At 36.3% G+C, this 72,089-nt stretch overlaps 1 protein-coding gene across 1 annotated transcript; it reads left to right on the top strand.

Moving 5' to 3' along the window:
* Positions 1-4,097: 4,097 nt before the first annotated feature.
* On the top strand, positions 4,098-52,314 carry LOC138708580 (uncharacterized). The gene is made up of 10 exons (XM_069838698.1): positions 4,098-4,266; positions 7,384-7,629; positions 13,434-14,174; positions 17,165-17,347; positions 19,783-19,987; positions 22,771-23,041; positions 30,215-30,274; positions 32,075-32,258; positions 38,137-38,228; positions 52,118-52,314. Exons 1-10 carry the CDS (start codon positions 4,178-4,180, stop codon positions 52,282-52,284), a joined length of 2,238 nt encoding a protein of 745 aa, XP_069694799.1. The 5' UTR covers positions 4,098-4,177; the 3' UTR covers positions 52,285-52,314.
* The last annotated feature ends 19,775 nt before the right edge of the window (positions 52,315-72,089 follow it).

A 72,089-nucleotide genomic window follows, 5' to 3' on the forward strand; every position in this document is an offset into this window, starting at 1 on the left:
ATAATTACCCGTAAGACATACCAAATCAAAAGTAAAGATAATAATATTTATAAGTACACAGTTACTTATATTTATGTAGCCTACTTCTTTTATTAACGTTAAAAATATTTAAAACATATAACTTAAATGTGCGAAAACATTCGCTCAGAGCATATAATGACAGCAGTTTTTGCCTAACTGAAAAAAAATGATGGGTAAGAAAATGCACGTGCAACGTGATCTTTATTTAGCAACACTCTACCCTTCCCTTAAGGAGTGGGGCTACACTTCATTTCATAGATCGGATACAGAAAACTGGCATGCGCGGCCTGTCATGGGCTTATAAATCAGGGATGGCAGTGAGCACACTGACGGACGGTTTTATTAAGCATAGTGAAATTAGCAATTAGGTATTATATAAGAATGTTATGTGGTCGAAATCGAATACTGGACAAATTTAATGGGTATGCGCCTCATACGTTATGAATACGCCACTGTTACAGGTTAAAAATTATACATAATGTGAGAATGCACTTACCGCCTGCAAACGTACACTAGATAGAACGCAATACAAACTTGTCAGAGAAGTTATCGCATTTCACGGGGAACAGTTTGGAATGGTTTTTTCTGAGACGTACTGATGGCCACAATCTGACATGTTTGTCTATGGCAGAGGTTTCCAAACTGGGTGTCGCGACACCTTGGGGTGTGCCTGAAGGTTTATGGGGTGTCGCGAACTGTCTGGTATATTTCATTATTCTGAGCTATTAAATAATTATAACTGAAATGAAGTAATAAAATCGCTGGTCATCTCTTACTTTCCTAGCAGCCTTGTAGATACATGTCCTTGACAGACGCATAGATGTGTGTATAGTTGTAATATACAAGTATAAGTCTAGTCTGCAAGATAAGGATGAGAATATCCTAACTGCAACAGACAAAATATCTGCCTTACGAGACAAGTTAGCAATTTGGTCTCGGAAAGTGAAATAGGGCAGCTACGAAATGTTCCCAAACACATCTCACTGTGATACGAAGAACGAAATAAATGATTCCATTTACAACTATCTGACATTACTCACAGATAAACTCGAAAGTTACTTCCCAGATCAGAACACAAATGCTTATGACTGGATAAGAAATCCATTTTTGTCATCTTAAGTTAGTGGACTTTCCTTAGCAGAAGAAGAAGAGGAATTGGCAGCGATTAAAAATGATAGGAATTTGAAGTAAAAACAGAAAGAGATGATTTGAACAATTTCTGGATTTCACTTGAAAAAGATTTTCCGCACCTTGCTAAACGAGCTCTTGTGATTTTGTTGCAGTTTTCAACCACATATTATTGCCAAACAGATTTTCTGTGATGTCCAATATCAAAACAGTGAAACGTGGCAGTTTAAAAATGCTGGATGAAGAAATGCAAGTGAATTTACCCCATATTCGTCCAAACATAAAATAAATTTGTAAGTCGACCTGGTTGGCGAGTTGGTATAGCGCTGGCCTTCTATGCCCAAGGTTGCGGGTTCGATCCCGGGCCAGGTCGATGGCATTTAAGATGACATTTAAGTGTGCTTAAATGCGACAGGTTCATGTCAGTAGATTTATTGGAATGTAAAAGAACTCCAGCGGGACAAAATTCCGGTACATCCGGCGACGCTGATATAACCTCTGTAGTTGCGAGCGTCGTAAAACATAACATTTACATTTTGTAAGATTCGCCAAGCACATGTGAGCCACAAAAAAATTAAAACCAAGGGTGAAAATAAGTGTAATTGTTTTTCTCTTCTTAGAACTCTGTGTAAATGTTTCTTTCGCCTCATAATATAATATGTTAACAATACTGGAAATATGTGGGTTTATTTTATTCATTTTATGAAGGGTGTACAAGTAGCCTATTAATGTGTGGAATACTTTCATTTGAGGGATAAGGTGACATTAAATTTTTATAGTTTGCTAGGGTATCACCGTATAAGAAAGTTTGAAAAAAACTGGTCTATGGCCATAATACAGCGATAGTAGTAGTAGTAGTAGCAGTAATAGTAGCAGTAGTAGTAATTTGTTTAACGGTACCTTCAACTGCAGAGATTTTTATTATTATTATTATTATTATTATTATTATTATTATTATTATTATTATTATTATTATTATTATTATTATTCAACGTCGAAATTCAATGTGGAAGAAAAATTATCGACAAATTTTACTTGGAGCACTTTATTAGAAACAGGATCCTTGTATGTGCTGTAAATGTAACACACGGATCTTTCAGCATATGTCTCTCCCGGAGGAAACCATGCTAAGAATTTTATTTCCCTTTAAAATTTACCCTTCTCAGCTGGGTTTGAACTCGAGAATCTCGGTTCCATAATGACTGTCACACCGCAGAGGACACCCACAATATTAAAAGTGAATACTTTCCTCTCTTTTATTTACTAATGGAGGTAATGCTTTTGTAGCTAAGAAATAGTGAATTTATGGCAGTTAAAGTGAGTAACTGGCAACAATACATCTCACACTGTGATGTCTTGTCTAAGGTCACAAATTCTGAGTTCAGCAAACAAGGGTCTGACTCCAAGTCTTCGACAATGGAAATCCAATGCTCTAGCCGCTTCGACAATAGTCTACTAAACTGTATAACGATTAGTAGAGACAGTCAAAATTCGTGACTCGCGAAAAACGTAAAAACCAAATAAACATAGTTTAAAACATGGTTCACATAAAAATTATCATATAATTACACGTTTCCACTCGCGAAACACTCGCGAAAAATCGCAAAAATCCAATGACTCGCGAATTTAGCATATTTTCTGTCGTTATTCGCGAAAAGACGCAATTTTTCAGCAATTAATAAACACATTATCTAAATTTGGAAATTTTAGAAGTTCTGTTCGAAAAATGCACAAGGTTTCGAATGCTGGCGCTAGATGGTGTGAGTTGAAATGGTTCGTAAACGGTTTGATGCAACTGAAAGCAGTTTGAAACCTCTCTTTGATCAGGTGCCAACCTTAAAGAATCCATCACCTGATATAGTAGTAGGCCTACATGCATACAGTGAACTGAAGGACGTAGTTAAAAATAGTCCTGGACTTTCAGTGCGAGAAGGTTTGCTCTCGTTACGTGAAGATCACAGTTATTTTGTGGACGGAGCACTCCATGCTATATGGGTTCCAGTTTCTAATGTTGACTGTGAACGTTTTTTTTATCACAGTTCTCGTGAGTGCTAACAAATAGAAGAACAAACCTTACAATTTACAAACTTAGAACTGTTGTCTGCGTACAACTTTGAATGTTAAGGGGAGGCAGAGGTGAAATTTTCGAACAAAACTGAAGAAAAAATGAAAATTTGTTTTTTTTCCATTTTTATTATCTTTATTTTCATATTCCGATGTTAGTTTTTGATTTTGTGCCCTTTAAAAGTATAAAATTAAAACCAAGATAACTGTATTACTATAGTATTCCCATAATAAACTAATACTTATCATTATTTATATACCTTCTCTGAACATATAAATAAAAAGAAATATTGAAAATTTCTTACAATATGGTGCATGGAGCATTTTATATCAAACGATATAAAGTTTTATAAAAGTATTAATATTTACAGAACTATTGTACTTAGAAAGTTGAAACTTGGTATGTCCATTACTAATAACATACTTAGTACCCATGATCAATTTCAAACAAATCGGATAAATTTTGTGGATTTTGAAATATTCACCTCTGCCTCCCCTTAAATAATGTTAAGTATCTTAGAATTGTTGTCAACGTAAAACTTTGAATATATAGTTATAATTGTCAATTATCTTAAGCAACATAATAAATTAATAAAACAGGGTGAAAATTTCAGGTTTACTGAAGAATAAAATTCAAAATAAATTCGTTTTCACCCAAGAATTTCTATCCTTTTTAACTAAGAATTTTAGCCCCTTTTATTAAATTTTTTTGACTGTTTCTATCTATTAGTAATAATTTGGTAGTTACTTCAAATAATCATTGATATAACATATTACAGTGTCGTTAAGAAGTCATCACAACTTAGTTTAATTTAATACCTAATTCACTATTCTCCATGCTGAAAGTCGTGAAATCATCTGTTCCAGCAAAGAACGAGAGGACGCATCCCTAGCCGGCGGTCAGCCCAGATTGTCTTTATGTACCGAGTCCACGAAGAAACGGCATTTGGATCTGTGCGCGGGAATGAGGCGCCATCTGATAGAGTACTGTAACAACACCACGATACACGGGCTGAAGTACCTCGGGGAAGAGCATCGATCTGTCGTGGAGAGGTAACGGCACGGTTATTTAGTAAGTCTATGGTATTACCCGGCAAGGCGAACTTCCGACTTGGCCTTGTAGGTCAGGGCGCTGCAGTCGACCAGATGTCTCTTCATATTACCATACGATGACGTCACAGCGTGGTTAATGCACATATTTTCCGCGTCGAAAGTTCGCTTTGCCTGGTAATATTTAAAACTTTTGCTTGAAGTGTGTACAGTGGAAGAATAGTTTTATTACGCCACTGGAATCTTTCTATTATTATTATTATTATTATTATTATTATTATTATTATTATTATTATTATTATTATTATTATTATTACCAACTCTCTCTTTTTTTTTTTTTGAAGACGAAAATTCTATTGTAATAAGTTAAATTTTTAGTTGAGTAAAACTCAAAATATAGACATGAAACATGTTGCGTTGATGGCGTCCAAGATGCAAGCCTTGTTTGTTATCACTACGTCGTCTTGTGTGAGTTTTCTGCTTCCTAGAAGAACATTAATGCATTTGTTTATGACAACACCCTTTGAAATGACTTACAGCCAATGTGGGGTGGAGTACATAATTCGATGACTTTATCATGTTTTAATCTCATGTTCAGAGTGACACCTCTTCAACTTGTTAGTGCCGACTTCATTTAATATATCCACTAAACGCTAATGACTTTACAAACATTAGCTACATCCGTAATTACTAAGCCGACGTCAAGAGCAGTGCGCACATCGTGGCTGATAGAATCATAGCAACCCATTTTACACTTCTCTACATGATTTCCAGGAAATTCGTACTATCAATATGGACAGAAAATACTGCTAGACATTCTAACATGCCAGTATCTACTGGTAAGTTACTGATAAAGCTAAAATTATTACACTTCCAGGAATATATCTAGTCAGGAGAAAAATCTGCATAAATAACAAAAGACTGTAGCAAGTAATCGTCTTCAGTTAATTGGATTGAAATTTTTACACGAAAATGAAAAAGATATGCCATAAAATGTCAAAAGTTATATAGTCACATCAGTCATAACCGCATAAATGAACTTTCCAATTGCAACATACCTTACTATACAGAGTGATTCAGGATCTCTGCAACAATTTCTGGAGATCGATAGATCTCGCAATGAGGGTCATTTTTCGTAAAACAATCCATGTTGTTCGAAGCTTCGTTTAAGAGCTAAGCGACATCGATAAGAAAAGCTTTTAGTGGCATTAACAATTATGAAATTAATTATTTTTCAAGTATTTGCTGACAAATTTCAGGTGTTCAAAGTGTCTATCCTGAACCTGATTACATTCATTACACCGTCGTAGCAGTGGTTATCGGCCTGCGTCGAATTTGATCAAAAGCAGCTAATACTCGCATAGTCGGTTCCCCTCTGGTGTCAGTTCGAGTGGTGTATTACTTCAATGTCCCAAAATAAAAAAAAAGAGATTAAGGATGTGAAGTCAGGTGATCACGCTGGCCACGCAACAGGTCCGGCTCTCCCTATTCATTGCTCCTCGTAGATGTTGTTCAGATGTGCTCGTACAACCATGTTGAAGTGCGTTGAGACGTTATGTTGAATCACATGTGCCCTAAAATCGTGAAGAGTACATCCTCCATGAGCAGCGGTACTTGAACAAATAAATGAATAATTAATTTCATAATGAACTGTAAATACCACTAAAACCTGTCTTTCTTTCGATGGCGCGTAGCTCCTACAGAAGGCATCGGAGAACGTGGACTGTTTTACGAAAAATGATCTTCATTGCGAGATCTATCGATCCCCATTCTTTGTTGCAGAGTTCCTGAATCATCCTGTATACCTATTAAGTATTATGCTTGGATAATGGAAACAGAAAGGGTCAACTTACTGTATACTCCATTAACACTCTACAGCTAAAATAAGGTAAATGGGGTACAACGGACCAGATTTTAGACCTAAATACGACGGAACCCATTTTATGGGTTTGCTTATTTTTTATCTACTGAGTGCAACAATATAGATAGAAGTTTAAATATTTACAGACGTTAACAATACCGATATTTGCCTTAACAATTAAGAGTGGAAATGAATAATTTTTTCATAAGGAAAATAAAATCAATGACCATATTTCAAACAGGTGTACAGTGGAAGCTCTTAAGTTCGGCAGAAATCAAGTTCGACATCCTATAGCTCGACTGCTTACGTAGGAGAATTAGACACGCCCCTATACGAGCACTAAGAAATGGGGGGCAAATCGCAATATAGCGAACGTAGAAGCTCCGCCCACGACCCCTTCCACTTTTCCCCTACTAGCTCAACAGACACACTACGTGACAGGCGAGTGTTGTGTCGAATGCACATTTCATGTGGGTGGGGATAACTTCCCCTATTGGCGTTCGCTATATTGCGATTTATCCGCCGTTTGTGGGACGGAACTGTCGAAACCCACTGTGATACTAGAAGCGCATACACAAGTCTCGGAGCGGGCAGGAAATGGAAGTACAGTACTGTATTCGTTGATGGATAACCAATAAGAATTTGTATTCATTTCACCTGCCACACCCACTACCCTTATTGGTCAGAACTTTCAATTCTGTTCTGTTCAACTTAGGAGAGTCCACCGTACTTTGAGTTTTTTTTTTCCATTGCTGGCGAAAATTATTTCGAAAGTTGGTTCTATCTTTGTCTTCAGATGGATAAAAAAAAAGAAGAAGGAAGAGAAGAATAGGATTTACTACTTGTTGGAGTCGTTACAATTGGCTAAACCCATTTTACTACCAACGATTGTCACAAGAACGCAGAATAATGTAGACAGGTTAAGTACCAAGAAATGTATGGCGGTTCTCAGAGATTAATTATGTATATGGATAAATGGAACAACATAAAAAGGCAATTAATAAAGAATATATGTATGAATGAGGTAAGAAGTAGATAATTTTTTTCTAGAGAGAGAGGAATTTCCCACAGAGCCATCCCTCGAATTCATTACTGGGAGGCCATGATTAACCTTTATTGAAGAAGAAGAAGAAGAAGAAGAAGAAGAAGAAGAAGAGGGAGGAGGAGGAGAAGAAGAAGTCGATGATGTTAATGATGATGGTGATTGTAGTGGTTGTGGGTATGTCGGTGCATTGATGAACTGATGTTTGTTGCTGCAGACTGTGTTGGCTAGTGGCCTTCGTGCTGAGCTTGGCTGCCTGCGGACATCTGATACTGCAGGTGTGGGACAAGTGGGAGAAAAGGCCCGTGATCGTGTCATTCGCCGAACGCTCGACCCCCGTGTGGCAAGTGCCATTCCCGGCGATCACGATATGCAGCGAAACCAAGGCCCGTAGAGACGAGGTCCACTTCACGCAGCTCATGGAGAAGCACTCTGAACAATCCTTTAACTTAACTGAGGAAGAGTAAGTATTGAGCAACGCACGGATCTGAAATGTCATATAATTGAAAAGCTGTCTCTCAAAACGAGTTAAGTCCATTTTCAGTAATTTGACAGGAAGGACAAATAAAATTGTGGATACTGTTTCGATTTATTCTGAACTATCCGTACCCGTGCGCTCCGCTGCACCCGTTAGAAATAAATATAAAGTAATTACATAATTAAAATAGGACATTTGATCCAGGGAACTTAAGTGTTTGATAGAAGGATAAATCGTTTAATATGTTACTTAATTTAAATTGTATTTAAATAATTAAAATGCGATCATTTTGGTCCAGAGATCACTCATTTGGTGCAATGACAATTCCTTTAACATGTTTCTTAATTGTTATTACATGCAACCATAGTTTAATGAAGATTGACATCATTTAGATTTATTATGTATACTTTATATTACTTGCTATAATTATGTTTCCATTAAATTATGGTAATAACTTAATTTTAACCCTTGTTTTCTACGTCTTCAGTAAATGGCGCTTGGCCCACTATGGTTCTGAACCCTTCAAATAACTTAAATAGTGATACAGCATATATAGTGATATGTAATTATATTTCTTTCTTTCGAAAATATAAGAATTCACATCTCCTATGTACCATTGCCATGGAATTAATAAATGTGTTTTTTCGTCCTACTCAAAAATTTTATATTTTGCACATAGGAGTTATTGCAGGAACAACAACGATATAATCTGAGGCGGCGGTGAAAATGTATTACATTGTTATTTTAAAAGTCTTGTATATCTTTAAATATCAGTCCTATCAAAATTTTGCATGGAATAAAACTTATCAGAAGTCATTTTTAAGAAACTTTTGTTATGTAACATTTTTCACAAAAAGCAATAATAAGCGAGGTATTTCGATTTATTTAATTAAGGCGCCTTAAATAAAGTATTTTGAATGCCACATAGACTAAAATCTAAGTTACAACGAACTTAATTTATATTTCAATTTTCATCGAAATCCGTTCAGCCATTATCATGTGAAAAGGTAATAAACATCCAGACAGATAGACAGACAGACAGACAGACATACAAACAAAAATTTCAGAAAAGCGATTTTCGGTCTCAAGATGAATAATTATACATGTTAACACCAATTATTTTTGGGAAAGTGAAAATTACCACAAAAATTTCGGTTACAGATTTATTATTAGTATAGATGTTTGATGGTTTCTCATTGTACGCAAATATGTGTTTTCAGCATAGGTAAAACAATAAATCCATTTTAAATAGGACCATTTCTAAATAAATTAATTAATACAAATTCTGTGTGATGCTTTTTATTGACCAAAATCCCAGGAGCAATATAAAACATGTTTTTCTTTATAAATGTATACCTTACATTTATATAAAATTCTCTTCATACATCACGACATGCATGCAACAAGATGGTACCTACTGCTCTAGGTCAACGCAAACATCTGACAATAATAGGACGAAACTTCTAGCAGTACGGGAACCTTGTAAACATGATACTTTGACTCACCTTGTACTCGCGTGTTGTCTCCTACATATCTTCTGACCTATAATTCGAATCGCCAGTATCTATTTCATTTAGAACTAGGACTCGGAAGTTGATGAAATAGCATCTTTTTTTCTGAGACATCACAGACAATGCAGGCTGTAATACAAATTAGTTTCACTTCAACACGAACTAATATAACCTACTTTTATTTTGCATATTTTTTTTCTGGTCTTTTATTGTCGGTTAGTAATTTTTTAGAAAATGTTTTACGTTTGTTGTATTTCTGCCCTTTTCTGCTTATGAACGGACTTTTTTTACGGTGTACTTGTAGTCTATATTCGAGAATCTACTGCAGATTGCTTACGCAATTCGATTGCGTCTTACAAGAATTCTCCTTTGCAGCTGCCTTGACTCCTGATCACTTGTGTTAATGCCTTCCCCCATTCAACGTATCAGAACAAATACTGCAGCCGCAGTGCACGCAGTCAGCATAGTGTATCATACAAGTGAAGACGTAAACATTTCGAAAGAAAGACAAAACAGAGAACGTTTTTTGCGACAGTTAGTGACTGAGTTTGGTGTGAATTTATTTTCCACAGATGGAATTGTATTATTATTCTGTTTATATTTTACTATTAAAATCATGGTAATTTTTAAAAATTTTAATGTCATATTTTCAGAAATTTAAAGTCATTTTATAGATAATTTTTCTGTGTTTTTAGGTCATCAACTTCCGAGCCCTATTTATAAGTATATGTCTATAGTTTTAAGAGTACTTAATCAGATTGAAAATATTATTTCTTTTAACACAAATTTCAGATTAAGTCATCTCGACAAGATGTCACTTCTGTGTGATCTTCAACATTACAAGGAAGGAAACATAGTTGTTAACAGTTCTGTCATACAATTCTTCCGAGAGGTAAACTATTTTATACTTCTACTTCTTCTCCTTTACGAGTTTAAGATTTTGGCGTCATTTACAGGGATTTCATTTAGTTACTTATCTAAAAAGATGTTTTCCACCTACAGGCATCCTGTGTCGTTGGTGTCACTATAGCACAATATGATGCAATTATTTATCTTTGCTTTCTTGGGTAACAGTAAATTATGTTATGTTATGTTGTTTTAGGTTATGTTATGTTAGGCCTATGTTACGTTATGTTATGTTATGTTACGTTACGTTACGTTACGTTACCCTAATTTCTTGTCATGTAAGTATAAAAAAGTACTATGATATAAAAATAAATATTTTGAGATTTTTCCGCGAACACATGTCTCAGTATCCGTGTTACGGAATAGGGTAATTTCCTACTGTACGGTCACTTATCATGACTGCCAAGAAATCAGCTGTAATAATTACTAAGTCGAAATGTGTCCAGAACTAATACTGTCATGGTTGTCAATGTTATCATTTCAATTTAAGAATGAAAAGTAATTTAAATAAACGTCCACTGAAATGTAAAGAAATTCAAGTGAAACTAGACCCAACATACCAACATGAAGGAAATGTGATACAATGTGAAAATAACGAAACAAAATTAATGAGAATATAATGAAGCGTTAGAAGACGCGAAGTAACCTGTCTCAATAATAAAGTAGACGCCACGAAATATAATAATTAAAATATGTTATCTACTATAAAGGGTAGGCCTATGCATAGTTGAGATCATGGATTCTTCTATGAACTCATAAATTAACGAAGGAATGAAAGGATGACAGAATGAACGAAAGAATGGATGGGTGAATGGATGCAAAATTAACGATCCAATAAAGAAATATATGAAATCATGAAAGAACAATTGAATAAATAACAGAATTAATTAATGGAGGAATGAATTATAGAAAGAACAATTGAATGAACGAATGAACTGGTGAAGAAATTGATAAAAAATGAACGAATGAATCAATATATAAATGGATAAAGAAATGAATGAAGAAATGGACAAAATAATGAACGAATTAATGAACGAATAGATGAATGAATGAATAATTGAATGAACAAGAGAAAATTAATGAATGAAAGAATAAATGGATGAGCGAAAGTACGAACGAACGAATGAATGAATGAATGAATTAATTAAATAATTATTCAAAAAATAAATGGATGAGTGAATGAACGAATTAATGAATCAAAGAATAAATGGATGAGTGAATAAACAGACTAACAAATGAAAGAATTAATGAAAGAAAGAATGAACTAATTATAGAATGAAAAAAATAAACGAATGAGTGAATGAAAGAATGAATAAAATGATAGAATGAATAAAAGACAGAATGAACTAATTATAGAATGAAAGAATAAACGGATGAGTGAATGAAAGAACGAATGAAATGATAGAATGAATAAAAGAAAGAAAGAACTAATTATACAATGAAAGAATAAACGAATGAATAAATGAAAGAACGAATAAAATGATAGAATAAATAAAAGAGAAAATTAACGAAATAAAGAAAGAATAAATGAACGAAATTAATGAATGAAAGATAAATAAATGAGTGACTAAACGAAAGAATGAGTGAATAAATGAAAGAACGAACTAGTTAATAAATCAAAGTATAAACAAATGAGCGAATGAACGAAAAAATAAATGAATAAAAGAATGAACGAATGAATGGATGAAATAATGAACGAATTAATGAATGAAAGAATGAATGAGTGAATGGACGAGCGAATAAATGAAAGACTGGATTAATGAAACAATGCTGTATCAATGAATGAATGGATAAATAATAGAATAAATGAGCGAACAAATTATGTATTAATGAAAGAATAAATAAAATATTCTGTAACTGAATGAATTAACGTTGAATGAAATCGTGTACTTACGAATGAACGTTATTAATGAACGAATAGAATAGTGAACAAGTACTCCCTCTGTCCCATAATAATTGTCCGGTACGCTTTTATTTCTTGTCCCATAATAATTTTCCGATATCCATAATTTTACACTGGCGTTTACATAGGAGCAAAATAAAACACATGAATGAGTAATACAACTGTATTAGGGGAGAGTTGGATAAAACAGGATGGTATGATAAAACGGGATACCCGACTTATTTCGTTAGAAAGTGCTGAAACTTACCGAATGATGCGAGGACTTTGTTCTTAGACTAGAAGGGGACATTGCGCAGTGCTAACATGGAGAACGAACACGTTAATTTTTGTTGTGTAGAGAAAAGTTTAAAATCAGCTGCTTAACTAAATTGTTCCGACTGATTTTAATTGGCAGATTCTGGGATTAAATTTGCAGAGTTGAAGAGGTAAGTCTCTTATGTAAATAAAACATTATTAGTCTTTAATTCTTTGTAAAGAAAACCGCTGTTGCTTTTACCGTTTTGTTGTGACGCCATGTTTTTCTTTACAACTCCTAGTCGGACAAAACAGGATACCCTATGGTATGGGAAAATGGGATAGTATCCCGTTTTATCCAACTTGCATAGCATATGTGGGGTTTCAGTTTAAATTCTGAATTGAATTATGTTCTCGCTATGACAACCAACAATGACAGTAGTTAGGAAGAAGAGGATGAAGACAACGACGAATTCTCTAATTCAAAATCTGAAGAGGGATGATGAAATAAGTGTACTCAATGCCAAGAATGGGCTCATCAGGCGTGCAGTAGTATAGAATCGGAAGACTGCGAATAATTCTACTGTAACTTTTGTAAATGAAAAATTCTGCAATAGGACTATGAATCAATGTCAACAAACAGGATAGACCTTATGTATAATAATTTTATATTCTTCATTTAAGCCCACATACATATTTTAGTACTACTAATACATCGAAAAAAGTTTTGCATCACCTGTAGAAGTGGTATTTACGCTCCACTTCAAGAAATATCCATAAAAAACATTTGAAAGCTATCCTTTTAACTGTCTGAAAAACGTAAACAATGTTGAGAAACAGTAGAAGTCTACCCTAGAAACCGACTGAAAAAGTAAACAGATGTAAACAGAAGTGCAAGAAATCTCATCTCTCAGCGAATAACCCAGGGTAAAACAGTTTTATTTCATTCTAAAGAGGTTGAACAATAGCAAGGCGGTCAATTACGAACTTCAACCGTGTGAGGATTGTTTCTCGATGTCAGGAAGGACTGTCTTCAAGGCGCTTAGGATTGAACCAGAGTGATGTGGTACGAACCTGGAATCGCTTCCGAAACCCAGGTATTGTCGACGACATGCCTCGTAGTGGTCGTCCACGGGCAACAACAGAATGTGATGACCGATATCTGCGAATTATTGCCATGAGAAACGCTGAGAATACTGCTGGCATGATTAACAATGACTTTCAAACTGCGACAGGGAGACGCGTATCCAATCAGACCGATTACATGATAGCACACTGCACTCCAGACGTCCATGGCGAGGTCCAACTCTTACACCTAGGCACGTTACACCTGGGAAAGAAATAATCACCAATGAACTGTGCAAAACTGGTACAAAGTTCTATTCACGGACGAATGCCGAATATGCCTTGTGCCAGATGATTATCGACAACGTGTGTGGAGAGAATCAGATAATGCTGCACGATTCAGACACCCCTACAATCAAATGCAGTAAGGTAGTGGTCAGTGATGTTTTGGGGTGGCATTATGTGAGGTCGCGGACAAAATTGGTGTCGATCCAAGGAATGCTGAGGGCTCCACAGTATAGGGACAACATTCTTCAAGCCATAGTAGCACCGTTTAATCAGCACTTCGCAAAAGGATTCATGTTTATGGACGATAATTCCAGAATCCATCGTGCGGCTGTTATCAATGACTTTCATAATAGTGAAGGAATTGCCAGGTTTGAATGGCCCGCATGTTCTCCAGACATGAATCCAATTGAGCATGTCTGGGTTCAACTAAAGAGAGCCATTCTTGCGCGCCCTGACCCCTCACGCAATCTCGAAGACCTATGCAGATTTGCTGTTGAAGAATGGAACAGAATGGATCAACAGTTGATAAATGTGGTGGTAGACAGTATGCCACGAAGCGTCCAAGCATTATCAATGCAAGAGGAAGCACTACTCTCTATTGAAGTTGCTAGGATAGAGATTTGGTACTCCAGCCAATACTCAATTTCCATTTGGCCATCCACACCATTGCTATACTTTTGTCAACAACCGTTATTTTTTGTCAACAACTGTTAAAAATAAATACATTTTCATTCCTTAGCTTTCCTTCTTTTTATCTTTTATTGAAGGTCTGGTTGACAGGTGATGCAAAACATTTTTTTTTTGTGTTTATTATGCATTATAATAAAGACACACACATTTGTTTTTCAGTTCCTTAACAATATTTGCTTTATTTTAAATAAGTATCCTGTTTTACCCAACTAGTCGGCCAAAACGGGATAGCCTACTTGCGCACTTTCCAAGGAAATTGTTTTCCCACTTTAGCTATATCATTAGAATTGAAAATCAAAATGTATTATGAAAGTACATAAAATAGTGGATTCATGAGTAAAAATTGAATTGTTTCCTATCACTTCAACAGGAAATATACAAGATTCCGTGTCAAGTATCCCGTTTTGACCAACTCTCCCCTACTCCAGAATCAGTACAAAATTGTCACTCAATTAGCAAAAGACAAAAATTATTAATCCGGGATCTGTATAAATTGGCCAACCATTGAGCCAAAAAAAAAAAAGAACATGACTACTACTTGAACAAATTTATGACTCTAGGATCAGTACAAATTGGATAGTCATTGAGCCGAAAATAAATACTCCTAGGAGTGCAACTTCATTAACTGCAGGAATAGTACAAATTGACCAAGAAGTGAAAGAAAGAAAAACATTCTGCTACGAGTAAAGACGAAAAAACTGTCTGTTAGACCGGGAAGGTTGTCATTCCAACAGTTTGCCTAGAACCATAGATCTACTGCTGAAGTGCTACTGTTGCCTCGTCGTAAATGTTCCGAGGACACTCCAAGCGAGATGGCAGGATGTTGAGGTGGTCCAGGTGCCCCTTTTGCATATGGGGAATCTTGTTGTTCCCGTCATTGACTTTCATTATTTCAATGAGAAGCGACTGCAAAGTGAGGAAGACATTGTTGAGCCTGTCGCGTGTCAGCTGAGAGAGCTGTTTCAATGGCAGCGATCAACTCATCAATAGCTTGTGGAGCTGCCTGATGCTGGAGAGACTGAATTGCCCGGAAGAAGCCCAGATCACAGTATAGAGATTGTACTGTGTCCAGATCTAAAACATTCATAACCAGACTGTTTGGCGGTTGGCACACGAGTTCCAAAGTGATTCCACTGGCTGCTGCAGCGTCCATCCAGTTGCGGTCATTGGGAGCGATATGCGGACGCGCATTGTTCTGCTGAACTGACACCTGAATTCTCCCTGTGCGCGGTCCAGGAAGCCATTTTGCATTTATTGCTGGGATTAATTTGTTGATGAGCATGGATCCACTTTCCAAAGATTGCCGCCCCCGTTGCCAAATGCAGCGTGCTGTTCTTTTACTGATATGAAATTTCTCGGCAGCACCTGTTATGGCACCTTTCTTCACTACGTCAGCCGTAGTGTTTTTCAACAAAAACTCCTATACCGCCTGCCGTTCACTGTCTGCAAGGTTCTTGCTACCCCTGTCACTCACTATCGCCAATTGTGTTCCCAGGATGTCCATGTCTGTTCAAACATACGTACTCACTGCAGGAGTATGCTCTACTAACGACTTCCAGCTTGCTTTGCTACACTGGTTTGTATATAGTGCCATACCGGTGAGTTGAAAATCAATACCCACTTTCGGTAATCTTCTGGGTGGTGTGTGTTGCTTGTCTCAATAAGATCACGTTATTGCTCTGCATAACCTTGTGCACTGATCTACTGCGCTTCTCATGCATGCACTTCTCGTTTTCCCCGTCGTCTGTAATTACTGTAATACCATTTCGGCGTACCGGACAATTATTATGGGACAGAGGGAGTATTATAATTTATTATACCTATCTTTTACAGAAAATTTATTTATTATGGAACATTTCTTCTGAATCTATCCACCATGTATTCATATTATACATATACTCGTATTGTCTAATCTGTGTGTAGTTTTGTTATTTGTCAAATTTACAAATTCTATTATGAATCAGATTGTCTAATAGGCTACGTAAGAATGAAATAAAATATTAAATGAATGAATCAACGAATGAAAAAAATAATTGAATGAAATCATGAATGAATGAATGAAGTAATAATTAAAGGAATGAAGGAAAAATGCATTGTTGTATTAATTCATTCGTTCATATCTTCAATTTTTCATTCATTAATTCGTTAATTTTTTTCTTCTGTTGTTTCATTCATTCATCCCTTTAACCACACATTTATTCTTTCCATAATTGATTCGTTCATTCTTTCGCTCTATAATTAATATTCTTTCATTCATTATTCTATTAACCCGTGCATTCATTCGTATATACATTCATTAGATCAATAGTTTATCCACTTCTCTTTCATTTTTTCTCTCTCATTAATTTGTCCATTCATAGGTCATTCTTTTATTAATTCATTTTTATTAATCCCTTGTTTTATTCATTCTCCATCCAGTTACACATTATTTCAATCAATCAGTCATTATTTCATTATTTTTTTCATTCATTTGACTATTTGTACATATATTCATTCTTTCTGCATTCCTTCGTTCAATATTTAATTCATTATCTCTTCCATTTTTCATTAATCCACTACTTTTTGCATTCTTTCTTTCGTCCTGCCATTCGTTCATTTCATGTTTCATTCTTTCATTTATTCGTTCATTCATTACTTAATTAATTCACTAGATCAATTGTTCATTCATACATTCGTGTTTCCGTTCCTTCTTTCAATCATTAGTTAATTTATTACTTCATTCATTGTCTCATTCATCCACTCACGAATTCATTCATTAATTCATTCGTTCAATTATTCATCCATGCAATTGTCGATTCATTCAGCCAAGCTATCTTTCATGTATTTATTAATTAATTTATATTTTCACTCAATCGTCCAGTACATTCATTCATTCATTTGTTCATTATTTCATTCAGATTTGTAATTTGTCTTTATATTGAAGTATCAATTGTCACAAAGTTGGTAACTTCCTTCAGGTGGGGCCGAAATTCGAAGAAGTCTTATATGTCGTAAAGTGGAAGAATAAAATCACTAATATCAGCGCTATGTTCAGTCCACTTTTGACAGAAGAAGGAATCTGTTACACGTTCAACATGCTGGATGCACAGGAAATCTTTACAGACGAGTGAGTATATGTCATTAATACAGCTATTTAATTCTTGACTTCATTAAGAATGAAATTATAAGATGCTGATGTACTCCATCTGAAGATAATTTCTTGGGTGTGGAGGGAAAGGTGGAAAAATCAAGATCTCATTCAGAGATTGTTTAGGATAATGCCATGTAAGTCTGCAAAAGAGAAGGCATACGGAATGGGACAAAAAGTTAATATTTCAATTAAAATTTCACAAGTTATTTAGTCTATAGCCTAATGTAATGATATTGGCGCACCGTTGACAGGGACTCCAGCTTAGGTCTATATCTCCAAGTAGAATTTACAGTGGAAAAAGGCTTTTTCTCCTTCTGTTTCTCATTTCTCCAAATTGTATAATCATTCTTATCACCAGTGCACTTGGGACAAAAAACTAACCTACATCTACATTCACCAAGCGCTTTCTGGGACTTACGACAAAGATAATAAACTACGGGTTCGATTCCCGGCAACGGAGCGAATTTTTCTCCATTATTAACCAATGGTAACCATAATTCTGTAGGACCAAAAAATTAATCTTTAAATAGATAATGCGCCCAACAGTGCATATATACTGTGGAGTCCAGGTCACCAAGTCACTCAAATGAATGCGCCCCTTGTGTGATGACTTCATAATATATAGGCTATGTATCAATATACATATACTCGTATGTCGAACATGGCGTAAGGGCACTAAGGGAAAGAACTAAAGAAAAAAAAGATTCGATCCGGTGCTATGGATTCAGCCTTGGCGTAGCTCAGTGATTAGAGCACCCAGTGCGTAGAACTGGGGTTCTCGGGTTCGATCCCCTGCGCCGGAGCTAATTTTTCTCCATTAATAACCAATGGTAATGATACTAAAGCAAGAAACCACTGGAATTCTTACAGCCGACGTCGAAGTCAGAATATTCGGGTATGGTGCCACAGCATTAATTAAGCCAATAAAATAACAATGACAGAGTGATGGTAAAATGAAAAGTATAGGAAAAACCTTCGGAACAAATCTACTTCACGCGTTCTTTGTCAATAACAAATCTCAGTCAGAGGATCTACAGGTATCCAACAGTTAGAATTCTAACACTTTATCTAAAGCACTATAACTTTATCTATGAGCTCCAATAACGGTAGAATGGTGGGGGGGGGATTTTTCACTACAACTCACATAATAATATCAGTTCAAGCGTGCACGCTTAGCGTTGGTTTAGGAAGAAGAGGACAGTATGCTCTGTAAATTATTCCTAGGATTTCTTGCTTTATTGTTATTTTATTTTAATTTTGATACTCAAAAATATAATATCAAGCATTTTTTAATTGTAAAACATGATGTTTCTGGAAATACAAGAGTGGCAGGTAGTGCTGTTCTACGCATGCGTAGAATCTTCCATCCCTGCCTTTCAAACTCGTTCTCTCTCGCACGATAAAGTTTGGGAACGTACAGATACCGATAACGTGTCAGAACTGTAATTGACTAACATGAGCTATGGCAGAGCCACTCTTTGAGATGACTCATTGTGTCGAATTATTTTAGCTTCAGCTTCCCTTGTTCAGAGCACGACTTTCGCTTACCAAAGAAATAGCTATGACAGTTCACTTTTTTCTATAGGCTATATTTAGCAACAATATACAGTAGAACCTCTATTATCCGTGGTAATGAAGGGGTTGGACTGAATGGTTAATCGAAAAAATCGAATAATACGTACCATAAAATATTTTCGTAAATTAAGTGGATAATACTTGCACATTTTAAATTTCCTTCGTGATCTTGTGTTTAAATGCTAGGTAGTGAATCAGTATTTGTCTCATTTAAGTCTGGTTGTCAACGACGGGTTTTTAAGGGGCAAGGAAATTCCTTGTAATGGATGTCAGCAGAAAGATAGGAATAATAGAGATTTAGTGTTGTAGATTTACGTACTTTATATACCTTATTGTTGATTTTTGTTAATTCTCGCACAATTGTAACATCGATCTCGTATTCTGATGCGAGATGAGCCACAATTTCTCTTTCCCCAAACAACTAAATTATTTTCACTTTATTCGGTACTTAGCACAAAACGTTTTATTTTGTCACTCATGGAATATATTTTATATACAGTAGAAGTTGTACAGTACGGCGACTCGAACAGTAGACCATACTGTGTAAGTGTCAAAGCTTGTAATAACACTCTCTAGAAAAAAAAAATGTACTGGTATTAATATAATGTACAGTAGTATTACTTCATATGTTTCTGTAGCTACAAAAAAAAGAGGAGAAAGAGAAAGACAGTCGAATAATCCGGCAATCGGTTAATAGGGTGACGGATAATCGGGGTTTTACTGTACCAGTAAAATTATAGTCTACGAAAAGAAGAAATTATACATATTAATATCTGCATACAACATATAGATTTATATTCAATGTTTAGAAAAAAATATAACTTTTTCATTTGTAGGTATGACAACAACGGTAACTTCTTGAATCATGGAAAACTGTCTCCAGAATGGACTTTGGACGAAGGTTACAACGAGAAAGCTGGAGTGCACGTGTATCCCAATCGAGCGCTGGGTGCCGGAGCCAAAGCGGGAATGTTCCTCGTTATGAGTGCACTTACAGAGGATCTGGATTATCTGTGCATGGGACCCGTGCAAGGATTCAAGGTACTGACCATTCGAGTAGGCCTAAGTCGTTGACGACAGCATATCGTGCAGTTTTCTTCCAAATCCTTGTGATACCGCATTTTTAATACTGTTCTATATAGCCTACAGTACTTCCCGAAGCTCAAAGGTACACAATCTTTCATTTGTGTGTTGCATAAATATCTCGCAATAGCGTGTGTAATGTCTCATTGGTTGAACAACTGTACACGTGTAAATTGTTTAATTACTCTGATTTTACCTATTTCTAGAAGCTTCCGTTCGAGTTCATCTTCGGATTTGAAAATACTGTATTGTCTTGAGCGGTATTGCTATTCTGTAATTTTTATTTCACTTTTCTTTTCTTGCGTTTGTTTATTGATGCTTATTTATCGTCGTTATTGAAACTTTGAAAACTCGTCATATAATTCAACAAGGATTTTTGTGCGCAAATGAATACAGTGTCTTCGCTTTAATAAACTTGATTCCTTGAACATCTAAATCTCATATTGAATTTAAGTTTTTAGTATGTTAAAAGTGATGTGTATGTATGTATGTAGTAGGTTATTTTATGACGCGGTATCAACATCTTAGGTTATTTAGCGTCTGAATGAGATCAAGGTGATAATGCCGGTGAAATGAGTTCGAGGTCCAGCACCGAAAGTTACCCAGCATTTGCTCAAATTGGATTGAGGGAAAACCCCGAAAAAACCTCAACCAGGTAACTTACCTCGACCGGGGTTCGAACCCTGGCCACCTAGTTTCGCGACCAGACGTGCTAACCGTTACTCCACAGGTGTGGACTGTATGTATGTATGTATGTATGTATGTATGTATGTATGTATGTATGTATGTATGTATGTATGTCGGTTAAGGCGCTTACCTCCCGGTCTGAAGTTGCGCTCGGGCGCGGGTTCGATCCCCGTTTGGGCTGATTGTCTGGTTGGGTTTTTTCGAGGTTTTCACCAAGTGTAAGGTGAATGTCAGGTAATCTATGGCGCATCCTCAGCCTCATCTCGCTATCACAATCTCATAGACGCTAAATGACCTAGTAGTTGATACAGTGTCGTTAAATAACCAACTAAAAACATACTGCAGTCTCAAAACAAGGAGTAATTTCCCTTTCTTACACAGATAAGCTTGAGAGATCAGGGAAAGAGAGATGCTGCTAATTTTGTCAAGGAAATCACGATTAATATACCAAGACTTGTTACAAAATAAAAAGAGGATACATGTCAGCTGCTATAAAACCTATTCCACTAACTCCTGAGAAAACTCTGCTTCTTGTTACAAAAGAAATATGCTACCTCTAACTACTGTACAAAGTTTGATCAAGATCTGTTAGGTAAAAGAAAACTTATTACATTTTTATAAATTCGCCCCTATAATGGAGTAGTTTCCTTTACACAAATATAATTACCTACAGCCTGTATACAAAACAAATATGTTATCTTAACTTCTGTACAATTTTGATGAAAGTCTGTTTAGTATGAGAAAGCTACTAATTTTACCTAAATTCAGCCCTACAAGGGACAGTTTCTTTTACACAAGTGTAATGAGAGTTTGTATACAAAACAAATAATATATTACCTATAACTACTGTACAAAGTTTAATGAAAATCAGGTAGATAGGAGAAAAGTTATTAATTTATTCTAAATGCACCCCTTATAAGGGTAGTTTGCTTCAAACGTAACCTCAGTTTCTATACAAGAGAAATATACTACCTGTAACTACCGCACAAAGTCTCATGAAAATCTGTTACACAGGAGAAAAGTTATTAATATTTATTAATTTTTCTCTAACTGCAGCCCCTATAAGAGGTAGTTTCCCTTATACAAACGTAATCGGCGTTTGTACACAAAACAAATATACAACCTATAACTTCTGCACAACATTTCATTAAAATCTGTTAGGAGAAAAGTTAATAATTTTTCTATAAATACACCCCAATAAGGGGTAGTTTCCCTTGTAACAACGTAATCAGTTTGTATACAAAACAAATATACTACCCGAAACTATTGCACAAAGTTTTCTGAAAATCTGTTACATAGGAGAAAAGTTATTAATTGTCTGTATATGCACCTCATAAGGGGTAGTTTCCCTTATAAAAAAGATTATCAGAGTTTGTATACAAAACAAATATACTACCTGTAACTACTGTACAAAGTTTAATGAAAATCTGTTAAATAGAAGAAAAGTTATTAATTTTCTCTAAATGCACCCCTTATAGCGGGTAGTTTCGTTTATACAAACAGAATCAGAGTTTGTATACAAAACAAAAGTACTACTTGTAGCTACTCTACAAAGTTACACGATAATCTGTTAAATAAAGAAAAGTTATTAATTATGTCCAGCTAGATTTACGTTTTGGACCACTGTGTGTCGTCGACATTGGCGGCTAAAAGTCGTCCGTGTATAAGCAGAAAACGCTATCGCCGGTCGCGGCGGCTGCAGTCGATCTGCCGTCGGGTTGAGCGCTCGTGTGTAAAGCAACAGCTTTTTGCAGTCGACCTTGGCGGCTAAAAGTCGCTCATGTGTAAGGGAGTAAGGAACCTGTTGTAGAGTGACCTTTTAGTGCGCGTTATTTGTTGCGATTGTGAACAGGGTCTGTACAGAAGGGTACGTGCTGCATTGTATAAACCCCGTCCACACACTCATTACAGTGTTGGACTAAGGAAACTGGCTTTAGTATTCATGTAATATAATCTGCCAGTCCGAAACTCTTGTTTGCAATTTAGTAGTTATTTTTTTCTGAATTAATTTACTTGTTACTTTCAGTATTAGTTTCTTTAATTATATTTTGCAGGTTCTTCTTCACAGTCCTGCCGAGATGCCTCGAGTCCGAGAGCAGTACCTGCGAGTGCCTCTGAACCAGGAACTGGTTGTGAGGGTCAACCCAGGAATGATGACTACTAGTGAAGGGTTGCGTCAATATTCTCCGCAACGTCGACAATGCTACTTCCCGTCGGAGCGACATCTACGATTCTTCAGGGTATACACGCAGAACAATTGCGCACTCGAATGTCTTACAAACTTCACTCTGCGCATGTGCGGCTGTGTGGCGTTCCACATGCCACGTGAGTATCTCTCTATACAGAGTGGACCGCACGAATGTACCTAATCTCAATTGTATGTGACTGGTAAACGGCTGAAGATAGAAACCTACAGTAACGTTTATATGAAAGGAAAACTCAACAAGTTTCGATATGCACATCACCATATCTCTACGTGAGCTCCAGCTGTCACTGTGACGATATCGAGGCGATGAACGATTTCTTGCCAAGCACGTTGGAGCATGTATTCTGGAATGCTCTCAATAGCCTCTGTGATGCGCTTCCGAAGATCACGACTCGTTTGGGTTTGTCATCCGGCTCCAGACGTTGCATTAACTGCACTTTGTATGCATACAGTTTGAGACGTTTGTGGAAAATTCGTTGCAATGTTGATTTTGGTACTTGAAGTTCCCGCGAAGCTCTTCTTAATGACTTCCGTGGGCTTCGCTCATACGCGGCTTGAACATTTGCAACCATTTCGTCGGATGTTCTACGACCACCACCATGCTTCTTCAACACCGATCCTGTAGATCCTGTAGCTAAAAATGTATCGTGCCACTTCTTAATGCTTTTAGCAGTTGGAGCATCATGGTTAAACACTCGCCGATACTCCCTTTGAACTCTAACAATTGATTTAAACTCCGCATACCACAACACAGTTTGCGTTTTCATCTGCGGTGTCGCCATTTTGACAATCGATACAATCTACGAAAAGAAACCGTGTCTGTGCACCATCTACCGACAGGATTCGTAACTTGTTGAGTTTTCCTTTCATATAAACGTTACCGTAAGGTTCTATCTTCAACCGTTCACCAGTCACATACAATTGAAATTAGGTACATTCGAGCGGTCCACTCTGTATTATGTCTCCTATAATCCGAATTCTCTTTCTGTTATTACTTTATTACAAGAATTAAAGTATTCTGAGTTCTGTTCGTATAAATGTTAAAAAAAACTCAGAGACATGCAGCTGAAATTGTATAAAGCAGGCATCGCAAAATTGTGTTTCGTGAAACAGCGCCTGAATTCTGACGTAAGTTCCACGTGACAGCATCCCTCTCCGCGCTGAACCCCTTCCTCTAGCGTTGTCTGTACTGTCAGCAGTGGCTCATTCTGTTATCCAGTACTATCTGAATAGTGATTTGGCGTTCATAACAGATATTTCTGAACAGCTGAAGGAACTAAACTGCCGACTTTAAGGACGTGATCAGAACATAGGCTAGTTGACATGTATGACGCGGTGAAATCTTTTTCCATTATGATAAATATTTGGAAAGTGCAACTGAAAGAAAATGAGTTTCATCATTTTTCTAGTCTGCAGTCACTTTCAAATGTTTCTGATTCAAGAATAGATAAATACTGCGACATCCTGGAAACATTACTTTCAGAATTTAGAGCTAGAAGGGTTTGTGATTTTAAACAAATGGAAAATGATTTCTTTCTATTTGCAAATCCTTTTAGCACACCCATTCTGAAGGTACGACCAGGCTTACAATTTGAGGTTGAAGATCTCCAAAATGATACCTTTGTGAAAAGCAAGCATAATGTTTGTGTTAGTATAGATGTATTTGAAAATATTGACTCCTCTAAATATACACGTCTTAAATCATTTGCTGCTACAATTGCATCTAGGTATGTTCGGTTCTACGTATATTTGTGAACATATTTTTTTTTAAATTAATCATATTAAAAAAGAAAGATACACTTAACAGATGTCAGTCTTTGACAGTGGCTACTTATGAGGTAACCCCTAATTTTGAGATCTTACCGAATGGAAATATTGTAATAAAAATAAAAGAATGCAGGTGAAAATTATATATATATATATATATTTTTAACTAAAGATTATTATTTTTTTTGGTCCTACAAAATATATCTATTATGGTAACAATATTAGAGGAGAAAAATTCGCTCCGGCGCCGGGGATCGAACCCGGCTTGTTAGTTCTACGTACCAAGCGCTCTCACCATTGAGCTACGCCGAAGTCCAATCCAGAGCACCGGATCGAACTCCCCTCCTCCAGCGTTTTTCCCTTTGTGGCCTGACTCCAAGTTGGGCATATATGCTCGGCGTAGCTCAATGGTGAGAGCGCTTGGTACGTAGAACCAAGGACCCGGGTTCGATCCCCGGCTCCGGAGTGAATTTTTCTTCTCTAATATTAATTGAAAATACTGTACTCCTAAAAAGATATTCATTCCTTCTTTCTCTTGTTATTTCTTTGTTATGAACACGGAAAGTAGTGACGATTACTAACCACATCTGCTGTCTAGCTTACTGCGAACGATGCTCCTCACCTCCTATCTTCACTTTGTGTGTAGCGGGTAGTATTTATATTGGGTCATGAATTTGTAACATTTTGCTATGCCTGGTATAAAGTAAAGACTGGTACTTCACTAATGTATTACTGTGAGCCATGAATTCATTGCAAATAAAAATTTCTCAAATACAAATCTCAGTAATTACATTACTATACCTGATGAAGGATGTAAGGTAGTAGATAGCATATGGCATGAAGGTAATATGTTTCATATAATCGGTCGTCTAGAACAGTGGTTCCCAACCGATGTGCCACGGCACTTGATGATGCCGCGAGATACTTTGGGGGGGGATTTTATTTCAATTTTATTCTGTACCATCGATTCAATAATACATCTGCGGCCCACTCAGACTACTATAAAATTAATACCTGGCTTTATATCCTGAAATTAATGAAGAACGAATAGTCATCATTATATTGCGATCATTATTACAATTAAATAACAAAGAAGAAACTAATTTAAAGCTGAACAAAATATTTAATCAACACATTTAAAAGTAAACATCAGAAAAACATTTAAAACACTGAATTAATTACTCACACGCCCGACAGATGGTAATACAGATCGATGCACTTGTTCCTGAGGATGGATAAAGTTACTCTCACGTCCAGCAGATGGCAATATAATCATTCACGAATATACTCGAAGTTTCGACTGAGCATAAATGAAAACATATTTTTAAGTTGGTTATTTAACGACGCTGTATCAGCTATTAGGTTATTTAGCGTTGATGGGATTGGTGATAGCGAGATGGTATTTGGCGAGATGAGGCCGAAGATTCGCCGTAGATTACCTGGTATTTACCTTATGGTTGGGGAAAACCTCGGAAAAAACCTAACCAAGTAATCAGCCCAAGCGGAGATCGAACCTGCGCCCGAGCGCAACTCCATACCGGCAGGCAAGCGCCTTAATCGACTTAGCCACGCCGGTGGCTGAAAACATCTTACCATTGTGTTGTTTCACTGTTTGCTATTGATAAGTTCATTGTAAAGAAACACAAATTCTAGGACAGCGACTGTGAACAGTCTGCATCTGCTGCTTGCGTGAACCTTAAAATTTCTCCTACACCGTCAAACATCTTACGATTATGTTGTTTCACTGTTTGCTATTGATAAGTTCATTGTGAAGAAACACAAATTCCAAGACAGTGAATGTGAACAGTCTGCATCTACTGCTTGCGTGAACCTAAAAAATTTCTTCTACATCGTCAAACTCAAAAAACGACAATAAAAATCAGGAGAAAGTAAAGAAAGAGATATATTTGGACAATTACTTGGCATATGGATTTTCATGGAACAAGGACCAGGAAAACCCTCCCCCTGTGTATGTAGTTTGTGGGGAAACAGTAATCAGATCATGGTTCCTAGCAAGCTAAATAAGCATCTTAGTATCAAGCATCCTGGTGAATCGCAGAAAAGTTTATCCTATTTTTCACGTCTGGTAGAAGAACAGAAGAAAGAACAGTTAAAAGAATTACTATAGCTGACACTCTCTTGAAGCCTTGTTTAAAATATCAGAACTGACAGTTCAAAAAACGAAACCTTACACTGTTTGCGAGGAAATTATTCGCCCTGTATCTACAATTATAGTTGAAACAATATTTGGTGAAGACGCTAGAAATCAAATTTCGAAAGTTCCCCTCTCCAACAATACAATCAGCCGGAGAATTATGAGATGTCATCCAACATAAATGAACAAGTCGTAAAGAAAGTAATATCTCATAGCAAATTTGCTTTGCAAGTGGATGAGAGTACTAACACTAGTAACAAAGCACAACTCCTTAGGTTTATTAGATTTATTCACGATACAGAAATTACTGAGCAGTTTCCATTCTGTAGAATGCTGGAGACTACAACCACTGGCCACGATATTTTCGTTTCTGTTACCGCCTACCTAAATGACCATAATCTTTTATGGAAAGACTGTTGTGGAATACGTACGGATGGTGCACCATCGATTTGTGGGAAATATAAAGGTTCTACTGCCCGAGTTTTGAATGACAATTCATCCATCATAACAATTCACTGCTTTTTGCACAGAGAGGCATTAGTTGCGAAAGCTTGTGGTCGAGAGCTAACTGTACAGTAGTTTTCAACCATATTGTGAAAATTGTTAACTACATCAAAACTTGACCTATGAATTGTAGGATTTTTGAGCAGTTATGTAGCGAAATGGGTGCAGCTCACACCTAATTAATATTGCACACAGAAGTGAAGTGGTTATCAAGAGATTGTGTACTGAACCGATTTCTCCAATTCAAAGAAGAATAAAAACTTTTTTTAAGGAGGAAAATCATGACACATTTTTTGCACTGCTACTAAATGATTCATGGTGTTTAAAATATCATATTTGACATATGTGTTTAATAATCTGAATGAGCTGAATGTTTCAATTCAGGGGCAAAAGGAAATAATAATTTCTTCATCCAATAAATTCAAAGATTTTAAGGGAAAGCTTGGTTCTTGGAAGTTTGCAGTTCAGAAAGGAGATCTGTCAAATTTTTCATCTTTTCCTAATCTGGCAAAAGGCTGAAAGACCTCATCTTTAATCACTTATCAAGAATACAAGATGCAATACATCTGTACTTTACTGGGAAGACTTAAAGACCTCATCCTTAATCACTTATCAAGAATGCAAGATGCAATAGATTTGTACTTTCCATCTCTTTCCACCGAGAATCTTGTTTGGATTGTATCACCATTGATTTGGCAAACTATGTGGAGAAAATAGATTTCACATCTGACGAACGAGATGAATTCATTAATCTCTGCGCTGATTGCACAATCAAAATCAAATTTAATAAGAGCGAGGCAACAGTGGTTGCTTTTGGCTTGAACTGACAGAGGAGTATCCTAACCTAGCGAAGAAAGCTTCATACCTGTGTGAGCAAGCATTCTCTGCTATGGTGACAATAAACTCCAGAGCAAGAAATAGACTGCAGAGCTTTGAGGACGATATGCGTGTTCAGCCTGATATCAAATATTTGTGTTTTAAGCATCAATCTCGAGTCTCACGTAAATAAAACAGAACTTATTTGAGTGAATTTCATTGTAGACCACTATTTTTGAAAACTGTATTGGTATTTTTTATTTTGGTGTTTGTTATATCTTTCAATAAATGAGTGAAATCAGTAATGTAAGAATTTATTTGAACTTTAATTAAAAACGTATACCTAGATTTTCTGAATTTTGGGGCGGGGGTAGGAAAGTATACAGAGATGCCTCGTGGTTTTAATACATCACAAGGATGCCGTGTATCGAAAAGGTTAGGAACCACTGGTCTAAAAGGGACTCCGATTAACTGAAAAATCCGCTTGGGTAACTTAAATGATACACGCATAACAAAACAAATGCTATCATATTAGTGAGACCATCGATCATATATATAACAGATAGTTCATCCCTATGTTAAAATCGATAGCACTTTGAAGAGAAAAACCGCCAGGATCGCCACCCGTCCGCCGTAAACGAACACGAGATGGCAGTACAATCGCTAATGCAATTCAAATGGGTGTTATGACGTGACTTCTTATGTAACTAGATGGCAGCTTAGTGAACCTGACAAAAGCTGTTACCGTCAAAGCCTATAAGGCCGAGCAATCTGGGTATATATGATCTAGGGTGAGACGAAGAAAAAATTATGGTTAGATTTATGAAATCGGAAATGATCAGATATGTCACACCTTGCAGTGACAAACGTCTACAATAACAGGTAATAAATAATCCGTGGCGTTATAGCCTCTTAAGGACCCAGAATCCGTGATGAGTAGAGTAGTGCAATCACCGAGTCGACCGCCATTGTTATTCCATTTCAACACTCTTGGGATAGGAACATTTAAAGTAGAACTCAGATATGTTTAATTTTAAGGGAAAAAGTTTCAAAAGGATCTTAATATACGAGTATTTTAGAATATAATTGTCAGTGAACATACTAATGAACAAAAACTAAAACTTCATTTAATAATAATTATTACAACGTAAATACACATTTAAGTGTTCAATACAGTCCTTCCTACACATTACAATTATAGGTATTACAGCAACATAAATTACAAGTAATAAATGAAAACATCAATGTTGCAAATAAAGAATAACAATAAATCTAAACACTTCCAACTGCATTCCTCGTGCCCCCTCTTTGGTTTCCGCATTCAATAGGAATTCTACGGCTTTTCTTTGAATTTTCCAATCAAACCAAACAATACAATCTTGTTCCGAAGAATGAATTCAGAACTTTAACAGTTATATTGTGACATTCTGGCAAATAGAAATTAGGAATGAATTCAGAAATGTTTGGTGTTAAACAGAGAAGATGGTGAAATTTTAATTTTTTTCCTGATATTTTCATTTGTTTTATGTACAAATATTATTGCTGCACAAACTTAAATTCTAGATTAGTTTTAGAAAAACATTTTGGGGCCCACATTTTTAAAAAAGAAATACCAAGATACAGTAATTCATTAATTTCACAATTAGTGTATGCTCGTTCCTTTTCATATTTATAATTACTTCTTTCCTTTTTCTTTATTTCTTTCGCCTTGTAACAGAGAAAACAAATATGCACCTTTTTCAGATATCTGTAAACAGTTCGGAACACAAGAGCATGACATTTTTTTCGAATGTATTATGTTACTTTCGTTCCCTGTACGACTGCATAGTGGATAGCGCGCGCTGGAATAACAATGGCCGATTAAGTACGTAAGGATGCGAAAATGCATTTAATATTAACGTTTTCTTCACTGCAGGTTTTTCATCCTAGAATAATTCTTCCCTTACCCATCAATGTTATAGTGCGTTTGCTCTTGCCATCTTCATTATGAGTGATTTGATCACTTCATATAATTTAAAATCGTCACAATTGTGTTTGTCTTGTTACACAGGTGACAAAACCATGCCAATCTGCGGATCTGGAAAAATTGATTGTATGAACGAGGCTCGGGGTATGTATTAAAATAGTCATTATTACTTTCATAACATATGTTAGAAACAGCTGATTAATGATTCATTGCCACCAAATGACTATCTTTTCCATTTCCGAGACCTGGATTTAAGATATATGAGAAGTTCAAGTTGAAGTCCTTAATAAACGAAGATGATGTTGGAATAGATTTGTTTACCCGTGACATATTTCTGCCATTTCGCCATATAATATCAGAATTTATACTACAGGTATAAATCAAAAGTCTGGAATCATATAAATATCTTCCATATGCTTGATTTTCGATTACTATAGATGTTACCAGTATTTGTAAGACCAAATGCTCTACCAGTGACACATTCGATTCTAGCACACAGCTGTCTCAAAAGCCGCCATTTTGGATCCAACTTTGAAATTTTAAATGGAAAGGAGGTCATGTAGGTATTCAAAATCATGTGAAGTTTTCTGAAAAAAAAAACAACGGTGCAATCTGTTTTGAGATAACTCTAATCGTTTCCAAGTTATTTAAAGATAACTGTCATAATGACGCAAATATTAGTTACTGCATATATAGATATTTATAACATGGTATAGTACTAAGGAAAGGTATTTTGATGCAATTCTGGTAATTTAAAAAATCCTTTATGAAAAAAAAAACGTTAGACTACACTTTACATTGCATATTTTGTCAAAATCCCACTAGGTCTCAGGCGAAGCTAGGTAAGTAGTAATAATTACAAATTACTAATTAGTGAAAAATGGCCCATTTCTTTACAAAATACAAAAAAAAAAAAAAATACAAATATAAACATAAAAAGTATTTCAAATATTAGAAATAATTACATTAGGTCTATACTTTGAGTTATTTAATGTAAATACATTAAAGTTGATTACATTGTATATTTAGCCTATTTAAGCCGTACAATTTATAGATAAATCAAATTTTAATTTTGCGATTAGGCTATAGAGAATGACTTCATTGCGTAATCGAGAAAATGAATGTTGGCTTTTTATTTGGGTCCGTATAAGCTAATGGCTTCATTAGGCATGTCTTATGAAAAAAAAAGATAACATGATAAAGAACTTCATTGTTGCTATGATGCATAATGAAGTATGTGTTACCTTCGTGACAGTTATTTTTTTTTTTCAATTGGAATCCTAATAATTGTGTAGGCATGTACGCTGTACATTAATATTGTATTCATGTGAGTTGCTAAATATAATGTTCCAAGGAAAAATGTGATGTGAGTTTCTGGCGAAAATGAGATTTCACGATATGTTGTGCATCTTGTTGATATGTTTATTGTGACAAAATATTATATGCATCTCTATTATTTTTTCTCTAACCCGTTATTATGAAACATGACCACTATAGTTTTATAGCAGGCCCGGGCGTAAATAACTCGATTGTTTCACTGCATATTACCCCTTAACTCCCCACTTCACCTTCCCCGGCAGGGACAGTTATGTATCGGACCGATACGAGTGTACCTGAAGACAAGCATTGATGAGTGACGGATTGTATAAAGCAGCCATCATAACTTTCGGCTCTCGCTGGTCGGCTAAAATACACCAATGACGCACAGTGCTTTACTATGTGTTTGTTTCTGAAGCGATGTAAGCGAAAGGGACACGAGCGGACGTATCTCCTTTCCATTTCCCTTCGCCTTTATGCCCAGCGCTGTTCTATACAGTCATTCAAATTTTAAATACTCGCTTCTGAAAAACTGCAAGAAATGACATCACATTTTGCCTTGGAACCACAGAAATGTGAATGAGATAGTTTCGTCACAGTGCTTAACAATAACAATTCTGCTATTAGATCAAGTGTTGGTGCGGGAAATAGAACAAGGTTTGCAACAGCAGGACAACCCAATAAGCAGCCTCAGTGACTGCGATTGCCTGCAGGCCTGTACTGTGCTCTACTACGACGCCGAAACCTCTCAAGCAGACTTCGACTGGCGAACGCTCATCCCTGTGAAGTCTCTGAATCTGACGCCTTCGGGGTAATATCATCATAATTGTAACAGTAACACTTTAAATGATGTGCAAAACAAAGACTTACACCTTATTACACAATATTAATAATAAACAGCAAATTACTGAAAAAATCTTACATATAGTACTAAGAATTATTTCTGAGATTAATTTTCTATCTTTTATTTTGGATAGGTAGACAGACAGTCAGATAGGTAGGTAGGAACAAGGGTAGACAATGATAGGCTATACAGAGTGAAACGAAATAAACTAATTTATTTCAGGGTGTGATAGATAGATAGGTAGGTAGATAGATAGATAGATAGATAGATAGATAGATAGATAGATAGATAGATAGATAGATAGATAGATAGATAGATAGATAGATAGATAGATAGATAGATAGATAGATAGATAGATAGATAGATAGATAGATAGATAATTTCAAGGGAAAAATTGTTCCGGGGCCGGGTATCGATCCCGGGACCTCTGGTTGTACGCACCAGCGCTCTACCACTGAGCTACCCGGGAACTCCACCCGACACCGTCTCAACTTTTCCCTTTATATCCACACAACTCGCGTGGGCTGACGAAACGCCAGAGACCCACAACGAGTGCACACAATCTCTGTGTGACTTGGATACCCGGCCCCGGAACAATTTTTCCCTTGAAATTATTCAAATCTGCTTTACAGGGAGCTTCACCTGAAAGACTAGATTTGCATAATACATATATTACTGTATACGTTAACAAAAAACCACAATTCCAAGTCACACAGAGATTGTGTGCACTCGTTGTGGGTCTCTGGCGTTTCGTCAGCCCACGCGAGTTGTGTGGATATAAATAGAAAAAGTTGAGACGGTGTCGGGTGGAGTTCCCGGGTAGCTCAGTGGTAGAGCGCTGGTACGTTCAACCAGAGGTCCCGGGATCGATACCCGGCCCCGGAACAATTTTTCCCTTGAAATTATTCAAATCTGCTTTACAGGGAGCTTCACCTGAAAGACTAGATTTGCAGATAGATAGATAGATAGATAGATAGATAGATAGATAGATAGATAGATAGATAGATAGATAGATAGATAGATAGATAGATAGATAGATAGAGACAAACAGACAGGAGATAGATAGGTAGGGACAAGGGTAGACAATGATATACAGAGTGAAACGAAGTGAAATAATTTATTTCAGGGTGTTATTCTTTGAGATATTTCAAACATAATGTTTAATACAATGTTGCTCGTTTTTGCTTCCTTTTCGATATAACATTTTTTTTATATGAAACATATCATAGCGTGTTTTGGAAAAGCGGTTGAGATAATTTCCAATATGCTCAGTTAATTTAACAGAGCAGTGTATTATAATGATAAATTATTGAAAGAATTTTAATGTCGTCCTTTAAATGTGCTGAAATATGTGCCGAATAAGTGTAACTTTTCGTTCTGAATAGGAACTGACATAACTGATCAATATTAGTCCCATCAGATATCTCAGTCTCACAGGAGAAAGTGTAAGCTTAGTTCATTCAAGGGAAATGCCACAGTGAGGCAGGCTTCCTTACAGTAAACACGTTTGCTTTGACCAGTATGCTTATTTTACCATTGTTCTAGTAATGTTATGTCGTCGATTTTGAATAAAAACATCTTTATATGTTAAATGATGTCATATTTTCCTAATTTTTTTGTTTTCGCGAAAATGCTGCTCATGATTTTATATTAATCTAACTGATTCTACTCAATTCTTCTATTAAAACTCTGAGACATAAGAATACTATTTTCACTAATATAAAATCTATGACTATGATATTCTGCTGCACGAGAAGTCATATTTATTTCGTATGGTCACCTCTTTTTCTATATTTGTTCAATACCACATTACGATACCAAATAAGCAAATGAAGCAAAATTATCTTCAAAGCCAGGAAGAGTTAAAATGGTTGGTGTCATTTATTTAACCTCCTGAGTCCTGAAACTTTCTTGTTTTATTTTTGAAGTTCAATATAATTCTACACTTCAAAAAAGTCACTGAAATGAGGAAAAATTCCCAAGAGATGTCAGGAGCTTGATAAGCACAGAAAAGAATTAATGATCGATAACGATTGCACCTAGTAGCAAATTTTAAACTAAATGCATGTATGGAGTATAATCTAGGCCATCTATAATCCAGGACCCAGGAGGTTACAAATATTTTATGTTAAGAGCAGTGTAACGACCTACATTTCTGTCTACCTGAATCAGAATAGACCTAAATGATGAACCTTTTTGTATGCTGTGACGAAAATTACGCATGTAAAGTTAATCAAAAGCAAATTTAAAAATAACTCAAGCCTGGCACCACTGCGTAAACGGTAAAAATTATAAGTAAAATCTCAAATTGAAGAAAATTTGCTTAAAAGAATATGACAAATTACTTATATTTCACACAAAATATGCACATACTCTTTACTTCATGGGTAACATAACTACTCGCGACTATCGTTAAGAAAGAAAAAAAGTCTGATTATTCAGGACAAGTCAAAATGATGGACCCGATTTCAATCATTTTATTGCGTGGAATCTAATGAATATATCGTATTGTGAGACGTGTGCTTCGAAAGGTAAACTTTCAAAGTTTTCTTCAGACACATCATAAGTGTTCTATGTGGACACTCTGCGTAACACGACACACATCAAGCCGATAGTCAATCTCCTGCCAAACCCTTAGTAGCAGGTCACGGTCAATCAGCAATGGCTTCTGTGGTGCGGTAGCGCAGGTCGTCCAGTGTCGTTGGAAGTGGTGCTACGTAAACATGAATCCTTTACAAAACCCCACATGAAGAAATCAGATGGTGTCAAATCGGGTAGAAAACGAAGCAGATGTCATCCCTCACACATGCACGGCCTATCCATCGTTGATGCAATGCCCCATTGAGGTGCTCCCGAACGCTATTCACTTTGCCTGAAAGGTGGAAAACCACTTCATCACTGAAAATTAACTTTACAGAGAACCCATCCTCTTTCATTAGTGCGAGGAGATCAACGCAGGACGCTCGCAAAGTATAGTCTGTGTCTTTTAAGGCTTGAACGGGTTGCAAGGGGTAGGGTTTCAGTCGTAAACGTTTCCGCAGAACCCGCCATACAGTTTACGTTTACGTGATAATTTCTTTTTGCTTGTGCTTTGCTGTCATAGTATGCCTGTTTTAGGCCTTATATGCCCTCTTCAGGCCGGGGTGTGTGTATTTTATAGAGGTTTGATCAACTTGTGCGGCAGGAAAGAATGGATTGTGGCTCTTTGCAGGCGCATCTGCAGCTGTGGCATTACTTAAGCTTTTGTCTGTTATTTGGTGTTAGTTTTGGTGAATGAATAGTCTGGAGTCGTTTGTTTGGGATTCCTACAGTATTGCTAGTTCTTAACGAACTTATACCAAAGCTACATGACACATTGAAACGGTTTTTCTCTTAGGGTGGACGATATTGAAACGGTTTTTCTCTTAGGGTGGACGATATTGAAACGGTTTTTCTCTTAGGGTGGACGATTTTCTCATTGAAGAAGGAGTTTATCACAGTGGTGGGAGGGTTAGTATTGGGAGGAGTTAGGAAGGAATGTTGTATGAATAGTTTTTGGAGAGCTTTGTAGACATATTTGATATTCTTCTGGATGATATACTGGGAGATGGGTTGAATTCTGGTGACGTCGCATACGGTTTGGTTATGGATATTCCGGGGAAGGTTAAATACTTTTCTAGCTAATCTTCTTTCTGTAGCACAGAGTTGTGACATAAAGGATGTGGAAAGTCTTGTGTATAGTTGGGATGCGTACAGGATGGACGGGCGGATTATTGTCTTGTAGATCATAAATGTGGTGTTGGCTTGGCAACCTGAGTTTTTTTGGTCCTCTGTCTGCTATCCTGTACAATAGTGGTAATGATAACACTGAACAACAAATTTTTACTTTTTGTCTTGCTCCGAAATAAAAATAGGTGAATATTACTAATACGTGTGCCCTAAATCTGAATTTAAAATCCAAATTGCCTCATCACGTACCATTTTCCGGGGAAAATGAATGAAATTTTTTATGACAAAACTTATTTGTTTTTAATTTTTCTCTGCTACTGATAAAATTACAACACACTAGGGATTCAAAATTCCTCATAATACTTTAAAAATAATTACAACACACTAGGGATTCAAAATTCCTCATAATATTTTAAAAATGTGTACTGGATACAAAAATGATGTAACATAGTTCAAAACACAACAACAATAAAAATTTTCATGCATATAATGAGAAAAATCTCGGAATTTGAATTTACATTTAAAATAATTTTCTGGTATAACTAGACCCGGACTGTATTTTACAGGGAACCAACAATAGTCTGAAAGCATGCTGGATGATGATCTTCCTTTATATCGCCTTTCCATTTCAGATATTTCTTGATGAAATCTTTCCCCAAGCTCGTCGTTTACCGCTTCAAAGTTAGGAGGAAAGAAATCCAAAAAAGAATGTAAAAAGTTTATTTTGAGAGACATATTACACTCCATTTTGTCATATGCTCTTAACATGATTTCCACAACAAGTTGTATGTAATTCTCTGCCCTAGAATTTCCAAGGAAATTTGAGCAAACGTCTTTGAAAGCGCGCCATGCCATTCTTTCTGTAACGGAAAGTTTTCCTCAAACAAAGGGTCAACCATAACATTGTGAATTTGTGGACCGATGAAAATGCCCTTTTTTGATTTGCCTTCACTCAAACTGGTAAACTTTTCCTTTAAATACTGAAAACCACACCCTTGTTTGTTCATTGCATAACTTTGAACTGTTATGAACTTAATAGAAGGGACCAATATCTGTTTATGTATTAGAAATACAAAATAACATGCCAACAACCACAATATACCGTAAATAAGTCATAAACTCATAAAATACATTAGCTTTTGTTTTGGTTTATATCCCCAACCAGCGCCAGATGTTTCCTGGGGGAGTGCTTATCGAAAAGTGAAATCATAGTATATCTTAAAAACCTTACGTGATACGAAGAAAAGAGATGCATTTTCGGATTCAGCGCACATCAGACCGCAAGGGACACATTGTTTTAAGTCGGAGCAAAATTCTTGTTGTTCAGTGTAATTTTAATTTTTTTCCGGACCTGTTAAATATGACTCGTGAGGTTGAGTTTATAGTTGAAGGTGACGCCTAGATATTTGAGGTGACGTTTGTAGGGAATTGAGGTGTTATTGATCAGGATAGGACATCTTGCTCTAGCGTCCAAAGGACATTTTTGTTTCTTAATCAACATGGCCTGAGATTTATCAACATTGACTACCAGTCTCCACTGTCTAAGCCATGTTGATAGAGTTTGCAGTGTGGTGTTGATGTTCCGCCTCGCTATATTAATTCTGTAGGATGTGGATGTGTAGATGACGTCATCGGCGAATTGTTCTAGTCTAACGTTGTTGTCTTGTGGTATCGGGATATCTGTTACATAGAGATTGAATAGAGCCTGTGGAAGGACCGTGCCCTGTGGGACGCCACTGAATATAGTCAGTTCAGTTGACAGATGTTCGTTGATTTTGATTTGTGCCGTCCTATTTCTTATGAAGTCAGATATTCACCGTGTGAATTGTGTTGGTAGTCCAAGTCGTGTGAGTTTGTATAATCAAGTACGCAGAAGGATTTATGTTCTCCAGTCAACGCCACTTTCCTTCACTGCTCTGCTGCTGACTCCTTGCGGGCGAAAGTGGAACCAATACTGGGAAACTAAACTTAAAAAAATTACCTTTCGAAGCACACGTCTCACAATTCAATACGTTCATTAGATTTCACACAATAAATTACTGAAATCGGATCCATCATTTTGAATTGCCATGTGCATTACATATTCCATGGTGTGTAACATTTTTCTGATAATATTTGTACTTCATGTTTGTTGCAGTCTGAATGTTGCTAGATTGTCTGTCTCCTTCAAAAACATGCAGTTCATAACCAGTCGGCGTAGTGAATTGTATGGCCAGACAGACTTCCTGGGTAAGTCCAGATCGATGTATAAATGTTTAAGCTGTTTCTAACCTCGGCTAAGTTAAAAAAAAAATAAGGCATGGGAGAAAGCAGAGTAAGATCACAGTCTAGTATATACAGTCACGAAGCTTGAGTTGTGAGGGTGCTAGGAACAATAGACTGTGTCGGTACTATTTCGCATTGTCTGTAATGAGGCGATATGAGCGATCCGAGTGGTTAGCAACTATCTATGGATGCATATTTACTACATATTGAGCTTCGTGACTATATATATTAGACTGTGGTAATACCTAAAAATCCGCTACAAAAATGATCACTTTTATCTTTTAATGCATTGTTATACAGGATGTTTAAAAAATACGGGGCATAATTTCAGGTATGTATTTCCCACATGTAGACAATCAAAATAGTTCATTAAAACATGTGTCCGGAAATGCTTTATTTCCGAGTTATGGCCTTCACAACATTGAAATTTACCGGAACGTTTTTCTTTCCGCAGGTCGTTGCCGTCAAAAGAGACATTAAGAGGGCACTCTGACAGTTCATTCCGAGGCGAAGGTTACAATCAGTGTTGTGTAGGCGTTAGACTGTGCGAAATGTATTCAAATCAAGAGCTGGCAGAGATACACTTCATGTACGGTAAGGCGGACGGCAATGCTGCGCTGGCTCGTCGTTTGTACCAGGAGAGGTACCCACAGCGACAATGTCCAGATCGGAAGACATTTGTACGTCTCCATTACCGTCTGTGAGAGTATGGAAAATTTAACTCTCCTGGTTTGGGAAGGGGACGACAAAGATCTACAATTCCAGAAGTACAGGAGGAGATTCTGGAGGCTGTGAACATGACTTCTTCTATCAGCACACGAAGGGTAGCGTTGCAAGTCAATGTTCCTCATACGACTGTCTGGAGACTGTTGAAAGAGTATCAATTGTATCCTTATCATTTGCAACGTGTACAGGCCCTGTCACCAGCAGATTACCCTGCACGAGTTAGGTTCTGTCAATGGTTCTTGCAGCAGTGTGGTGTAAATCCGAACTTTCCTGCCTTAGTATTATTTACAGGTGAAGCACAGTTCACACGAGATGGCATAACAAATTTCCACAATCAGCATGTATGGGCGTATGAAAACCCACGTGCAACTGTTCCATCTCATCACCAGGTGCGGTTCTCCCTCAACATGTGGGCCGGTATCATTGGTGATCGATTAGTTGGACCCCATGTACTTGTAAACAGACTTACGGGGCAGGCGTACACAAACTTCCTGGAAAACACCATACCTCATGTTTTAGAAGACACTCCACTGATCAATCGTCGACACATTCACTTCTTGCATGATGGCGCTCCTGCACACTTCAGTCGTACGGCTCGTCGGTACTTGGATCGAAGGTTTCCTGATCGATGGATAGGTAGAGGTGGCCCAATTGCTTGGCCTCCACGCTCACCTGATCTGAACCCTCTCGATTTCTACTTGTGGGGCCATTTAAAATCATTGGTTTATTCGTCTCCGGTGCCTGATTTGGAATCCCTTCGGAATCGAATTGTGGCATGTTCTAAGGACATACGCAATACTCCTGGAGTTTGGGATCGTGTTCGCAGGTCAATGAAACATCGATGTGAGGTCTGTATTCAAGCAGGAGGTGGACATTTTGAACATCTTTGTAATGACAACGACCTGCGGAAAGAAAACGTTCCGGTGAATTTCAATGTTGTGAAGGCCATAACTCGGAAATGAAGCATTTCCGGACACATGTTGTAATGAAATATTTTGATTGTCTACATGTGGGAAATACATACCTGAAATTATGACCCGTATTTTTTAAACACCCTGTGTTATAACAGTACAAGATGTACTGTTCACTAAAATAAATTGTATATTGACTTTGCACTTCAGAATCATAATCTGAAAATAGTCTTCAATCAAATAGTTTAAAACATAGTATGACGACTGAAACAAAGCACGTTATCAATACAGAAATATGGCAGAGATCATGGTAAAATCAATTGATTTATTTCGGCTACTAAAAGCAGAATGTCCGTTATTATGAACAAAATTATTAAATTTTCACAATGAATCGGTACTAATATGAATTTATTTACAAAGTGCATCAGTATTTGTAGCTATTAATTTGGGCCTTTTGCTGATGTTTTCTTATAGACAATTTAAATACATTATAATTTTAAAAAAGAATCATGTTATAAATTAACTGTAAAACTGAAATTCTAAAAACAATTATATCAAAACAACAAGGTAAATCATGTTTGAGATAATTCATGCAAGACGAAACTGAGGTATCGGCTACTTCATGCGAAATAAATAGTAACAAATAAATCTGTAACAATAGCGGAATTTTTACCTTACAAAAACGTAGAAAATTCGTATACAAAAAGTTCGAATATCAATTATAAAAGAAGAAAAGATTACAAATATAGATATATAGGGTCTGAATGACGATTGTAGAACTCATATAACTTTGCCTAGACCTGTATTTGGCAGTAGGCTATTCTTTTTCTTCCGAAATTAATTCTTATAGTTTGCGACAATTTTTTCACCATTGCTATTAAACATAGCTTCTTAAACATTCCATTAAGTCCCTTTGAACCTCTTCGGAAGTTGAAGGTACAGCAGTCTCGAAGCTGATGGAATGACAGTTTTGGTGGAAACGGAAACACTCTTGTGGATGCTTCCTCTAGTACTACTGCTCTCGTACAAGATCTTCTTCGCAAACTGCATTTTGTTTTTATACCAGTCAGTTTGCTTTCCAGCTTGCTCTCTCGTCTCCTGTTTTCAACATGGTGGATCGCAATCAGTGCTACGATGTATAACTTATTTTGTGGTTGCGAGTGTCTAAACTATAGCCGACCAGTCTCCAGCTCTGACGTTTCGCTTGGAAAGAGAAGAGAGAACGAGAGAGAAAGATAGTGACCAGCATTGCCAACCTGTGGCGTTTTGAAGTTGTGAAAAGAACCTCGAAATTCCACTGTGAATGAAACTATTCTGCTAAATTTTAACCTTAAAACACTCTGGTTCGGCTTAAAGTAACGTTTTTAATTCTATAGTAATTTGCTGTTACAAGACTTGAGTTCTGATATGCGAAGATTAATTCAATCGCAGTTTGCAATGCTGGGGGAGAGGCGGGCACTCGAGGTTAAAGTTTTCTGCTAGAACCAATCAGCTATGAGCATCTGATGTATTTAGCGCGATGTTGCCACTTCTTTTTTTATGCGAAGCACGTGGCGAACAAGTCGTTAGTTCTTGGTGTTATAGTACAGGCGAAGTAGTTGTGTTGTTTTGTGCTTGAGCGATTCACGGTGCCTGTAAACCTTATTATTGATATAGTAATATGGCCAGTGGTCGTCAGAATCAAAGAAGGAAAAAATCGGCTCTTTTAAGAGCTAAAGTCATGAATGTATATACAGATTGCGTGAATAATTTGAGAAGGAGCGAGACACTGGAGAACCTCTTCTCCCTGTTACGAAAGTGGTAGATAGAGTTTGTGACGCTTAGAAGGTGGGAAAAACAACCGTTAAAAGCGTGGCGTCTTTCCACTTGAGTATTAACAGATTCTAAGGAAAGTAGAGTCTATTGCATTTGATATACTGGACTTTCATTATAAAGATATTCCCAAAGTCTGTGGTAATATACTGTAGGCCTATGCATAAATTACACACGCGTTCCCATTAGTTTTTATTCTGTTATAATTATTTAGCTGTGTACATTAACGAAAGATGCGATCTATGTTTGTGTAAAATGATTTACATACGCGTTCCCATTAGTTTTTATTCTGTTATAATTATTTAGCTGTGTACATTAACGAAAGATGCGATCTACGCTGGTGTAAAATGATTTACATACGCGTTCCCATTAGCTTTTATTCTGTTATAATTATTTAGCTGTGTACATTAACGAAAGATGCGATCTATGTTTGTGTAAAATGATTTACATACGCGTTCCCATTAGTTTTTATTCTGTTATAATTATTTAGCTGTGTACATTAACGAAAGATGCGATCTACGCTGGTGTAAAATGATTTACATACGCGTTCCCATTAGTTTTTATTCTGTTATAATTATTTAGCTGTGTACATTAACGAAAGATGCGATCAACGTTTGCGTAAAATGATTTACATACGCGTTCCAATTAGTTTTTATTCTGTTGTAATTATTCAGTTGTGTACATTAACGAAAGATGCGATCTACGTTTGTGTAAAATGATTTACATACGCGTTCCAATTAGTTTTTATTCTGTTATAATTATTTAGCTGTGTACATTAACGAAAGATGCGATCAACGTTTGTGTAAAATGATTTACATACGCGTTCCCATTAGTTTTTATTCTGTTATAATTATTTACCTGTGTACATTAACGAAAGATGCGATCTACGTTTGTGTAAAATGATTTACATATGCGTTCCCATTAGTTTTTATTCTGTTATAATTATTCAGCTGTGTACATTAACGAAAGATGCGATCTACGTTTGTGTAAAATGATTTACATACGCGTTCCCATTAGTTTTTATTCTGTTATAATTATTTACCTGTGTACATTAACGAAAGATGCGATCAACATTTGTGTAAAATGATTTACATACGCGTTCGCATTAGTTCTTATTCTGTTATAATTATTTACCTGTGTACATTAACGAAAGATGCGATCTACGTTTGTGTAAAATGATTTACATACGCGTTTCCATTAGTTTTTATTCTGTTATAATTATTTACCTGTGTACATTAACGAAAGATGCGATCTATGTTTGTGTAAAATGATTTACATACCCGTTCCCATTAGTTTTTATTCTGTTATAATTATTTAGCTGTGTACATTAACGAAAGATGCGATCTATGTTTGTGTAAAATGATTTACATACGCGTTCCCATTAGTTTTTATTCTGTTATAATTATTTAGCTGTGTACATTAACGAAAGATGCGATCTATGTTTGTGTAAAATGATTTACATACGCGTTCCCATTAGTTTTTATTCTGTTATAATTATTCAGCTGTGTACATTAACGAAAGATGCGATCTATGTTTGTGTAAAATGATTTACATACGCGTTCCCATTAGTTTTTATTCTGTTATAATTATTTAGCTGTGTACATTAACGAAAGATGCGATCTACGCTGGTGTAAAATGATTTACATACGCGTTCCCATTAGTTTTTATTCTGTTATAATTATTTAGCTGTGTACATTAACGAAAGATGCGATCAACGTTTGTGTAAAATGATTTACATACGCGTTCGCATTAGTTTTTATTCTGTTATAATTATTTAGCTGTGTACATTAACGAAAGATGCGATCTACGTTTATGTAAAATGATTTACATACGCGTTCCCATTAGTTTTTATTCTGTTATAATTATTTACCTGTGTACATTAACGAAAGATGCGATCAACGTTTGTGTAAAATGATTTACATACGCGTTCGCATTATTTATTTTTTTTTTTTTTGTGATCTACGCTAGCTGTGTACATTAACCAAGGCTGTGATCTAAGTTATATGTAAAATGATTTATAGGCAAGCCTACGCGTTCGAATTAATTTTTATTCCGCGCCACAAAAATCGGCTGGCGAGCGCGTGACAGTTTTCATTCTGTCTATACATATCGGCAACACTGTCTCCCTCGGTCACGAGAAACGTCAGGGCCGGAGAACGACCGGCTGTACTGTAGTTCCCCGTATTACTCTTTACTAGAGATGAACAACGATCGAGTAAGCAAGACTAACAGCGCCCGCAAAGCCGAAATCCCACACGACAATTTTGTATTACGTCGCGTCCTTGACGTAAAGACTGATTGTGGGTGTTCCGAGACTCGATATTGATGACTCCCGAAGTTCCCGAATTCAAGCAGCCTTGAATCGCCACAGTTGTTTATACCTGACTGAACTTTTATCTACTTTGGCAATTGTTATATAGGGTAACTTAGGGTCTGTTTGACAGTGGGGCTTGTTGGACACTTTGTACTTTAACGTGTCTCCTCGCCACTTGAGGGCACCACATTCTGCTAGAAGTCAATGACGGAAGTAACCCCACTCGTGGCTACTTCCGTCTCTGACTTCTAGCAGAATGTGGTGCTCTCAAGTGGCGAGGTAACACGTTAAAGTACAAAGTGTCCAACAAGTCCCACTGTCCAACAGACCCTAATTTACCCTATGTATGAACAATCAAGTAGCCTATTTGAAATATCTCTACCTTTCAGTGTATAATATTCTGTTCTCCAGTTTTATTTAATTACTAGGCCCTTATTAAAAGCTAGGAATTTTCTTTTCATATCTTTAAGATAAGTGTGCAATCTCAAGTAAAAAGATATTAATGCTATGTTTTATGGTTCTTAGAAATGCAGATTTATTTGAGAATTGATTTTTTTTATATTTATATAACCATACGTAATTTAATATAATAGGACCAGAACATTTTGATAACTAAGGGTGCTATGCATAGACATTTCGCTAGCCCGCGCTACGAGCGTGCTAAACTAGCCCCTGCTATCGACTGATTACTTGTACAGGATTCATATCATATCATATCGCTAATACTCGTTTATGAAAACGAAAAACATTAGTTCGCTGATCATTCACCGGAAGCCCGCACTAAGAATGTCTATGAATATGGCCCTAAGATACTATTCTGTTTTGCACGCCGACCAAATGCTATTTCGAGAATGATGAACGAGACTCGAAACGCACGAGAATGACGAGTCGAGACTCGAAAGATAAATGCAACGAACACAGCGAGCGAGAGCGACAGTTACTTTTGTTCATCTCCACTCTTTACTCTAGCCCTTCAGGCTAGTTTAATATATTTTGTTATTCTTCTGTTCAACTTTTGTTTTTGTATTTTATACTCATTGTTATTACTTTAATGCTTCATCGTCTACTGTAGAAGAGGGGTTCCTTAAAAGCCATAACTAAGTATGTATGTTATGTGAGAAATCTGAGAAAAGGTAAAAAATGTTTAGATGATTTTTTATGGTTTATAAATTTTCCGGTTCCTACTGCACAGTTCTCTCAATTTTGCAGTACATTGATTAATTTTGTAAAAGAGTTCGAATGAACGAAGTAATTTTCGATATTGTGTCCGAAACGGTCATTTGTATAGTACAATTCCTACGCTTATTTATCAATTATAATGGAGAAATTACCGCTGTTCACGAAATCGATTGCAGCCAGTACACTATTATTACTTGACTTCACGCTGTACGAGTATACTGCCTTAGTGAAATACTGTTCAATAGTTAAGTTTAAGTAGTCCGTACAATGGTTTAAGGCAAGCAATGGGCTACAAGTCTATCAAAGACATGGAAAGCTTGTCGAGGACGTGAGTTGAAGATGAAAGGAAGCAACTGCTGTCACTAACCTTTCTAACAGAAGAAAGTTTATCCTTGTTTGTTTTGTATTGTAACGAGGAGATACAAATAATCACAGTGGCGAAAGTTCACTGATCGACGTGACGTGTTTAACGTAAAGATTTGTAACTATCTGTGCACTGAGATTGTCATTACTCGGCCTTGAAAACGTGGGTCAGTGAAAGTAGCACGTTCGTGATTAACTGTCTCTGGTCATCAGCTGATCTCAGCTTCGCACTCTTACTTATGGGTCAGTAACCTTTCGCGGACGCTTCTATATTATAATCATGAATACAAACGCGTCTTAAAATGCTGTAATATAGATCTATAAGTTAGATTGCCCAAAATTGAAACTTTTTCCAAATTTATCGTTCATTACTTTTGGCAATCTGTGATTTGACACGCGTGGTAGAAGTATAAGGTGATAAAAGTGTGTGACTGTCTGTGTGTGCCTGTGCTAATGGAATAGGTGACAGTGTAGAAGCGAGTGTGTGTGCAAGAAGAATAGGTGACGGTGCCGAAACAAGTGTCTGCTTTAGCAGGAAAGGTTGTAGCGATAGTTCAAAGAGCACAGGAGAGTGTAGTATAAAAAAGAAAACTACTACAGGTGTGAACTAAACTCAAAACTCTTGTAGACTAGCTCACCATATGAGTTCTAAATCTAGCTATTCCTTTCTAGGAGGCCTTAGCTCTTCGTGGAACAAAATAGGCTCATTCATTCATTCATTCATTCATTCATTCATTCATTCATTCATTCATTCATTCATTCATTCATTCATTCATTCATTCATTCATTCATTCATTCATTCATTCATTCAAGAATTTTGGTTAATGGTCGTTCGTTTTCCACTCACTGGTGGCGATTTATAGAAACATCACAAATTATTTTGTAAGCTGAGGTAGATGTGTACTGTCAGTGGCTATGATATGCGTCAAGGACATGGCAAGGCTAATCAGTGATGTCCACACTTAAGCACAAGTGTTATTCGTAAACACGACTGGTTAAATTTATTATTATTATTATTATTATTATTATTATTATTATTATTATTATTATTAAACTGTGTTTTATATATTATGTATAAGTTACATGTACTTTTTAAGTTGAGAAGCTTAAAGTTTTTATTAGACGAGGGAACCCTCAGGAATTTTATAAGATTCATAAGTTATAGTTTTATATTTGACTATTACACTTTTACTACGTCATACTACTTTTGACCAATAAAACGGTACGAAAGGTCGTCTTTTAATCAATCATGGTTGCTTATCGCACAATTTTATTGCTTCCCTAGCATTTGTTTAATTTTATCGCATCCTTAGCATTTGTTTGTTTCTATCACTAGCCTAGCATTTGTCTCTTTGTTTGCTAATATTTCAAACTGCAAATTCTTTACGGTACTACAAAACATGCTTTGCGATCGTCATTTGTTTACAGCATAGACAGTCAACTGAAAATGGCAGCTTCGTTCAAACGTTTTGGTGAAGCTAACATTAGTGAAATAGAATTTCAGTAAGTCAGTTAATATTTTACTGTATTAGAGTACTTTATTTCTTCTAATCTTTATATACTTTCTTCTAATCGTGTAATAGTCAATTAAATTCCACTCGAGTTTTGATTTTCTCTAGATAAATCAAAATCTCTAGTGAGATTACTGTTGATAATTTTATTTCACTTAATGTTTATTCTGTTGAGCTGATGGAAAGAATTAGTTAACTGTTTCTTTCATTATTTGTATATTGATTTACTGTAGCCTATTTTGAACTACTTTTGTTGATTATAAGGTTAAATTACCTTATGGATAAGAGTGTAATTACTTTTTTTCCACGACAGTATGTTTTCTCGTCGTTACAGCAAACGGTCGCCACGATTGAAAGTTGATTTTACTGAATTCAGAGTTGTCAACCTAGATAAGTATGTTGAAATATTATAAATAACTGCTCTAGGGTTGTAATGAAAACCACTGCCTTCTATGTATGCTACAATGCATGTAAAATTCACACGCAAAAGGCAGTGTTAATTAATACACATTATACGAAACAAATCACTGCATTTGAAATGTATTGAACTTTATTTAAACAATTCAAACTTCACTTAACAAAAAAATAAAAAAATATTCCAATTGAACACGAAATATTACAAGTACCTGAATCATTTTTACTCCTTCACATTGAAGTTGACAGTGAAGTTTGTGCAGTTATTGAATGTTATTGAAATCGTATTTTTCCCAAATTTAGAGATTCTTCCAAACTAATTGAATTTTGAACCTCTCCGGAAGTTACGGTACAGCAGTCTCGGACGAAGTTGTTGGAATGACAGTTTTGATGGAAAATGAAACCCTGTTGTGGATGCTGGTACCAGTACTACTGCTCTCGTACAAGATCTTCTTCGCAAACTGCATTTTGTTTTTGTAACCCCTCTGCTACAGTAGACGATGGAGCATTAAAGTAATAACGATGAGTAAAAAGGTAAAGGTATCCCCGTAACATGCCATGAAGGCACTTGGGGGGCATGGAGGTAGAGCACCATGCTTTCCATGACCTCGGCACTAGAATGAGGTGGTGTGGTCGGCACCACGCTCTGACCGCCTTTTACCCCCGGGAAGGACCCGGTACTCAATTTTATAGGAGGCTGAGTGAACCTCGGGGCCGTTCTGAAAGTTTGGCAACGAGAAAAAATCCTGTCACCACCTGGGATCGAACCCCGGACCTTTCAGTCCGTAGCCAGCTAATAACAATGAGTATAAATATAAAAATAAAAGTTGGGCAGAAGAATAACAAAATATATGAAACTAGCCTGAAGGGCTAGAGTAATACGGGGAACTAGAAACTCGCAACCATAAAATCAATTATACATCGTAGCATTGGTTGCGATCCACCATGTTGAAAACAGGAGACGAGAGGGCAAGCTGGAAAACAAACTGACGAAAAACCCAAGTCTAAGGCAGAGTGTAATGTCACGTGAAATAAATTTTTGTGGTACTAAAAAAGCACACCGACTTCCCACGCTTCTTCAATTTCATCGATACCAATATCATCATTCATATTTGCGTCATCTTATGCATGATTGTTGGCAATGCCTTCTAGAATGTGAACTAAATCACTTTCAGCATTTAGCGTATTTACGTTGGCCAGACTGCCAACATCAGTCAGCTGTTCGTAGTGTAACGCAAATACTGCATATTAAAATTTCTAGAAATATTATTTTCAAACTATACTATGGTGCAAAAAAAATACTGTACAATACACGCTCTGCTTTTTTTTTTCAAACTTTTCCTCGATTTTGTTAAAAGCACTTCCCAACATTGTATTGTAAGATACTATTAGCTTATCGATAGAAATGTTATGTTATGTCTTATTTAACGACGCTCGCAACTGCAGAGGTTATATCAGCGTCGCCGGATGTGCCGGAATTTTGTCCCGCAGGAGTTCTTTTACATGCCAGTAAATCTACCTACATGAGTCTGTCGCATTTAAGCACACTTAAATGCCATCGACCTGGCCCGGAATCGAACCCGCAACCTTGAGCATAGAAGGCCAGCGCTATACCAATTCGCCAAGCAGGTCAACGCTTATCGATAGAAATATATTAAAAACACATCTTATTAGACACATATAATGTTGAAACACAGTTATTGCAAAAAAAATACTCCAAAGCCCAACTTATTTATGTGATAGATGCATTTGTTTTAAATTAGATGTCTGTCCACACGTGGGGCCGCATTAAAAACACATAAGACAAAATTGTTTCTGAATGATAACAGACGATTCCTGAATTAAGTTTGCAGTGTTATCAATGTGTTCATAAGCGAAAATCTCTGTTCGCATAGGAAAGACGTGACAAAAGGTATTAATATTTTCAAGATTTCTATAACTAAATTTCCGTATTCACTTCGATTTAAGTTGAATTTCGGTAGGCGGGCACTATAACCCAGCACTGCGACTTTTCAAGTCCACACCGGCTGACTACACTAAGGTTCGCTGCGTGTTCCGATTTCGAGCAGATAATCCCACTCGATCCTAGACCAGCAACCTCCATGCGTCGCCAGCAGGCGTTCGGGAAATGCTATGGAATGATGACGGAATGGAGAGATGTTGACGGAATTATATAGATGCCTAATATGGGGAAACTGGAAAGAAAAACCCCAAGTGCGACCTAGTCTGCCACAAGTGTCACTACAGATTTTCCATGCCTGACCGGAACTCGAACACGGGCCGCCTGCGTAACAGCTGCAGGTCTGATCACTCAGCCATCGCAAGGGTTTAGGTCTACTTTATTTCAGCCCTACTTCATCTCACATGTTATTCATTTGTATCTCACGTCTGAATTTCAATTCCGAACAACCAACGCTGATGCATAATATAGTCAAAATACTCGTACTTAAGTCCTACATAATGATACTACTACTACTACTACTACTACTACTACTACTACTACTACTACTACTACTACTACTACTACTACTACTACTAATAATAATAATAATAATAATAATAATAATAATAATAATAATAATTTATTTATACTGGCAGAGTTAAGGCCATAGGGCCTTCTCTTACACTTTACCAGGTCACAAAGTATAGTCTACAAGCAGTGAAAATTTAACAAAAAGTTAATACTAGCATATTACAAAATAATAATAATAATAATAATAATAATAATAGCATAACAAAATCGACACTAAACAACATGGAAATAATACCATAATAGAAAAAAGAAAGTAAATACATTGGGATATAATAAAAAAAGAAACTCATTTAGTAGGGTAATGTTGCCTATTTCCGTGATACCCCTAATCCCGTGATACTTGTTTAAAATTGAATGTCAGTCAAAGCTTTGCAGTTCGACCATAGCACCAGACATCTTTTACGAAAAATTGCATCTTTCACCTACTTTTGAGACATCGGTGAACTTCCTAGAAAGATACCCAATCCCGTGACATTCAGTGGAAAAAACGTATCACGGAATTAGGCAACTTTACTCTACCAATAGTTAATGTGGAAAACGAAAGGAAAAATATAACAAAATGAAATGTAATAAAATAATAATAAAAAAGAAGAAAAGAAATATGAAAATTAAATAAAATTTACAATAAAAAAAGGTATGATAATAAATTCATCTGGTGATCAAGAGAACAAAAAAGGGGAAAGAAAGGAAAAGAAGTATATACATTTTTACAAAACTATCGCAGAGAAAAGGGCTAATAATTGAAAGAAATCTGAATTGAAAAAGTGCAATTTTAGTTTATTTCTGAAATTAGACAATGTCCGACACTCTGACATGCTGTGGTAGAGAGTTCCAGAGATGAACTGCAGAGACGGTGAAAGATAAAGAGTAGAAGGATGTTCTATGTTTATGAAAGAGGAGTGTGATAAAGTGTTATGAGCACATATTGTTTCAACAAAACTTTTCTGAAGCGTCAGACATGACTTGAATATTATTAGATAGATAACTGAGTGAGTAATTCCGAAACTTTCGATTCACATGAACTCACAGCTTAGACCTATCATCATTGTCTTGCAATATTTTAAAAAGTCTGGAAATACTCGAAATTATGTCTGATAGAAAAGTTTTTGTAAGAAAACAAGTCAGAGGACGATTCATCAGTAGTAAAACACAACTCAAATATGTAGGACTTAAAGCTTTCCCGGCGTTGGATATGGAATAATATTCTTCTCGGGTTCTCAGACAGGTGCGTTGGATTGTTGCTTCCAAGCTTTCGATGACTAGCTCCGTCATCTTCTTCAGGGATTGATGGCAAAGCTAGACATCGAATATGTTACACAAAAAATGACACAAATGATCCAATCTGTCACGCAAAAACTAGTAAAGTCAATGTGAAATAGTTTGAAATAGGTAATAAAAACTAAATACTACCCAGTAATTAGTTAGACTAGTTACAATAAAAGCATTTAGCAACAGAAATATTGATCTCTTTACGATCAGTTTTGTGATGAAGTTAAGTATGTACGTAACATTATTTCTTTTTGTTGTTATACAGTATTATGCATATTCTTAGTAATACGCATATTCATATTTATTTCTAAAAATTAAGAGGTAAATTATTTATTTCATTTTGTTCATATGAAAAATAGCGTCAGAGAAAATAATGCATTTGAATATAATGGAATTTAGAAAGCAGGCTTATGTTCAGTTTCCAAAGACTGGACTTAGCACTTCTTCTGCGTCTAATTATGTTTGTTTTAGTAGGTAATTTAGGCATCACTGAACTCATTTTAGAGGTCTCGGAGTAATGAGGAGAAGCTGAAAGAACCTAGCTTCAAGGATGTCTGTGATGATGATGATGATGATGATGATGATGATGACGATGATGATATCGACAATCAACGGAGAAACTAAATGAGAATATCTCTTGAAAGAATGTATTAACGCAGTCTTCATTCACAATAAACTTGACATTTATGAAAATTTAAATAATATACTCGCAAATTAATTAGTCAATTGAAGTAGTTTTCTGTAACAAAAAGACATTAATTTGCGTATCATTTAAAAGATTAAAATACAGTAAGTGTTAATTTTACAAATATTTGTTCCAGCAAATTGCGGCGGATTGTTGGGCCTTTTCATGGGATTCAGCATCCTGAGCTTGGTGGAGATCATCTACTACTTGACGCTGAGGGTGTGCTGCGTGCACCAGTGGTTCAGGAACGAGACTAGGAAGGAGTCACTTATTACTAGTGCCCATCTGGTCAAGTTCAAATAGAATTAATATCCGGAAGAATTCGGTTTCAGACCTTGCTATAAGAAATATGTTCGAATATATAATCAAATATCTCTTTTTGCTTTCGTTAGCCGAATAATATACTGTATCAGTGTATCTGCAATACAAAAAAGACTTAAACATGATTATAAATGTATCGAAGTTACAAAAATATTATAAGGTACATTCAGATTGGATGTTTAGACGTGAGAGGGAGCTGAAAGTCCTATCTAAATTTAAATCAATCAATCAATGAATCAATCAGTCAATCAATCAATCACATTTTCAAGCTATGATGAGCAGCATTTCTCTTGGAATCTTCGATTTTTCTCGAGTTCCTTATATACGCGTATATTATTACATATGAGGAGTCACAGTGCAAAACGTCGCATATTCGAAAGGTCACGATTTCCAATAGAACGTATTTTTTATTCTCGTTACATGAGGCGCTCTAGTTCCTTGGCAAATGGTGCGATCTGTAGGATTGGTCTCAGGAAGTAAGTTAGGGCAAAGGAAAGAAATCATACCATTACAGTTTTAGTTTAGGAGGGAAAAATATGATGGACTTGTGGCATTTTGGGTCACAGCTACGGATATGTGCCATTTTGAGCCGCATTAACATCTGACAGTTGATTAGATTTCTCAAGTAGTTTCCAGTCCTGTCCAATCCACTGAACCTTACCCACATCTCAGTAGATACTTTGATAGGCTTCAGGAATCAATATCTGCTTAGGGCCTACTTGTCCTAAGTTTCTTCTGGACGTACCCAAACACTCGATCTGCAGGAAGGAAGGAGTGACTCCTGTCGTGGAATACAATTAGCAAATCGTCATCAATAAAACTTTCAATTTCCATTTTACATATTCTAATATTTTATAGTGAAACATTACGTTTCCGTTTTGGGTACTGTTGCGATGTGGCAAAACTAATTTCAAACCAGTGGAGTTACTGACTGGAAATCATGGGCTAAGAAAATAAAAAATAAAGGTGTTTGAATGTTACTGCAGAAGAGGTTTGGGGAGAACTGGCCCAAAGATATTCTATTACTGAAGTGGTATGTTGACATTATGAACAGAAGTAGTTACACCGAAGGTATAGAGGAGTTCCCTTTTAGCTCCCACGGAGATTGCATCTGTTGTGAAAAGGATACTGCTACCAAGGCGTAGATGAATCATACACATAGTGGTCGTATAAGATATTTTGTACTCGGCACTCAGCTAATAAAGAATAAAAATAATATTCGCAGATTTTTTTTTTTTCGGCCTACTGATGCACACTGATAAGCCTTTTAGTATGTGTGCATGGGAATTGGAAACATCATAGTGGTACTACATTCCTAAATTAATACAGAATCGAAACAGTAGTCCATCACTTGCATTTAGTGTAAGTGTACGAATGAAACTACAATGTTAAGCATGCTGTTTCTCTTTCTTTAATCCCAGTTTCTGCCGAATTATTTTCTTCTTTCTTGTTACACAATGCACTGACGATACTAAAATATCCATCTCTTCCACCATTGCGAATTCTTCTAAGAAAGTTCCTCGCGTTAGCAGGATTGGAGCGGCCATGTTGTCGAAAAAAAGTGCTGTCATTGGGTGAGCGGCATATGTGACAGTTTGGTCCATAAGGGACTGCAGAGATGTGACAGTTTGCCTCGCATCGCACTTTTCAACCTTGTTTAACATGCGAAAAATGACGTTTTGTATCACACCGATTGTTTTCAGTTCTTCGTTTGTGCCAGCCGTTAGCATTCCAATACATAACTCAAATTTTTCCGATGGATATGTGACGTTTTGCTCTGTGACTCCTCATATATCCTATTACTTTGGTATTTGCACAAAGTACTCTAGATCAGTATGTTTAGAAGAAGGAGGAAGCCAGGTTGAATCACCATTCCGAGAAATGAATCAATGTGCAAACTTTTCTCAAGGTCCGCCTGTATGTTTACTCTTGGAGTATAACTTGTAACATTGTCTTGTTGGAACCATGTGCTACGTTCAGTTCTCTAAATTTTAGGAGAAATATACGTTTAAAGCATTTCACTTTATCGATGGAATGTTACCGTCAACGTTTCGTTATTTTCATAAAATATTTAAGGTCTTATCATTTTCAAAGATGAGATATCACACTTAACCAAGGCCGTCGAAGAACGTAGGGATTTTTTAATGAACTTAATATAATGTTTCACTTCAGTAATATTTTTCCTTCAGTAATGCACTTTTGTGGAAATGTGTTTTATTATTTTTGAGGACAAAATAGTCAATATTTGGATGTTTATTTTTAACACGAATGTTTTTCATATAACTGCAGATGAATGCGCTTGCACGGGTGTTTATATAGTCCTGATCCATTTCTGTGAAATAATTTATTTTTTTAATATTACAGGAGATGTGATTGTCAATATATACACAGGTTAGAATAACCACTGTGAGTGCACGATTAGGTATATTATCCTATAAGCAAATTAGAGAAGTCTTTACCTGCCAATTCCAAAAACCGAGTCCAATGAAGTTGAATATACGGCTGCTTGTAATAAATTTAAGCGATCAGAAAGTGTTACACACGACAACCCCGTTCAGGTAGGCTATCCAAATGACAGGAGATAATGTAACGTATTCAAGAAGCAATCGAACATACGTAGTCCTATTGCCTACTGTGGAGTTGATCCGTGATGTGCTGATGATGTGCAGGGGAAAAATGGTAGTTTGTTTCAGCTTCAGGTGAAGGAGAATGCTACTATAAGCTGCAGATAAGCGCAGCATTAGTTCCTAACATCTGGAAGAAAACATTCGATTTAATTTTGTAATGAAATAATTATGTACATAACAGTACATACTTTTATACTGTACAGTATAACATAATAATATGTCTAATTCGAGTGCCCGGAAAAAAAGTCAAGTCTTCATCCTTTCCAACAGAAAATTCTGGCCGAACAGTAGCAAATTCTGGCCGAACAGTAGCAATATCTTCCGCGATTGTGCTTCCCCGCTCAGTCTGGCCACGAGTAATTTCGTTGGCTCGTAACATTACTTGTCGTGTCAATAGAGACCTGAATATGTACCTCATACCACAATGTGGAAAGTTTTAGGTTTCACATTGATGAACTGCCAAATGCAATCGTGGAATGAAAGAGATATTCCTACACTGAATGTCTCGTTAGGCATAACTGTGAATAAAGTTTACGGTCCGTTGATGTTTGCAGAACTCACAATCAGTGGCATGATTTAACTTTTTACGTTGACATGTTGCAAAAACTTTTGCATCCACAGTTGATGCAAGATGGCATTGCTAAAACTGTTGTGTTTCAACAAGATGGAGCACCTACATATTTTTTTATTGTTCGTGACTACATGAATTAAGTCTTTCCAGACAGGTGGATTGGTAGAGCCTCAAAACAACTATGGACCTCAGGTTCATCAGATCCAGCACCCATAGATTTTTCTATATAGTTTATTAAATGCAAGGCGTATTCAACAAAAGGAGCTTAAAACTGGCATTAGGGATGCAGTTGCAGTGATTACTCTAGCTATGATGCAGAATGCTTCGTGCAATGAAGGAACGCTAGGAGCAGTGTTTTGAAATGCGGCGTGGTTACATCGAAATGAACTCAAACGTATTGTACTGAACGTATTAAACAGGGTGGTAAATGTTTCGTTCTAATATTTCACTTATTTCACAAAAATGGATCTGGACGTTAGCTATAAACACACTGTACTAACTTAAATCGTGAACGAGTGCTATTTTTAAACACGATAATGCGCGTTAGTTTTCGGTAACCTCAAAAATGCTGTGTGCTAACGTAGTCATTTCCAAATCAGCAGAATATTCTGTTCGTCTGTTGCATTCCCTCTTAATTTATGGGATCTCTCGCGAATCGATGTCTCCCGGTATGTATTCCTTCCAAGATAGCCAGTGTTACGCTACTTCTTAACTAAAAATACGTTGACTATGAAGTACAATTTTACTAACTTAATTCCGGTAAAATAATTTCGTCAGAGTAACTGATACTATTCCTTAAAATTTTACACATGAAATTCGATTATATGTACTGCATATCAATGTTTATATAGAGTTATTAAATCTGGTACTCTACTATGTAACATAGGCACTATATGCTCTATGTTAGAATAATAAATGTGTTACTGTTTATTAAAAGATTAATGAATCCACTTATGTCATATACAATTCTAATTCTCTGCCATTTTGAAAACCGGCATTTTGAATGCAACTTTAAAAATCTTAAATAGAAAAATAGACATGTGGCCATTTTGCAAAATTTTATGAGTAAACCAATGGAGGAAACGGTTTTTAAATATCTTAATTCCTGTCGATATTTTCGCGCGACAGTACTTCAAGATTAAGATGCATATTTGAAGGGTTCAGAGCCATAGTGGGCCAAGCGTCACTTATTTAAAAACGGAGAAAGCAAGGGTTAAAGTTAAGTTAATACCATAATTTAGTGAAGATTGACATATCATTTAATTTTAATGTGCATACTTTATCTTACTTGCTATATGTTTTGTTAAATTATGATAATCACTTAATTTTAACTCTTGTTTTCTCCGTTTTTAATAAATGGCGCTTGGCCCACTATGGCCCTGAACCCTTCATTTAACATGCGACGCTTATGAATGCGGTATATTACGTTTTATCCTGTAACGCTCACTATGTGTTGTCAGTGGTGTAATGACACAAAAAAGGCTGTCCTATGTTTATCTCTATGGTAACATGTTTAGCTTTTTTTTTAAAGTGTTTGTTGACAGAAGAATCGTATTCAAGTGTGCTAAAACTGACATACAATCCTGCGAAAAGAGAGAATTCTAATTATAATTATTGTTGGTTATTGAAACAAGCAACAATCTTTTCGACAGGAGGCTAATACAAGCTGTTTCCGGGCTGGTGTTACAAACTTTCAGGGATGCTGAGGAAGGGCATATGTATCAATTTGAGATAAGGAACCCTGGTCCGGAAATGACTGAGTCGAAGATTATAAGCAAAAATAGTTGTGTGGAAATGGAATTGTAATTTGGCACCACGTGCCCTCCTTCCCTTAACCTTTGGAACAGTCGTGGAAAGATGGTATGGGCCGGATGTCTCCTACGTGGGTACTTTGCCCGATACAATCTTTGAGCTTGTCTACTGTTCCTCTTTGGCTCATCCGTATTCGAAAATCAGGTCTGCATATTCCGCTCTCGCGTACTCCTCCATTTCACTAGGACTGATCGACTGGACACTGCAACTTGTACACATACACTGCTGCCTACAGACGTGCATATCAGGACCGACCATGTCCGTTACACATTACGCTATCTGCATTGCTTTAGTGTAGTTTCCTGTCCCCATCCCTCAGACAGCGCACTGAATGGAATACCGGTACTGTAAGTAGACGTCAGATGAATACAGTATGTGTAAGATGTAAGATAAATACACATAAATAAGGTGTACAGAGGAATAAAATTATTTAATTTTCACACAACTATTTTTGCTTGTAACTTTCGACTCAGTCACTTCCGGATCAGGGTTCCTTATCTCAAATTGATACATGTGCCCTTCCCCATCATCCCTGAAAGTTTGTAACACTAGCCCGGAAACACCCTGTATATTTAATAGTATACACCGGATAGCAATCCAATTTCACATAGGGTAAATCAGGCAAGTATGGGCACTCAGATAATATGGGCACTTTTAAGGTAATGCCCATGTTACCCTAATTCTTCTGGTGAACCGTAGTGGTGAATGGTGTTGACGCTGCTGGACATGTGAACGCTACAAATACAATTAGGTATGTGAGTACACTTTGGAGCATAGAAAAAATAGTGCTGATACATGATTTACTTAAAAAATGACTGCCACAAATGTGTGAGTGACGCCGAAAAACTTTATAGGCGGGAATGGTAGATTTAAACAGAACAATAATTCATATGGGGCAGTTCTGAAGCATGTACTCGCTGAACAGACTAATCATTTGTTGAAATAATACATTAAGTCAAATATGGGCACTGTCATTCAGGGTATTATGGGCATAAGAATTGAATGCTATTTTTTAAATCGTTCATTCCTATTTTTCTATAGAATGAAATTTTAAGAGGTAAATGTAATTTATATAATTGAAATTTACTCATATAGACCTATTCTTAATGATCTAAGTTATTGTCAAATACTAAGTCCTACTTATTCTAACTTTTCAGTCCAATTAAAAAAATTAACATTCAATGATTTTATAACTTCCTTCTCAATACCAGGACAGTCGTATAATAATTTGTTATGTTCATTGCTATAATTGATTATAATACAAATGATATAGGCTGCATAATTTAGTTTATAGAAATGGAATGTTACCTTACACAAAAACTAGGATATTTTTCTTTGTTTTCATTTATGAATTCTTTAAGATTGTTTGAACCAAAATGCAACACTGTTACAGTATTTAATCATTGTAGTAATTTAGGCCCAAGAATATATAACAAATTTATATTTAAGTATCCTAATCTTGTCAATTCTAATAGTTCTAGTATTAAATTAAAAAAGTTATGTATGGATTTTATAAAAATTGAAAAATTGTAAATTTAAATTTTATACTATAATTGCATAGTAGACATAAGACAAATTATATTGTATACTTATTAATTTCAATTCAGGAATCCGCCCCTGAGCACGAGTTCTCCTCTTTCAGGGGCGAGCTAAAGTTTTTTCTGTATATATTATATGTTATGTTATAATTATTAGCAAAATAATAAATAAAGAAATAAATAAATAGGCCTAAATAAATAAATAAATAAATAAATACATAAAATAATAAATAAATTTGTTTGTCTGAAGTTACCAAAAGAGTGGCAACAAGAGCCAATAAATTTAGAAAATCAGCAACTTGAAAGCATTTGAATACGAACGCATCTTCTTTTGAGCGAGAGCGGAATATGCAGATCTGATTTTCGAATACGGATGGGCCAATGGGAACAGTAGACAACCTCACAGATCGTATCGACAAGTACCCACGTAGGAGACATCCGGCCCTTACAATCTTTCCACGACTGTTCCAAAGGTTAAGGGAAGGAGGGCACGTGGTGCGAAATTGCAATTCCATTTCCAGACAACTATTTTTGCTTGTAACTTTCGACTAAGTCATTTTCGGACCAGGGTTTCTTATCTCAAATTGATACATATGCCCTTCCCCATCATCCCTGAAAGTTTGTAACACCAGCCCGGAAACACCCTGTATATATGCGACATAAAATACTTATTTTAAATTTTGAATGGGTTACATAATTTTAAATATATATACTCTAAAATGTTTTAGGTTTGTAAGCTGTTATCATTACTCAAGTGAAAGATATAGACTAAAATGCCTTATGGTGCCCATATTTGCCTGACTTCCCTACAGCAGTAAGGAGGATCGTAAGGAAATTTATTGAACTGGAAGCTTAGACCTGAAAGGTTTTTTTCAGAATCATGTCGTCCGAAAAGTGTAACTGACTAGAATAATTATTCATTGGACGTTCTTCTCAATGTGTAAGAAAATCTGAAATTTGTGACTACTAAATTGGCGTTAAAGTCAAACATTAGTCAAAGCTTCATGATGATAATCCCTAAAAGAATCAACTATCATCTTGCAAATCAAGATTTGTAAAGTTGATTTGAATAATTTCGAGGGAAAAATTGTTCCGGAGGCGGGTATCGAACCCGGGACCTTTGGTTTAACGTACCAACGCTCTACCACTGAGCTACCCGGGAACTCTAACCGACACCGATCCAATTTTTCCCTCTATATCCACAGACCTCAAAGTGGGCTGACAACCGTCAAGCAACCAACATCGAGTGCACACTAACTCCGTGTGACTTAAGTTGTGGTTTTCTGTTAACGAACAGTGACGTGTATTATGCAAATCAAGATTTCAGGTATAACTCCCTGTAAAGTTGATTTGAATAATTTCGAGGGAAAAATTGTTCCGGAGCCGGGTATCGAACCCGGGACCTTTGGTTTAACGTACCAACGCTCTACCACTGAGCTACCCGGGAACTCTAACCGACACCGATCCAATTTTTCCCTCTATATCCACAGACCTCAAAGTGGGCTGACAACCGTCAAGCAACCAACTTCGAGTGCACACTAACTCCGTGTGACTTAAGTTGTGGTTTTCTGTTAACGAACAGTGACGTGTATTATGCAAATCAAGATTTCAGGTATAACTCCCTGTAAAGTTGATTTGAATAATTTCGAGGGAAAAATTGTTCCGGAGCCGGGTATCGAACCCGGGACCTTTGGTTTAACGTACCAACGCTCTACCACTGAGCTATCCGGGAACTCTAACCGACACCTATCCAATTTTTCCCTCTATATCCACAGACCTCAAAGTGGGCTGACAACCGTCAAGCAACCAACTTCGAGTGCACACTAACTCCGTGTGACTTAAGTTCTGGTTTTCTGTTAACGAACAGTGACGTGTATTATGCAAATCAAGATTTTAGGTATAACTCCCTGTAAAGTTGACTTGAATAATTTCGAGGGAAAAATTGTTCCGGAGCCGGGTATCGAACCCGGGACCTTTGGTTTAACGTACCAACGCACTACCACTGAGCCACCCGGGAACTCTAACCGATACCGATCCAATTTTTCCCTCTATATCCACAGACCTCAAAGTGGGCTGACAACCGTCAAGCAACCAACTTCGAGTGCACACTAACTCCGTGTGACTTAAGTTGTGGTTTTCTGTTAACGAACAGTGACGTGTATTATGCAAATCAATTGGATCGGTGTCGCTCAGTGGTAGAGCGTTGGTACGTTAAACCAAAGGTCCCGGGTTCGATACCCGGCTCCGGAACAATTTTTCCCTCGAAATTATTCAACTATCATCTTTATAAAGTACAATTTTTAAGGGGCTTTCAGAGGGTGACCCTGATGGAAGAATTGAGTTTTGTGAATTTATGGTGGAGCGTATCAACAATCCAAATTTTTTCTGCAAATTGTATCCTCCGATGAAGCTGCCCGAATAGATATGTCAACAAACAATATTTCCGATACCGGTCAGATGCAAATCAATGGACAAAAAGAATAAAAATAATAATAAAACTGAATGTTTGGGTTAGCATTATTGGGGAACATATCATTGGTTTATTCTTCTACAGGTAAACGCAAAGAGATATTTGAATTTGCTTCAAAATCACATTGTACTAGCTATCACCAATTTATTTTCAAATCCTGTCCATCCTAGACTACTCGGAGGTGCGAGCTTCAATCGGCCGTTTCCGTGAGAATGCAGAGATCCACTGTATATACATTTCTGCAGTTGTTATGTGTTATGTATGCTCCATTCACCGTACGTAGTTCACGAAATCGGAACATCTTCTTCTGGACTATGCACACTTTATAAAATAAATTAAGCACAATCCTTCGCATGTAATCATGGTGGAACTTACACTACATCCTCGATGCATAACAGGTATATTTCCATTCGGAATTCAAAAATTTATAATAACAAGTGCAGTGGAACTTTTCGCCCACTCCGTACATCTTATGTTATTACTCATAGTTGACTACAAAGATAGGCTTTGGAGAATGCCGAAAACCACGCCGAAACTAGTCAGCCAAGTAATTTACCACCAGAATTTATGTAATATTAACATGGTAAAGCAGTAACGTTCAATAACGTTAATCAGTGATTATACAAGTGTTAAAAAAGTGTATCCAAGAATGAAGAATAAAATTTTGTTTTCAGAAATTTCAGTAACAACCTGATTGTTTAAAGTTACTATAATTCAGTAAGTTCCTCTCTTTTTTTTAACCTAGACGATATAATATATACACATATACACACATACTGTACATATACTGTATATATAGGCTATATACATACAACTTTTTATACATAAAATTTAATATGATTAAATAATAAATGTAATATAATCAAAGCCTTACGGCAGTATGTTATGTACTAAAAGTGGAGGTCACATTGTCTTACTATACATATTTCACAAGTCACGAAATAGTATCATTAAATCTTTTTAAAATTCTCCTCATGCAGTTATGGGAAAACAACTTAATTCCAGCTGTCTCCTTACAACGTCACAATATACCACACCTTGTCGAAACCACTATACGCATCTTGTATCTGTCATCCTGATATTTACTTGTACACAAGGAACAGAAAAGCAAACAATTCTTTGATTACTATCCTAAAAATGTTTAAATAACACGTACCCACTGTGTTTACAGTAAGACCCCTTTATCATACAAGAAGCGGAAAAGGATTGTTTGCACTTACTCTACGAGTTATTTGATTTGATGAAGCAGCCTAAAGAGAATAACAACGGAAATGAGGAGTAACTAGGATAACATATAGCTTTCCTGGTTAAATGTCGTAGTAAGAAGCATGTGAACAATGTGAGGACTTAAGGGAAATTAGTTCTAAGCTATGCATATACAAACATATTCCTAAGAACCCATCTTGTATAATAAATGCCCAAGTATAGTCTAAGTTCTCGAATTCATGAGAAAAGAATGTACGGTACCTGTATTTGAATCGTGTATTGTAAAAACACCACAACCGACATGTTTTTTACAAAATGCGAAAGGGAAAAGTCGATAATGGACGTAACCTATTTAAGCATTTACATAACCTATTTGTATTATATAGAATTGAGAAGAGTTCAAAGAGTATGTATACATTAAACTGTAGAGGCCTACTTGAAATATTTAAGTTGTTTTCAACATTACAATAATAATTTAATAGACGTTTCACAATTTTGTCATACATACATACATACATACATGCATACATACATACATACATACATACATACATACATACATACATACATACATACATACATACATACATACATACATACATACATACATACATACATACATAGTCTTATTTCCGAAATATGAATAAAGGAATCAGTGGCCTACTTTTACGCTATTTTTAAATGAATACAGTTTGTCGAGAACGTCGGAGATGTTTTGGTATGGAGCTGTGCTGCGCGTGGTCCTGCAAAAAATTCGCCATTCCATTACTACGGTAATTGAATCCAGATGGTAGCTAGATAATATATTACATTGTGTGAGAATTCGTGTTCATTGCAGCTACTTTCGAGGTAGTAAGTTTTAAGTTAGAGTCGTGCGTTTGGTTACCTAGAGATTCCGAGCAACCCGCAACAGTGTACAGTTTTGTCGCACATGTCTCAGGAAGGAGGCAGTGCGCATGATCAGACGTACAACGAAACAAAACAAATTTTATTACCTCAACTAGTCCTCTTGTGAGCCAGGTACCTCGTCCTCTAATCTTGCGCACTGCCTCATTCCTGGGACTTAAAAAGTATCTGTGTGACAAAGCTTTTTTCTAAGACTGTACGTATGTAGGCCTATGGAGTATAGTGCGGCGTACACTCTTCGGGTCTAGTGTTTAGTTAAAAAGAAAACAGATCAGTGCTCTAATAGAAGGATTTGGTAGAGAGCACTTTATTAGGAAAGGAGAATATGTATTTCATCAGCAAGAAGGAGAAATTTTCCATTTGAAATACTTAAAATGTTTACAGTCACTAGTAATGTGTAAAAATTCGTGACGCAAGTAGTCAGTTGTGAATAATTTTGTTTTTTACTGTGATTTATTGTATTATTGTAATTTACACCATTTATTTATTTTTATTTACTTATGTATGTATGTATGTATGTATGTATGTATGTATGTATGTATGTATTTATGTATGTATGTACGGCGTGGCTCAGTAGGTTAAGGCGCTTGCCTGCCGGTCTGAAGTTGCGCTCGGGCGCGGGTTTGATCCCCACTTGGGCTGATTATCTGGTTGGATTTTTTCGGAGCTTTTCCCCAACCGTAAGGTGAATGCCAGGTAATCTATGACGAATTCTCGGCCTCATCTCGCCAAACATCATCTCGCTATCACCAATCTAATCTACGCTAAATAACCTAGTAGTTGATACAGCGTCGTTAAATAACCAATTAAAAAACTGCATGTATGTATATACGCAATGCCTACCCACTTCACTTTACGTGATTCGGGTTCGTATATGGCGGATAGACGGCAGGACTGTGGCTCATTTTCTAGTTGCACACCACTTCGGCGGGCCACGTTGTACATGATATGTATCTGTGGAGAGTTATGTCGTGTACTAGGGTGAGTGTATATGTAAGAATTCACGTAAGTATAGTATATGGAATGAGTGATGATGATGATGATGATGATGATGATGAGAAAAGGAGAAGGGGTAACACGGTGCCGGAATATAGCTTACTCCTGTCGAATAGCACCAAGGGGGCCGCCATGTTTAACCCCTCCGTCCGATGAACGAATCACTATCAACAGTGACATATGCCTTCCCTTCACATGCACTGCGAAGAGATTTGGAATTTAACCTAGGTATATTGGTGCACAACCTAGTGACTAGATATTGTGCACCGCCATCTCAACTAATCATGAGGTAGAAATTTTACATGACAATTTCTGACCTCGCCGGAGATTGAACCCGGGACGGCCAGTCTGGAAACAGACAAGCTATCACAGTGCTAACTCGGCGGACTTTACGTATTTATTTATTCATTCATTCATTCATTCATTCATTCATTCATTCATTCATTCATTCATTCATTCATTCATTCATTCATTCATTCATTCATTCATTCATTCACTTATTTATAGATGGTACTTAGATATAGTCCGGGTCAGGTTACTTAATACCCTAAGGGTGAAACCTAACCATTTTTCCCCCGTTACTACATATGCTAGTGGATTGTGGTGATTTTCTAGTTTGCAGGTTCAATTTTCTTTTGCCAACTTCTTTTCGAATTTCGATACTGATAAATACTACAAATGGTAGTGATTTTGTAACTGGTATGTTGGCAGCTGAGACAAATATCGATAATATTTTTCGGTACTGGAATTCCATGAAATTAAAATTGTACTAGATTTCTGAGCCGGTTACTGGAAGCTAGAGAAATTTGAACATACTAATAATTAATTAATATCAGTATTAATATTAATACATAATAGTTATTTTATGTGTTGCGCTGTAGTTATAATTAAAGACTATAGTCAGGTAAGTTTTCGGACTTAGTACTAATAATTTCGTGTGGTCAAACAAAATACATTTTTAGGTTAGGTCTCGTGAGTCAATTGTTTAGTCAAACCAATGAATTTCGTATTGCTAGACAAAATACTTGATATGTTGATCCCTTTCTCGTATAGGTTGCCTACGAAAATATGTTACAAATTATTGAATTATTTAGAATAACCTTCCAACATAAAATATGGTAAGTAATAAGTCATTTAGTACGTAGGATCGTGTGATATCTGGTAACAGTTGGCAACACTGACAAGACGGCAATATTTACTGTTTAGGAACTGTTCTTATGTGACCCTCACTATAGGCTGTGTCCAGTTACAACATTCACGTGTAAAACAAGTCATAATCTACATTAGAGATGGTAGGTAATGCATGGAGACAAAAAAAGAACCTACAAACATTTCTAAATGAACAGAAATTGAAATATCATGGCCGAAATATATTTTATATATTTTAGTATTAATTAATTTTCAATTTTGAATATTCAAATTTCTACCCTTTCAATAACTTATATACTTCTAAACTCATTTTCACTTTGATAAAATGTATCTAATTATTTAAAAAACTTCAATTTAAATATTCAAATCCTGTAAATAGGAGAAAAATAATGAGCACTGGTTTTTACGTTTTGAATAAAAAATATATAGTGAAACAAAACAGCAGGTCTATCTACAATTAAGATGTCTTATCTATACTAATAATAAATCTGTAGCCGAAATTTTTCTGGTAATTTTCGATTTTCCAAAAATAACTGGTCCTAACATATATAATTAACCACCCTGAAACCGAAAATCGCTTTTTTGAAATTTTTGTTTGTATGTCTGTCTGTATGTTTGTTACCTTTTCACGCGATAATGGCTGAACCGATTTATATGAAAATTGCAATATAAATTAAGTTCGTTGTAACTTAGATTTTAGGCTATATGGCATTCAAAATACTTTATTTAAAAGGTGGGTTATAAGGGGGCCTGAATTAAATAAATCGAAATATCTCACTTATTATTGCATTTTGTGAAAAATATTACATAACAAAAGTTTCTTTAAAAATGATTTCCGATAAGTTTTATTCTTTACAAAATTTTGATAGGACTGATATTTAATGAGATAAATGAGTTTTAAAATTAAAATAACGCCATCTAAGAGGGTGCAATGAATTAAGAACAAATGACTTCGTCTATAAGGGGCCTTGGACAACAACAATGAAAGCTATTAAACATAGCCTACAGAGAATGTTTCTGTGTTTGCATGAAGTAATATCAGAAGCTAAATTAACCGATTTGTATAATTATTATTTCACCATTGGAAAGTGTAGTTTCTCTAGATGGACATAATGCTATAATGTTATTACAGTAACGTCTGAGTAAATGGAGGACAGGTAAGATTAAAATAGCTTCTTATGCACAGAAAATTTGATAGGCTATTTTGTACATTCGTTTTCTGTATTTCTTAAAATAATATTTATGTACACTCATTTTAATCTCAGAGAATTAACGAACAACGAGTGTGTATTGATTTAGTATGCAGTAATAGTACGTTAGCTTAGCAATCCATTATTTTATAATTCAAATTTTAACTATGCTCAATTGAATTGTGTTAAAATACATAAAATATATATGCAATAAATGCAATGCAAAAAAATGGGTAATGAGCGAAGCAGATTATGTTGCGCTGTTGTAAAAGTTGTTCCCTGGATCAAACGTCCTATTTTAATTATGTAATTACTTTATATTTATTTCTAACGGGTGCAGTGGAGCGCACGGGTACGGCTAGTTGTGAAATAATCTTCTGCTGCCCATAAGATGGCTTTTAAATAAATATGTAGTTTGTTATTAAATTCACATGACAGAATATTTTGTACGTGAGTAGTATTCCCATTGTTCAGTACCTACAGGAATAAACAGATGTAAACACACGTAACGGAGCGGGGAGACGAGTCAGGGCTGTCCTTTCTCAATCGCAGTTATTAGGCTTATGATCCATCTACACCTAACTTGTACTCAAAGTAACCAAACGTAGGACTCTAAGTTATACCTAACTTATAATTTTTACACTATTTAAATATTGAACAGGAAGTCTTTCCTGAAAATTCGTAACATTGGACAGAAAGTGTTCGTAACGAAGCTCCTATTCTTCACGAATATTTACCCTCAAACGTTCAATTTTCTCCTAGCGCGGACGAAACTCTGTCTCTCTTATCGTGACAAGTCACTCGTCGAACTCCGTCGACGAAAATACGCAATTACATGACGAATTAATTTATTTTAAAGGACAATTCCCGACGAAATTGTGACTAAACCTCTTATGTAAGAAAAATTGAGTTATGATTTCGGAAATATATATCTGCATTTCTCCTTTTCGTTGTTCGCTCAGTTGAGAATATTTCCATCGTATAACTTCAAAAAGGAAGATTATAAAATCTATTACAGAGCAAACAACTTTTAAAACTTAACCATCAAATCGTTTATTTTTAAACTTATTCATGGCCACCGGTGTAGCTCTGCCTTAACTATCGTGTTTCGGAGGTACGCTCGGCATGGGTTAGAATTCCGCTTAGGATGTTTACCTGTTTATGTTCTGAGGCTTTTCTTTTTGTTAGATCATTCTATGTCGAATCCTGGCCTAGTAACATTTCGCTATCATCAATTCCACTGACGATAATAACCGTGCAGTTGATATAGTGTCGTGAAATAACCGATTAAAGACAACCTATCCATGGCTTATGATCAGCACTGTATAAGCGTTACAGCTTGCCTTTTGTGGTATATAGGACAGGTTTCGTTACATTTCCAGAGATCGGTGCCATCTGAAGCACGTGTTGCGGTAATCACCCACAGCTCGTAAATTAATTGGCTGTAAAAGTTACAGTCACAGCAACAGGAAAACTGATACCAGAGAGAAGAGAAAGCATAACGAGCGTGAAAACCTGACGTCACGGTTTCTATTTCATAAATTACGAAGAAGCGAACAAGTTATCTTAAAGACATTCCAGTCGTTATGTTATTGCTATGGAAGACTTGTAAGAAGAAAGCTTTTAATTAATCACAAAACATATCGCAAACCGCACTTCGAATTTATATGACACCGAATTGAATTATTGAAGCCCTATTAAAACCGATATTTAGAAATGTCCTTTGTTGTTAAAATTTATGTAATATTATTTTCTTGTAAATCTGTTTGATTTGGAATAACATGTGCTTTAAAATTAAGTAGGGCACGCGGTAGCGCTGCGGTTAAGGCGTAAAGTTGCAAAGCAGGAAGGTTGCGGGTTCGATTCCCATTGGTGTCATGGATTTTCTCCACTGGCATAATCCTTCCGGCCGCACTATGGTTTTGGGGTGCACTCAGCCTTAAACAGAAATGAGCACCAGGGGTATTTCCTTGAGAGTAATTGCCTAGGAAGAAATAATTATTGAACAGATAAATTATTCCAATTGCCTTGGGTGTAACATTTCCTATATGAAGAAAGAATGAAGATATTCAAATCAAGATTAATAAATTCAGCTATGTATGCGGTGTTATTAATAGATCCCTAAAAATATAGAAAAGAAACTAAAATTAAATTTTATAAAGTAATGGCAGTGCCAATGTTGCTTTATGGGTCTGAATTTTAGATTCTGACTAAAGAGAAGAAAGAAAAAAAATAGAAGCAGCAGAGTGAGATCTGTTGCGGGTTACGCCTTACTGGATAGGAAAAGAAGTACGTGAAGATATAAGGGAGGAACTAAACATTTTTAAATTAATAGACAGAATAAAACAATATAGAAAGGATTGGAAACAACATATATAAATAATGTAAACAGACCGCATACCAAAACTGATGATGAACTATAACCAAATAGGTAGAAGAAATGCTGATAGACCGAAAACAAGATGTGCTCAACAGTGTTAAAAATGAGACCGGAACGAGCCTTATAAGGCTTAATCCATGATGCTGCTACTGCTGATGATGATATTTAAGTCGTACGAATTTCAATAAAGTGGTATTACTAGAAGAAAATCAATATATTAGGGTAAAGTTGCCTATATCGCACCACTTTAGCATTTATAATTTTTATTGGACAATACAGCTTTTATTTCCTGCATTCCTTTACAGAGATACATTCCCAGAACATTTACCTTTCATGTAAAAAAGAATCCTTGAATTTGATTTAGTATTTTTTAATTAGAATGAGATTTTCGAAACACTTATCAGTGGTGTCATTTAGGCAACTAGTTTCCTAAATAGCACCTGCGGTTTCTTAAATCGCAACTCTTTATCTGCAGGGAACAGGATGAAGGAAAGCTCTTAATATTGTAAATTTTATTCTAGACAACAATGTAATTTTATTATCTCAACAATAACTCTTCACTTTCTACAATTTAATTCCACTCCCGTCAACAATGGGATTTACTCTCCACACAGCAACACAGTGTTCGTTATTACACTCCACGACGACAATGACAATTTACTTGGAATATTGAGAACAACAATGAACTGTTAATTTTAACTAATGTTCACAAAGCACTATTTACAAATCAGAACTGTCAGCTCTCAGTTCACAGCTCTTCTAGCTCAGTCACTCAAGTTCACAGTATCTCGAACCACAGATCTTCAGAGACAGTCCACTGTACTCGAACTCAGGTCCCTCCAACTGCGGTCCACTGCACTCGAACTCAGGCCTTCGGATGCTCACACAATTGCGGACACACACTCAAGTCGAACTCCGGTACACAAGGCTGGCTGACTGTAACAACACTGACTTACTGACTGATTGACTGGCTGTCCCAAGTTCACTCGCGTGCGTAATTTATACCCACAGCGACGTAGATGAGAAAGTTCGAGTTCTGGATATTTCCACTTCGACGGACTTCTGGATGATTCTGTTCGGGAAGGTCCGTCCCACCCTTCACTCCGCACGTAGCAGTTTCATTCCCTTCTCGGCAAGCAACAGATGCGCGCGCAACCTCCCCTCGTCGCGTCGCCGTAGTACACCGCCCCTCTACCCTCTCAGCATCTAGACGCTCCCCTCGCCGCCACAACTAAGCGACCAACGTCTCGTCTGCCGCGCGCCTTGTCGGACACGCGTTCGAACCCCGGTGCAGCTGTCACAATATATTACAAGTTTATTGAAATTAATGAAAGAGAGTAACACATCCTCAAATGAAATTGAAAAACAGAGCATAAATTACCTAACATTTAAACTGCCTGAATGCGTTTTTTATTGTTATACATTTGTCATGTGCTTCACCAGGCAGTTCAGACTGTAAACTGCGTCACCTTTTCTCCACGATTATTTCGAAGCCACCTAAGAACTGCTTCATGATATAGCTGTTTGAAATGGTTTGAAGATAGAGACTTATAAAGGCTGGGCCTATGAGTATTATGACGAGAAAGCTGAAACAAGAGCACACCATTTTCCGAGAAAATCTAGCTTCTAAATTTTTGGAATGGGTCGTATAAGTGGACATAGAGAAACAGCACTTTTTTCTATGGCAGGTTTGAGTGGCAAATAGAATGTTTGAGCTATTCGACAAATAGTTCACTGTTGATGTAACCTGACTCAGAGCAAACAACTAACGATCCTGGAGGAGCACCAGCTGATAATGTAGGATGGACTGTTTGACGTTTAAAAATTATCATGGGTGGCACAAAATACCGGTGCGCTTCTAAACACATACTTGTTGTACTAACGCCCTTTTCACCACTTGATATTGCACTCACCTGATGCATTCAGCGTTCAGCTAAATTTTTGGGGACTTCGTTTGTACGGCTAGAATTGCTACAGTTGCTCATATCACACCGGTGCGAATTAGGCACCTACAAAGTGGTGAGAAATGAGAAACTACGTCATAAGTTATTATTTCCCTCATTCTATTCTATAATCACCACAAGTTCGAAAACCGTACAAAGTTAAATGTTCTTTAATATTTCTTTAAACCAATAACATCTTAAGATTATGGATTCCTTTGCATACAAATCCGTTATTTAGTTACAAAATGTTAGCTAAATGTACATTCACCTGAGCGATTATATTAGATACACTATCACCACGCTGCTGACACAAAGAAGTGGCAGAAATCAAGTGACATGGTGGAAGTTCATATGGTAGATTGTAACAATACCACTAGATGCCACACTACTACAGTAACTTGCTTTAAAATAGCAGTGGTGCCATTTAGGAAGCGGTGCGATTTATGCTACTCTACCCTATATTACAGCTAAGGAAGCGAACACTTCACCGTTGTTTAAAATAAATCATAAAAATAAAAAAAAAAATACGAATCATCTCCCTTTGCAAAATAAAACTTTAATAACTTATGCTATGTAAGACTGATAACGTTCTTTAAAAATGTGGAATAATAATTACAACTTTCACCAAACTGTTGAAGAAAAATCACTCCCTCTTAGTAATCCTGTAATAACTCTCAGATGTTCACTCAATATTTCGGATGCTGTCTACTTAAGAAATTAAGAATAATATTTTGCACATGCTAAGATGAAGGGGCCAGGAGTTATCGAACAGAACTAGTGTACCGAGACACGTTCAGACATGGTTTAAATCCCGCTTGGACTGATTAGGCTATTTAGTTTGGTTCTTTCAAAGTTTGAATCCCAACTCGCGATACGCATCACAAGAGAAAATCGTCGTTGTTCCTGCAATAACTCATATGTGGAAAATATAAAATTTTTCAGTAGGAAGAAAAAACACATTTATTCATCCTATGGCAGCCGTACATAGGAGACTGTGAA

This window comes from Periplaneta americana, chromosome 11 (assembly GCF_040183065.1).
Source record: "Periplaneta americana isolate PAMFEO1 chromosome 11, P.americana_PAMFEO1_priV1, whole genome shotgun sequence".
NCBI classification, from domain to species: Eukaryota; Metazoa; Arthropoda; class Insecta; order Blattodea; family Blattidae; genus Periplaneta; species Periplaneta americana.

What these genes read in the sequence shown, in the direction of transcription:
- LOC138708580 (XM_069838698.1), top strand. Translation starts at nt 4,178, where the DNA reads ATGAGGCGCCATCTGATAGAGTACTGTAACAACACCACGATACACGGG. An exon ending in GTTGCTAGGATAGAGATTTG is followed by an intron (nt 14,175 to 17,164) that starts GTACTCCAGCCA and finishes TTTATATTGAAG; the next exon opens with TATCAATTGTCACAAAGTTG. An exon ending in CAGGAAATCTTTACAGACGA is followed by an intron (nt 17,348 to 19,782) that starts GTGAGTATATGT and finishes TTTCATTTGTAG; the next exon opens with GTATGACAACAACGGTAACT.